The sequence below is a fragment of the Entelurus aequoreus genome, linkage group LG21, assembly GCF_033978785.1.
Source record: "Entelurus aequoreus isolate RoL-2023_Sb linkage group LG21, RoL_Eaeq_v1.1, whole genome shotgun sequence".
In the NCBI taxonomy this organism is placed as follows: Eukaryota; Metazoa; Chordata; class Actinopteri; order Syngnathiformes; family Syngnathidae; genus Entelurus; species Entelurus aequoreus.
In genome coordinates this window covers 23,920,814-23,981,911 of record NC_084751.1, presented here as the reverse complement: position 1 = coordinate 23,981,911, position 61,098 = coordinate 23,920,814, and the positions used below count along the sequence as shown (strand labels likewise).

At 39.8% G+C, this 61,098-nt stretch overlaps 2 protein-coding genes across 7 annotated transcripts in view; both read left to right on the top strand.

Annotated features, from left to right (window-relative positions):
• Positions 1-5,300, top strand: part of hnrpkl (heterogeneous nuclear ribonucleoprotein K, like) — a 46,491-nt gene extending 41,191 nt beyond the window's left edge. For 5 of the 6 annotated variants that reach the window (XM_062031224.1, XM_062031221.1, XM_062031222.1 and 2 more), the window contains 4 exons: positions 406-435; positions 523-590; positions 3,897-4,066; positions 4,154-5,300. In XM_062031224.1, coding sequence (XP_061887208.1) covers positions 406-435; positions 523-590; positions 3,897-4,066; positions 4,154-4,184 — 299 coding nt within the window. In that variant the 3' untranslated portion in view covers positions 4,185-5,300. The remainder of the gene's footprint in view (positions 1-405; positions 436-522; positions 591-3,896; positions 4,067-4,153) is intronic. The other variant, XM_062031223.1, reaches the window with a different exon arrangement.
• Positions 5,301-16,735: 11,435 nt separating this feature from the next.
• LOC133638522 (guanine nucleotide-binding protein G(q) subunit alpha-like) lies at positions 16,736-59,623 on the top strand. Its single transcript, XM_062031215.1, has 8 exons — positions 16,736-17,047; positions 17,128-17,339; positions 23,377-23,561; positions 50,762-50,916; positions 55,426-55,554; positions 55,626-55,755; positions 57,111-57,264; positions 57,494-59,623. Exons 2-8 carry the CDS (start codon positions 17,159-17,161, stop codon positions 57,682-57,684), a joined length of 1,125 nt encoding a protein of 374 aa, XP_061887199.1. The 5' UTR covers positions 16,736-17,047; positions 17,128-17,158; the 3' UTR covers positions 57,685-59,623.
• The last annotated feature ends 1,475 nt before the right edge of the window (positions 59,624-61,098 follow it).

The window sequence follows — 61,098 nt, the reverse complement described above, 5'->3', positions numbered from 1 at the left end:
CTGCAAGTGTAATGACTGCCAGCTGGTGTGGCTGTACAATAGCACGTTGTGTAAACCGCACTCCCAGGTGCCCTAAGAGCTGCACTGGACAAAGACTTGCGGCCCGTGGCTTTTAGCTGGTTGGCTAGAAAAGCTTGACTTAGCTCTCAATTTGTGGGGATTTGCGGTTGCCGGTTTGACCCCAGCGTGTGCAGGGCTGCACTGTACAGGCATCATCATGCTCATTGGCAGACCATCCTTCGGGAAACAACATATTTGAAGCTTTAAACCTTTTGGACAAATTCTGACTTGTGCAATGTTGGAGGCGTTTGACCTCAGAAACTGCAGTGTTTGTTGGCAGTGTTCTAGTCATGGTAAAGAGCACTGTGGTGTATCTTCAGCTTTGGTCTTGTTTTCTTTTTCAAGACAACAATTCCTGGGATCACTTTCATTCTGGTGAGTGAGTGAGTCTCAATTGGGCTTTCTCGCAATGTAATTCAACACAAGTTGACTTTTTAGGACACTTTCTTTTTTGCTTCCCAGGTGGCCGGGGCTCATACAGCGACATTGGAGGTCCCGTCATCACAACGCAGGTCACCATTCCCAAAGATGTAAGTGGAACATAACAAGGAAAAAGACTCTTCTATTACTGGTTCATTTCATACTATTTTTTAAACATTTGAATAAGTCTCAGAAGTCCCACCATAGTGTATTTGCCAAAATCTTGCGTTGATGCTGGAGTTTAGACAGTTAAGAAGTGCTTTTAGTAAACTCTACAGGCAACACACCATTTTGTGTCTGTAGATTTAAAGCTAATAAAAAGAAGCGCTTTTGTGCACTTTAACAAATGTTTAAACTAGAGATGTCCGATAATATCGGACTGCCGATATTATCGGCCGACAAATATCTGTATCGGTTTCAAAAAGTAAAATTTATGACTTTTTAAAACGCAGCTGTATGGAGTGGTACACGGACGTAGGGAGAAGTACAGAGCAGTTGCGTCTTCCAGTCATACTTGCCAACCCTCACGATTTTCCCGGGAGACTCCTGAATTTCAGTGCCCCTCCCGAAAATGTCCCGCGGCATCCATTCTCCCAAATTTCTCATGATTTCCACCCAGACAACAATATTGGGGGCGTGCCTCAAAGGCACTGCCTTAGCGTGCTGGCCCGGTCGCATATTATCTACGGCTTTTCATACACACAAGTGAACGCAATGCATACTTGGTCAACAGCCATACAGGTCACACTGAGGGTAGCCGTATAAACAACTTTAACATTGTTACAAATATGCGCCACACTGTGAACCCACACCAAACAAGAATGACAAACACATTTCGGGAGAACATCCACACCGTAACATCTCTTCCGGGACGCTACAATATGCTACCCCCCCAACCCCGCCCACCTCAACCTCCTCATGCTCTCTCAGGGAGAGCATGTCCCAAATTCCAAGCTGCTGTTTTGAGGCATGTTAAAAAAAATAATGCACTTTGTGACTTCAATAATAAATATGGCAGTGCCATGTTGGCATTTTTTTCCATAACTTGAGTTGATATATTTTGGAAAACATTTTTACATTGTTTAATGCATCCAGCGGGGCATCACAACAAAATTAGGCATAATAATGTGTTAATTCCACGACTGTATATATCGGTATCGGTTGATATCGGAATCGGTAATTAAGAGTTGGACAATATCGGATATCGGCAAAAAAGCCATTATCGGACACCTCTAGTTTAAACCTACAGTCGAACACTAATTGATGCCATATTTTACATACAACATCGTAACATTACAGACACAAATGTTAGCAACACTAGCGTAGCTATGTGAGCTAAGGGGCCAACAGACACACTTTTTAGCAACATTAGCATAGCTCTGTAACCTATAGCGCCAACATTAAATACATAAATGTTAGCAACACTAGCATAGCTATGTGACCTGCAGTGCCGGCATTACAGACACAAATGTTAGCAACACTACCATAGCTATTTGAGATACAGTGCTAACATTACTTACACAAATGTTAGCAACACTAGTGTAGCTATGTGAGCTACAGTGCTAACATTACGGACACAAATGTTAGCAACACTAGCATAGCTATTTTAGCTACAGCGCTAACATTACAGACAAATGTTAGCAACACCAGCTAAGCTATGTGAGCTACAGTGCTAATATCACAGACACAAATATTAGCAACACGAGCATAGTAATGTAAGCCACAGTGCTAACATTAAGGACACACATGTTAGCAGCTGAGATAGGGTCTAGCGACCCCCTCTCCCCACCCTACGACAACGAAAGGGACAAGCTGTAGTGGATGGATGGATGTTGGCAACACTACCGTAGCTATGTCCGCTAAAGTGCTAGCATTACAGACATAAATAGTAGCAACACTAGTGTAGCTATGTAAGCTACAGTGCTAAAATTGCAAACACAAATGTTAGCAACACTTGTGTAGCTATGTGAGCTACAGTGCTAATATTACAGACAAATATTAGCAACACTGAGCTACAGTGCTAACATTGCTAGACTGACCATACGTCCTCTTTTGCTGGGCTGTCCAGGCGGAGTTTCTTAAATGCCTCAAATGAGGCATTTTGAGTTAGGGTTGCGGGTACTTTCAATGTACATTCAGGGTTAAGAAGGGGTTAAAAACTAAACAAATTGTGCGTGCAGCAGCATTCGTGAGGGAGGAACAGAGAGAGCGAGAGAGTTATGATAAACGCGCATGTGTCGCCAGGCTCTGCTTTTTATCCTTAGATTTATCAGATGTAATTTTTCACTATCCATAGCAGGGGTGTCAAAAGTATGCCCCGGAGGCCATTTGCGGCCCACAGCTAATGTTCTAAAGGCCCACGGCACATTCTAAAAATACTATTAAAATAAACAAAAACATAACAAAAGTGAAATAAAAAAGCTTAAAGGTGAAATGTAATTTAGAAAAAGTTGCAATGTTGACTAATAAAACAAAGCTGTTTTTTTTCCTTTCAAACTGTCATTGCTCAAAACATAATATTGAATCAAAATCAATGTTGTTATGAATTATTGACCTATCCAAGGTTACTTCACATCAAATATTCCACTTTGAAAAATATTTTCGGTGGAAGATTTTGCATATTTTGTGTTTGCCATTAAAAACACCTATATTAAATACACCTACAACTTATTAAATAAAAACATAGAAAAAACTACCAGCAGTGGTAAAGTTCAGATCCATGAAGGAAAGAGGAAAGTCAATGAATGTTTAACTGAATACATTTACATATGTATACAAATTTGTTTTCTTTTTTTTAAATGAATTAAGTAACGTTTATAACAACCTTTTTCCAAAACACAATATAGAATGTGAGATATAACAGGATAATGCATACGTTTATAAAAATTTTTCAAAACGCTTACAAAAAAGTGGGACCGCAAAAATTTACTGTGGGACCCCATTTTTATGACTTGATGGGGTCCCTGGGACCCCATTTTGAAAATTCCTAGCGCCAACACTGCTGTCAACATAGGAGAAAAAATGCTTTATTTGAATAAATATATTATTTATAAAGCAAGTTCGAGTATCATTGGCGTGCTGCCCGCCTTGGCACGCATATGTGTCCTCTTTTTGGGATTTCAGAATATGGTCTGTGAGTTAAGGTGCTGACTTTACAAATGTTAGCAACGCAAGCGTAGCTATGTGAGCTACAGTGCTAACATTACAGACAAATAGTAGCAACGCTAGCATAGCTATGCGAGCTACAGTGCTAATGTAACAGAAACATTTTAACAGTAACATCATGCTAGGTTAGCCTATTGGCTGAAGAAAAACACAATGCTGTTGCTGACTGGCAGATAGTTGAGAACCCAGGCTTTATTTGAAGATATATAGTGTAGTGACGTTTAAATTCGGCACTTATGATGATCTTGCAGCTTGCTGGCTCCATCATTGGCAAGGGTGGACAAAGGATCAAGCAGATCCGTCACGAGTCTGGAGCGTCCATCAAGATTGACGAGCCGCTAGAAGGCTCAGAGGACCGCATCATTACCATCATAGGAACGCAGGACCAGATCCAGAACGCCCAGTATCTGCTGCAGAACAGGCAAGTGCTCCACACTGACAGACTGGGCTTGAAAGGGCTGAAAAAGTCGTCATGTCTTCATTGACATGTCTTGGTTTTTAATTCCAGCGTGAAGCAATACTCCGGTCGGTTCTTCTAGAAAGGAACGAAGAGGCGTGAAGCCATGCTGTACGAACTGTTCACTCCCTCCTTTCACAGCCGACATTCCTCGTCTGTGGACGGATCACACAATCTCTTGTCACAGCTTCTACAGTATCGATAGCACTTTTGGAAAACCAAGGAGCTGTAACGTCTGATCATTTTTCAGGACATTCTCATTCGTGACACCATTTAAAGTTCAAGTTTGCTGTTGTTTGCCACCCTCAGCCTGCGTTACAGTGCAGCACGCAGAACGTAGATCATTGTTTTTTCTACTTCATACTCTCCAAAAGAAGAGGTTTAACCATTTAGAATAATACTTTTTTTCCCCCCATAAGAGAATGTGTATTGTGTGCTAAAACAGGCTGTGTGCTATGAAATCACATGTTTTTACATCTGCACAGTACATTTGCAGCAAATATCGCCGTGACCAGTTAAGACCTTATTGGCGCCTCAAAACAACTTATTTAAATAGTGGTTCTCAAACGTTGTTCACCAAGTACCACCTCTGGAAAAAGTTAAGCTCCAAGCACCACCATATTGACCAACATTACAATACAGTAGCGTCGTAGGCCTACGTATTCATTAAAAACAAGGCAGAGGTTTTATTTGACAAGTATATTTAATATTCTTGGCCTCTGTAACATTACACACGATTTGAACAGTAACAGTGTGTTGGAATATAGGAACATCTGTACTTTAATCACTTTGAGAATCACTATTAAAATGTCTTGTTCCCCTTCTCTTTGCTATTGCTAATATTTGAGCATAAATGATCATTACACCCTCATTTGTGAAATACTTTTTGCTTTAATGTTCAATGAATGTGCCAGTTTGATATTTCAAGAGATTTTTTAGATATGTTTTTCATAGGGACACGAGGAAGCTGTGTATATTTACAATACATAGACACCCTTTCATCAAGTTTTTCTTCATCTCGGAAGGAGATTGCGCCAAATGGTTTGATACTACAGTATGTTTTTTGGTTTTATTTTTAGTGATAGTTAATTGTATTTCTGCATCGGGTGCTTCTTATTTTGGTGATCTGTAACCATTTTTAAAATGTATCTGTTTGATATCTTACAGGTGTTGGCTAAATAAACGGTTTTGCACCGTGTGTCGTTTATTTGCACCGAGGTTTCTGGGTTGGTAAGGAAAAAGACAAACATACACTTTTATACCTAAGCTCAACATGCTTGAAACTACTGTAGTGATGGATAAAAGACTCCTCAGTGAGTGTATGGCAAAATCACTAGCTGTATTGACACAGCACTGATTCTGTGTTTGTGTTCCATAATAGCAACCAGCTTGGATATAACAACAACAAAAATGATGTTAATTTTATTAATAAATTAAATGAATAGCAATATATAGATATTTTTTGGACCTTACACTTCAGGAATTGTCTTTTTTTTTTCAATTTAAGACAAACGCATGCCGCTAAGTATACACTGTCACTTGTGAGTCGAAAGAAGAGCTTCCTGATTAACATAGTTTGTTGCTTCACAGTCAACGACACAGCAGTTGTATCAATCATGTGTTTTTTTCTTCAAGTGACACACAAACGCATGGAGGGACACAGTATTGATGCTATAGTTTCGTTTGACCCATCACTATTACTAATACTTCTATTGCACCGAAAATACTTGTAATGGGGGAAATATGGATTTAATTCCCTGCTGATTTTGCAAGTTTTGGCAGCAAATGAAATAAGGTACCATCTACTGATTCCCTTTTATCACAAACCGGTGGATCGTAATGCACTATAATTACTTGGTTACGTTCAATTATGGAACTTTGAGGATAAATTGTACTTTTACTTGAGTATTTTTGTGTGAAAGACGCTACTTTTACTTGGTTACATTGAGTTTTATTATAATCGCTACATGTGTTTTTATTATATTCATTTATAATCTATTGATTAGCGATGTGCGGCTCGATACTGAAATATCGGTACAGCTAATACCCGATCTTTATCAAAACAGCCATACTTTTGATACTTTAGTTCAGGAGTGTCCAAACTTTTTCCAGCAAAGGCCACATACTGAAAAGTCATAAGTACATCATTAGTACATATCGGAACAGTTCAGTTTTTTTCTCATTCCATACCGATTTTAATTTGTTGTTGCCATATAAGGATCGAATAATAGGATTACGTAACTGCATAACATAGTGGCAAAAATGCTGCCTGTACAAAAATATTAATAATCAGTTACATATTTAACATTATTGTTGTAATTTTTAAAATTGAATACAATAGTATTTTATTTTTTAAACAAAGTATATTTTACTATTTTGAGATTTTCTAATATTTTAGATCGGGGTGGCTAAACTATTTTTTTCATACTAAACACACACACATATATATATATAATTTTTTTAAAAGACAAAACTAGAGATGTCCGATAATGGCTTTTTTGCCGATATTGTCCAACTCTTAATTACCGATTCCGATATCAACTGATACCGATATATGCAGTCATGGAATTAACACATTATTATGCCTAATTTTGTTGTGATGCCCCGCTTGATGCTTCTTAAAGTACCAATGATTGTCACACACACACCAGATGTGGTGAAATTTGTCCTCTGCATTTGACCCATCCCCTTGGGGAGCAGTGGGCAGCAGCGGCGCCGCGCCCGGGAATCATTTTGGTGATTTAACCCCCAACCCCCAAGCAGGGAGGTTATGGGTCCCATTTTTATAGTCTTTGGTATGACTCGGCTGGGATTTGAACTCCAACCTACTCAGGGCGGACACTCTAACCACTAGGCCACTGATAAAGTAAACAATGTAACAAGGTTTTCCAAAATAAATCAACTCAAGTTATGGAAAAAAATGCCAACATGGCACTGCCATATTTATTATTGAAGTCACAAAGTCCATTATTTTTTTTAACATGCCTCAAAAAAGCAGCTTGGAATGTGCACAAACATTACATAGAAACTAGTAATGAATGAAAATGAGTCAAATTAACAGTTAAAGGTTAGTACTATTAGTGGACCAGCAGCACACACAATCATGTGTGCTTACGGACTGTATCCCTTGCAGACTCTATTGATATATATTGATATATAATGTAGGAACCAGAATATTGATAACAGAAAGAAACAACCCTTTTGTGTGAATGAGGGAGGGAGGATTTTTGGGTTGGTGCACTAATTGTAAGTGTATCTTGTGTTTCTCCATTCCACCAATCAAACGGAGCCTGGCAGTCACATGACCGCACTCACACTACATAACGTAAAGAGCGACATGACGTCAGACGAGGCAGCGCAACTCTTCAATGTTTAGCTTTCAATCTAGCTGTAACAACCAAAAAGCTGTGAAAACTATGAGGCTGTGCTCCAAATTTGGATTATTTACGGAATTTGTGTGAGCCTTTGGCTTTACACATTGCTACATATATATAGTTTGCATTCTACTTTAGTTGCTTTATTGAGTTTACAACCCCCTGGTGCTGTTTCTGTACTTGTTTTGATTATTATTGTTTCTTTACTTGTTGGTAGAGATGTCCGATAATATCTGACTGCCGATTTTATCGGCCGATAAATGCTTTAAAATGTAATATCGGAAATTATTGGTATCTGTTTCAAAAAGTAAAATTTATGACTTTTTAAAACGCAGCTGTACGGAGTGGTACACGGACGTAGAGAAAAGTACAGAGCGCCAATAAACCTTAAAGGCACTGTCTTTGCGTGCCGGTCCAATCACATAATATTTATGGCTTTTCACACACACAAGTGAATGCAAGGCATACTTCAAGATTCAAGATTGTTTATTGTCATATGCACAGTTAAGCAGACAGTTTGCCGTACAATGAAAATCTTACTTTGCTTGGTCAACAGCCATACAGGTCACACTGAGGGTTGCCGTATAAACAACTTTAACACTGTTACAAATATGCGCCACACTGTGAACCCACACCAAACAAGAATGACAAACACATTTCGGGAGAACATCCGCACCGTAACACAACATAAACACAACAGAAAAAATACCCAGAACTCCTTGCAGCACTAACTCTTCCGGGACGCTACAATATACACCCCCCACACCCCCACCTCAACCGCGCCCACCTCAACCTCCTCTTCCTCTCTCAGGGATGAGCATGTCCCAAATTCCAAGCTGCTGTTTTGAGGCATGTTAAAAAAAATAATGCACTTTGTGACTTCAATAATAAATATGGCAGTGCCATGTTGGCATTTGTTTCCATAACTTGAGTTGATTTATTTTGGAAAACCTCGTTACATTGTTTAATGCATCCAGTGGGGCATCACAACAAAATTAGGCATAATAATGTGTTAATTCCACAACTGTATATATCGGTATCGGTTGATATCGGAATCGGTAATTAAGAGTTGGACAATATCGGAATATTGGATATCGGCAAAAAAGTCATTATCGGACATCTCTATTTATATCATATCAGTAGAAATATTCACATTAATGCTAACAACAATTCCCCTTCCAAGTAGAGAAAACATGTTGCAATAAGTCAGTGGCGGGCCGTACATTTACCACCTAGGCCTTCAATGATTACCTCTCAAAATATCATCATTTATGTCACCACATGACCATTGCTGGAGAAATACTATACAGGAACACATTTACACCCTCCTGGGCATTGAACCACCACCAACAGTGTACAAAACGGGTTATTTTCTGGCGCATTTAAAAATCACTAAACCTGCATCAGCAATTAAAACATATCTAATGTAGTACTGTCAAAATTTAAACTGCAAAAAAACATGTTAAACGTGAAAAAATAAAGAAATTAAATATATGAACTCACAATTAGTAGAACCCATTCGAGCTTCCGGGGTTGACCGACATCGTTTCTCTTGAAATATCCTTCTTGAAAATCCATCCATCCATCCATCCATCCATTTTCTACCGCTTATTCCCTTCGGGGTGGCGGGGGGCGCTGGAGCCTATCTCAGCTACAATCGGCCGGAAGGCGGGGCACACCCTGGACAAGTCGCCACCTCATCGCAGGGCCAAAACAGATAGACAGACAACATTCACACTCACATTCACACACTAGGGCCAATTTAGTGTTGCCAATCAACCTATCCCCAGGTGCATGTCTTTGGAGGTGGGAGGAAGCCGGAGTACCCGGAGGGTACCCATGCACTCACGGGGAGAACATGCGAACTCCACACAGAAAGATCCCGAGGCCAGGATTGAACTCACGACTACTCAGGACCTTCGTATTGTGAGGCAGACGCATATGTGTTGTCTTTTCTAATCATAAAAGATGCAGACGAGGCGTGTTGGCTGAGTTCTTAAAGTTTACTCCACAGCGTGCTCATCAAAAACACCCCATGGCTACATTCAACATAAACGGAGCTACTGCGCATGCGTGTCACTACCGTGGCATGCTGGGTAATGGAGTTCTTATGTTACCTAGCTCATAACGTCACAATATATATCTGTTTTAGGCCAGCTAGAAGGCCTTACTGACAACAACTTGTGATCTGATTGGCTATCGCAACTGTCTGTCACCTGTATGTTCACTTAGAGTGCAACGGACGCCAGCAGTGTTGATTCTGAAGGCTCTGGGCAGATTTGGTACAGCATGGCAACATAAGCTAGCTGAATTCTGATTGGATAAAAACTCTATAACCTAAAAACAACAGCACTGGAAGGAGCATACTATGACATGAAGAGAATATGAATACTTTTAGATATTTAGGGAAAGTACATTAAAAAAATACTTTTGTCTTTAATTATGATCACAATTTCTGGTTATGTTAGGCCAGCAGAGAAGGACTTGCTGGCCCTGACGGCACACCACTGCAATAAGTTACAGATGGTTGTCAAACTTGTTTTTGTTGAGTGCGACATGTGGCTGCTCTCAAAGTTCTGTTTGTAACAGTAAATAATATTTGAATTTGCCTATGCCTGTGATTATTATATATATTTTGTTGTACGCCGTAAAAAACTTTAGATTTTACAGTAAAAAACTGCCAACTCAATTAACATTGTTGTCCACACTGTAGTCAATAAGCTCCACCTCCTCTTGTGGGGCAGACTGGCTCATATATGGACACACATTCTAATCCAAAATAGTTTATAACTCTAGTTTATTTTGGTACCAAGATGATTCCCGAGCGCAGCCACCGCTGCTGCTCACTGCTCCCCTCACCTCCCAGGGGGTGAACATGGGGATGGGTCAAATGCAGAGAGTAATTTCACCACATCTAGTGTGTTTGTGACAATCATTGGTACTTATATCTCTTACTAGACTCGCTGTGGAAGTGCTAAAAATCACAACATGGCTGGCGCAGTCGAAGTGGAGGCACGTAAATAAGACCGCCCACAAAACGAGGCATCCCGAAGAGACGACCAGAAAACGGTCTGTCAATCATAATCCATGCACAATGTTGACCATAGAACCACCATTACGTCACGTGGTATGTAGACCACAAGTAAGTATATAAATGTAGAAAAAGAAAATCATAATATGACTCTTTTAAGTATACAGGCCCATGCTTCGTGTGTGTGGCGCAGTGATGTCAGGGGAGGCAAGTGAGGCAGTGCCTCACCTTGCCACCAGGTGGCTTAACCATGAGATGTTCAAAAACGAAGTAATAAAATTAAATAAGTTGGAATATTTCTCTTTTGGTCTATGCTTTTTTATGTGATTTTGGTGTGGTTCCTGTATATTTTGATCATTTTCATGGTGAAAAGCGCGGAAATTCCGTGTTTCCTGTTCAAAATAATGCAGCAGACGAGAAGTAAAAGGCAGGCCATGAGGCAGCAAGTACCTCTGCCTCAAAATAGGGGGCGATATATTGTCAACATGCAGTTCAATGCCTCTGCAATACTCTGACTCGCCACACTGGGGGAAGTGGGGGCGCTCAAGCTAGCAGACACATGTCTCTCCAGCGGAAGCCAGCCTTTTTTATTTTTTTAAAACTGTATTTATAACAAACATGGCATCTTTACTAGCGTAAGCCAGCGTTTGTGGGTGTTTTTTTGTCAGATGCAAAAATATTGTTTTATTGTTTGAAATTAAATTGAATTATTTAAACTATTATACAAACATGGGGTCTGGTTCAAATATAGAGATGAGGGTCTTTAATTTGACCTGCTGTTGTACTCTGTTTCAAAGTGTTAACATGTACTAAATGTTTCTTATGTTGTCTATTACCATTGTTGGTATTTTGTCTATTACCATTGTTGGTATATTCATTCTTCCTACATTGTTGATCAAATGTATTCTTACAGTGTAATAATTATTGTTACCTGTGGTAATGCCACCATGATACAACTTTTGTATCATAATCCTTAAACAAAGTAACAGTGAAACTCAATGTATTAATCACTGTATTGAGAACTGGGGGTGGGATTAAATAAATGATCTTCTTCCCACTCCCTTTCAGGCAAAACGGGACCATCATGCTTACATACTGTACATTACCTTTTGCATTATATTAATTTATGTTATTACATGTTGTCTACCTCAGTGTTTTTCAACCACTGTGTACCGCGAGATACAGTCTGGTGTGCCGTGGGAGATTATGTAATTTCACCTAATTGGGTTAAAAACATTTTTAGCAAACCAGTAATTATAATTTGCAAATAATGTGCCGTTGTTGATTGTCTGTGCTGTCTAGAGATCGGCAAAGTAACCGTGTAATACTCTTTCATATCAGTAGGTGGCAGCAGGTAACTAATTGCTTTGTAGATGTTGGGAACATGGTTTGTCGTGCTCACAATATGCAGGCGACAGCGGGAGGCAGCGTGCAGATAAAAAGGTGTCTAATGCTTAAAACAAAAATAACAAAAGGCGAGTGCCGCTAAGAAAAGGCATTGAAGCTTAGGGGTAGCTATGCAAAACGAAAGTAAAACTGAACTGGCTGCAAAGTAAACAAAAACAGAATGCTGGACGACAGCAAAGACTTACAGCGCGTGGAGCAGACGGCGTCCACAAAGTACATCCGTACATGACATGACAATCAACAATGTCCACACAAAGAAAGATAAAAAACAACTTAAATAGTCTTGATTGCGAAAACAAAGCAGGTGCGGGGAATAGCGCTCAAAGGAAGACATGAAACTGCTACAGGAAAATACCAACAAAACAGGAAAAGCCACCAAAGGAGCGCAAGACCAGAACTAAAACACTACGCATGGGAAAACACCAAAAAACTCAAAATAAGTCACGTCGTGATATGACAGGTCGTGACAGTACACCTACTTTGAGACAAGAGCTATAGTGATGCATGCTTGGTTATGGTTTAAAGTCATATCCAACAATTGTGACATCCATCCATCCATCCATTCATTTTTTACTGCTTTTCCTTTTTCGGGGTCGCGGGGGGTGCTGGAGCCTATCTCAGCTGCATTCTGGCGGAAGGCGGGTATACACCCTGGACAAGTCGCCACCTCATCGCAGGGCCAACACAGATAGACAGACAACATTCACACTCACATTCACACACTAGGGCCAATTTAGTGTTGCCAATCAACCTATCCCCAGGTGCATGTATTTGGAGGTGAAAGAAGCCGGAGTACCTGGAGAGAACCCACGTAGTAACGTGCAAACTCCACACTGAAAGATTCCAAACCCGGGATTGAACTCAGGACTACCCAGGACCTTCGACAACGACTTTTTATTGTCTACTGAGTTTAATTTTTTAATGATTTCTGCTGGTGGTGTGCCTCTGGATTTTTCCAATGAAAAAAATGTGCCTTGGCTCAAAAAAGGTTGAAAAACACTGGTCTACCTTGTACTTTTTTTTTTACGTCCTTAACTGAAATAAATGAATAAAATAAAGAAATAAAAAAATAAAATATGGAGGGTTATATATTGTATCCAAGATTAAATACTGGATTTTAAGACAAAATGAATGTGATCGTACAAAGTACGTTTCCACGGAGGATAATCTCATATTGCACATGTACGGAAAAAGATGTCTAAGAGTATTTTTATATTAAACAAGGTCAAATATGTGTTAGATTACAGGGCAATGCGTATATTGTATTGTGCACTTATATTGCCATATATCAGCTACTGTGTGGAAGTGTGGGGGAACACATTTAAGAGTAACATAAAGGCATTGTATCAACTACAGAAAAGAGCTATAAGGATTATTCATAAAGTAGATTACTTAGAACACACTAACATATTATTTATTAATTATGGTTTATTGAAACTACAGGAGCTAGTAAAGTTACAGACATTATGTGTTATGTTTAAGGCTAAAAGTAAAACATTACCAGCAAATTTACAAAAAAATGTTTGTCATCACTTCTGAGAATGAAGAGCATAGAAGAAAAGGTCATTTCAAACATCAGTATTCAAGGACAACTTTAAAACAAATGTGTATGTCAGTGGTGGGGGTTAAACTATGGAATTCTCTTTACAATGAGATAAAAGACTGTAAAAATATATTCCAATTGAAAAAAATCTATAAAGACAGAATAATAAGATCATATGGACAGCCATAAGTGTTTACATTTTGCTTTATATTGATTATTTTACTTGTTTTTTTGTCTGGTTTTGTATTTGTTTTGTATCATCCCGTGAGGTGTGTATTACTTTTTTTGTTCGGTTTGTACTTCATGAAGTTTTGTACTTGTTGTGTTTTTTTGTGTGTTTTTTGTTTGTTTTCATTATATTTGGATATATTTGTTTGGTTTGTATGATATCCATTAAATAAGACTATGTATTATGTTGAAGGGGGCTGGAAAATATAAGAATTTTCTTCATCCTGCTCCTTCTCAGGCATTGGTGTGTAAATGTGTGTTTAGTTTCTGAGGTTTAATTGTCTACTGATCAAAGATGCACATCAATGAAGGAGATAAAAAAAAAAAATGAAATGAAATGAAAAATGAAAAATAGCTATTGCTGCTTCAGATACAAATATAGAAAGGTAAGATACACTCACAATGCTTGCTTTATTTTGTTAAAAGCAAATGGGACCACACAGTATTTAATAACAACTTGATCAAATACTTTTTGGCCCCCATTTATCACATCCTAATATCATTGTGATAACGTTTTTATGAAAGCAAATTACTCGCTTCTTTTTTCATTCATCCATCCATTTTCTACCGTTTGTCCCTTTTGGGGTCGCTGGAGCCTATCGCAGCTGCATTTGGGCGGTAGGCGGGGTACACCCTGGACAAGTCGCCACCTCAACGCAGGGCTCCCTTCTTTTTCTTGTTACTCTAATGCAGTGGTTCTTAACCTGGGTTCGATCGAACCCTAGGAGTTCGGTGAGTCGGGCTCAGGGGTTCGGCGGAGGTCAAAACGCACCCGACTCATCTAGTAAATAAAAACTTCTCCCTATCGGCATATTACGGATACGGCAACAGCAGAAGTCAGACTGATTTGCAGGTGTGTAATTTGTTGTGAGTTTATGCACTGTGTTGGTTTTGTTCTTTGAACAAGGTGATGTTCATGCACGGTTCATTTTGTGCACCAGTAAAAAAACATGGTAACACTTTAGTATGGGGAACATATTCACCATTAATTAGTTGCTTATTAACATGCAAATTAGTAACATATTGGTTCTTAAAGGCCTACTGAAACCCACTACTACCGACCACACAGTCTGATAGTTTATCTATCAATGATGAAATCTTAACATTGCAACACATGCCAATACGGCCGGGTTAACGTATAAAGTACAATTTTAAATTTCCCGCGAAACTTCCGGTTGAAAACGTCTATGTATGATGACGTATGCGCGTGACGTCAATCGTTGAAACGGAAGTATTCAGACACCATTGTATCCAATACAAAAAGCTCTGTTTTCATCTCAAAATTCCACAGTATTCTGGACATCTGTGTTGGTGAATCTTTTGCAATTTGTTTAATGAACAATGGAGACAGCAAAGAAGAAAGCTGTAGGTGGGATCGGTGTATTAGCGGCTGGCTGCAGCAACACAACCAGGAGGACTTTGAGTTGGATAGCAGACGCGCTATCCGACGCTAGCCGCCGACCGCACCGATGATCGGGTGAAGTCCTCCGTCACGCCGTTGATCGCTGGAACGCAGGTGAGCACGGGTCGTGATGAGCAGATGAGGGCTGGCGTAGGTGGAGAGCTAATGTTTTTAGCATAGCTCTGTTGAGGTCCCGTAGCTAAGTTAGCTTCAATGGCGTCGTTAGCAACAGCATTGCTAGGCTTCGCCAGGCTGGACAGCATTAACCGTGTGGTTACAGGTCCAGGGTTTGGTTCTGTGTCTCCTGATAGTAGAAGTAATAGTAGTATTGTTGATCTTCTGTCTATCCTTCCAGTCAGGGGCATGTTTATTTTGTTTCTATCTGCAGTTAAGCACGATGCTATCACGTTAGCTCCGAAGCTAAATTGCTTCACCGATGTATTGTCGTGGAGATAAAAGTCACTGTGAATGTCTATTTCGCGTTCTCGACTCTCATTTTCAAGAGGATATAGTATCCGAGGTGGTTTAAAATACAAATCCGTGATCCACAATAGAAAAAGGAGAAAGTGTGGAATCCAATGAGCCCTTGTACCTAAGTTACGGTCAGAGCGAAAAAAGATACACCCTGGCGTCCTGCACTGCACTCTAATCCTTCACTCTCACTTTCCTTATCCACAAATCTTTCATCCTCGCTCAAATTAATGGGGTAATCGTCGCTTTCTCGGCCCGAATCGCTCTCGCTGCTGCTGGCCATGATTGTAAACAATGATGTGAGCGCTCCACAACCTGTGACGTCACGCTACTTCCGGTACAGGCAAGGCTTTTTTATCAGCGACCAAAAGTTGCGAACTTTATCGTCGATGTTCTCTACTAAATCCTTTCAGCAAACATATGGCAATATCGCGAAATGATCAAGTATGACACATAGGATGGACCGGCTATCCCCGTTTAAATAAGAACATTTCATTTCAGTAGGCCTTTAATTAGTTGCTTATCAACATGCAAATTAGCAACATATTGGTTCTTAACTAGTCATTATTAAGTACTTATTAATGCCTTATTTGGCATGGCCTTATTATAACCCTAACCCTCTAACCCTGGCCCTAAACCCTCTAACCCTAACCAAATAACTCTAAATTAAGTCTTTGTTACTTAAAATATGTTCCCCATACTAAAGTGTTACCAAAAACATATAACTTTGTCTTGAATCTGAAAAAAATCTACATTTTATTTTTCACTAAAGGGTTCGGTGAATGCGCATATGAAACTGGTGGGGTCCGGTACCTCCAACAAGGTTAAGAACCACTGCTCTAATGTGCAACCTAAATCAACAATGATTAGAGCCGCACATATGAATTTAAGTTTAAAAAAAAAAAAGAAGGAAAAAAACCTCCAAAAGTATCTATCTATCTGGTGTATACTTCACCGCACGCCACTGCTATGCAGAATGTTGACCAAAGAAACCGCCATTGCGTCAGGTGGTATGAATACCACAAGGAAGTGTTTCAAATGTAGAAAAAAAAAACATAATATGAGTATTTTAAGTATTACAGGCCCATTTTTCGTGTGTGTGTGTGTGTGTGTGTGTGTGTGTGGCGCATGTTTATGCGTTTATCCATGCATGGCTGCCTGCTTGTTACCGGAAATGAGTTAATGTAATGAAGAAGAACTCACACTGCTTCCCATCAGAGAGCTGCCCCTCCGTCACATGCTGCCTCTCCAGCACGCCACCGGGGACACTTTCAAGACACTAAAACCAACCTCTGGATATTGTTTTTCCCCCCTCTCTTTGAGGAGCGGCAACTATTTCTTTGTTTCCTTTTTTTTTTTTTTATTTAATGGCGCCATGAAGTAAAACTCCGCCATATTCATCAAATCCACCACACCCGTCAACAATAGCGCGAATCAGTAAAAACTTTCGAATTAACTCGATTTTCAACGACAAACAACGGCGAAGAAGGTAAAAAAAACAACTTTGTTTAAATGATTTACGCAGTGCTTCTCGGTGAATGTAAAAATATATATATATTTTTAAAAAAGCGCTGGGGATCTGGAAGACTTCACCGGCATCATGTTTGTGTCCCTGCCCAGGGAGGTGACTCCTCAGCCGGGCACGATGACCCTGATGGCGGCGGGGGCTTGTTGCCTCAGCCCGGAGGCCAAAGAGGCTCGCAGGATCAACGACGAGATCGAGAGGCAGCTCCGCCGCGACAAGAGGGACTCCCGACGGGAATACAAGCTCCTTTTACTCGGTAATGAAAAAGCACAGTTAAAATTGTTTAAAAAAAATAAGAAGTTTTCATAATTATTTAGCTGCTTCTAAATGTTTATTAAGTTAATTTTGCGTGTTTTGGTTGCACTACAATGACTACGATTGCATAATAGCAGTCTATAAATGTGATGCATGACATACGAAACCCAACATTAACATTGTTCTCGCCAGCCTTCAAAATAAAAGCTTCCATGGTTCCTTACATCAGTGTTTTCAACCGTTTTTGAGCCAAGGCACATTTTTTGCGTTGAAAATATCCAGAGGCACACCACCAGCAGAAATCATTTAAAAAAACAAAACTCAGTTGACTAAAAAGTCGTTGTCGCAATTGTTGGATATGACTTTAAACTATAACCAACTATGTATCAATATAGGTCTTGTCTCAAAGTAGGTCTACTGTCACGACTAGAGATGTCCGATAGTGGCTTTTTTTGCCAATATCCGACATTGTCCAACTCTTAATTACCGATTCCGATATCAACCGATACCGATATATACAGTCGTAGAATTAACACATTATTATGCCTAATTTTGTTGTGATGCCCCGCTGGATGCATTAAAAAATGTAACAAGGTTTTCCAAAATAAATCAACTCAAGTTATGGAAAAAAATGCCAACATGGCACTGCTATATTTATTATTGAAGTCACAAAGTGCATTATTTTTTTTTACATGCCTCAAAACAGCAGCTTGGAATTTGGGACATGCCCTCCCTGAGAGAGCATGAGGAGGTTGGGGTGGGGGGTGGGGGTAGCGGGGGGTGTATATTGTAGCGTCCCGGAAGAGTTAGTGCTGCAAGGGTTTCTGGGAATTTGTTCTGTTGTGTTTATGTTGTGTTACGGTGCGGATGTTCTCCCGAAATGTGTTTGTCATTCTTGTTTGGTGTGGGTTCACAGTGTGGCGCATATTTGTAACAGTGTTAAAGTTGTATATACGGCCACCCTCAGTGTGACCTGTATGGCTGTTGACCAAGTATGGATTGCATTCACTTGTGTGTGTGAAAAGCCGTAGATATTATGTGATTGAGCCGGCACGCAAAGGCAGTGCCTTTAAGGTTTATTGGCGCTCTGTACTTCTCCCTACGTCCGTGTGGCGTTTTAAAAAGTCATAAATTGTACTTTTTGAAACTGATACCGATAATTTCCGAAGCGATACCGATAATTTCCGATATTACATTTTAAAGCATTTATCGGCCGATAATATCGGCAGCTCGATATTATCGGACATCTCTAGTCACGACCTGTCACATCAAGCCATTTTTTGCTGTTTTCCTGTGTGTAGTGTAGGGATGTCCCGATCCAGGTTTTTGCACTTCCGATCCGATACCGATGTTATTTTTGCACTTCTGATCCGATACCGATACTGGCCGATACTTGCCTTATCCGAGCATGTATTAAAATTTAAAGTTATTTAGCCTACTTAGTTGTCAGATTCATGTTGAAAAGGGTTTTAGTACTCTTGATAACAACTAGCCAGCTGAATTAGGTGAGTTTGAATAATACACAATGGAGATGTTGATGTGCGGAGTTTCAAACACTCTTCATTTTCTAGCAGGGGACATTTCAAACGATGCTACATATTAGCAGTAATGCTACTTTTTATAGCAACGCTTTTGCCCCACACTTGACAAATTACGGTTGTCTGTTCGACATATTCCCACTTGAAGCCAAACCACCGCCAGACAATGGACCCCCTGCTGTTTTTCTTGGGAATTAATTAATTATTCCTTCATTATTACCGCTCACACGGCTACGCTAGCATCACAGCTAACGTTAGCCATGCTGTTACCTCTCTGCTGGGAGAGTGCGTATACGTATGTGACGTATGACGTGACGTGTGTAAGAAGGTGCGCTTGCTGTGTATGAGAAGCAGACACAAGAAGGAGTGGAAAGAGCCTGTCGTGTAATGCCAGCAGCTAAAGGCAACTGCGTGAGGACGTATACTCGACTGTGTTGAAGGTGTGCTGGAAAATGCGGAACGAAAATTAGGGAGCAGCAGAAAAGTGGAATGTATTATTTAAATCTGTGCGTTGGAAAACACGGACCGGAGTTTTAAAAAAAAACTGGATCTGGATCTGCATTTTTCCATGCCTTGCCGATACGCATTTTTTGGCAAATATCGGCGGCCGATCCGATCCAAATATCTGATCGGGACATCCCTAGTGTAGTGTTTTAGTTCTTGTCTCGCGCTCTTATTTTGGTGGCTTTTTCTCTTTTTTTGGTATTTTCCTGTTGCAGTTTCATGTCTTCCTTTTGAGCGATATTTCCCGCATCTACTTTGTTTTAGCAATCAAGAATATTTCAGTTGTTTTTATCCTTCTTCGTGGGGACATTGTTGACTGTCATGTCATGTTCGGATGTACATTGTGGATGCCGTCTTTGCTCCACAGTAAGTCTTTGCTGTCGTCCAGCATTCTGTTTTTTTTTTTACTTTGTAGCCAGTTCAGTTTTAGTTTTGTTCTGCATAGCCTTCCCTAAGCTTCAATGCCTTTTCTTAGGGGCACTCACCTTTTGTTTATTTTTGGTTTAAGCATTAGATACCTTTTTACCTGCTTTTTAATGATCTCTATGACAGCACTCTAGTGTTTTTGACAGTCTGCCGCAAAAATGTGTGTCTCTCACAAGTTTTTTTGAACTGAACTTGCAGGTCACCAGTTGACGAGCAAAAATTATTAAAAAGAAAGGACCTAAAATGGAACCTTGAGGAACACCACTAGTATAACTAAAAAAACAAAGGACTACTGACTGTATCTGAAGTAAACAAGCTGTAGCTACACCTTATTTTCATAAATCGCATTACGATAAAATGTACCAGCATCCTCTACAGTGGACATTTGATTTTTGTATATTTATTTAATCAGAGTTACAGAAACACTGTTCTTTTTATGGACTTGCTGCAAAGAAGCTAGCCAAAGATCATCTCTATGACAGCACTCAAGTGTTTTTGAGAGTTCAATTGAATGCACTACAAAGACAAGATATTTGATGTTCAAACTCATAAACTTAATTTTTTCTTTTGCAAATAATAATTAGCTTAGAATTTCATGGCTGCAATACGTGCCAAAGTAGTTGGGAAATGGCATGTTCACCACTGTGTTACATGGCCTTTCCTTTTAACAACACTCAGTATACGTGTGGTAACTGAGGAGACTTATTTTTTAAGCTTCTCAGGTGGAATTCTTTCCCATTCTTGCTTGATGTACAGCTTAAGTTGTTCAACAGTCCGGGGGTCTCTGTTGTGGTATTTTAGGCTTCATAATACGCCATACATTTTCAATGGGAGACAGGTCTGGACTACAGGCAGGCCAGTCTAGTACCCGCACTCTTTTACTATGAAGCCACGTTGATGTAACACGTGGCTTGGCATTGTCTTGCTGAAATAAGCAGGGGCGTCCATGGTAACGTTGCTTGGATGGCAACATATGTTGCTCCAAAACCTGTATGTACCTTTCAGCATTAATGGCACCTTCACAGATGTATAAGTTACCCATGTCTTGGGCACTAATACACCTCCATACCATCACAGATGCTGGCTTTTTAACTTTGCGCCTATAACAATCCGGATGGTTCTTTTCCTCTTTGGTCCGGAGGACACGACGTCCACAGTTTCCAAAAACAATTTGAAATGTGGACTCGTCAGACCACAGAACACTTTTCCACTTTGTATCAGTCCATCTTAGATGAGCTCAGGCCCAGCGAAGCCGACAGCGTTTCTGGGTGTTGTTGATAAACGGTTTTCGCCTTGCATAGGAGAGTTTTAACTTGCACTTACAGATGTAGCGACCAACTGTAGTTTATCAGTTTGAACATCAAATATGTTGTCTTTGTAGCATATTCAACTGAATATGGGTTGAAAATGATTTGCAAATCATTGTATTCCGTTTATATTTACATCTAACACAATTTCCCAACTCATATGGAAACGGGGTTTGTAAAATAGAACCGTGATTAACACCACTAGTATAACTAAATAACAAAGGACTACTGACTGTATCTGAAGTAAACAAGCTATAGCTACACCTTAGTTACATACATCGCATTACGATAAAATGTTTCACTGCCAAAAAGGGGTGCCTTGAGGAACACCGTTATGTAAATCCCAAGTTATTACCCCAGTGTTCTGTGTTTGCCAGCAAGGTTATAATGTCAATGCAAGTATCTGCCAATGTGTTTACAGTGGTCCAAGTCCCTCTATACAACGAAGCACTCTTGTGTTTTTAGGAGTTTGCTGCAAAAATGTTCTGTCTCACATGTTTTGAACTGAACTCGGGTATGGTGTCATTCCTGGGCCGGATTTGGCCGGGCAGCCCTGCACTATATCATAACGCTACCCAGCTCTATTAAAATGTCCTGTACGATAATGTTCCGTTTTAAAATCATCCCAGTAGTATACATCTAAAATTGGCATGATCAAATAGTCATAAAGCATTATAGTGCAGACCAAATGGTCGTCGCACAATGTTGTTGTTATAATATATGTGCTTGTTGAAAACGTGAGTGTTTCCAAATGGCTTGCTGGAGTGATGAGGACAAAAAGGTCTCCACTGGTGGGCTCGCTGGAGCGTACCAGATTTTGGTACATATTTGGAACAGAGAAAGATGTGAAGGGTACCAAAACAACAAATTTTTACCTCATATGAAACCCTTCTTTTTATTTTGAGTTACAAACATAGTCAGATTGTGTTTAAAGGTAAAGCTTGCTGAATGTTGTGCCGTGTGCCAAAATAGTGTCCTTGTACTTTTTTGGAACCTATTGTACCTAAAGGGAGCATATCCCGAAATCAGAAGAGAGGTGTTATTAGTTGGCTGTCAAGGTTGCTGATCCGTATTACGTTTGGAACGCTTGCTTCTGTTCCACCCTGGTATGGTATCTAAACTAGTATACTTCCATAACAGTGGTCCTCCTGCACAGTCCAGCAATGCACAGTGCTAGCCAATGAGCTAAAAAGCATCAGGCTGTTATAGTTTTGGCACCTTTTATTCCATGCCACTTTTTAGTCACTTTGGTTGGGTACCAACTGTAGGGGTACGTTATTTAAATTGGAGAGCTCCTTCATCTCAGAGCAAAGGTACCAAAATACAAAACCCAAAACCAGTGAAGTTGGCACGTTAAGTAAATTGTAAATAAACACAGAATACAATGATTTGCAAATCATTTTCAACTTATATACAATTGAATTCTACTTTGCATCAGTCCATCTCTGATGAGCTCGGACCCAACGAAGCTGGCTGCGTTTCTGGGTGTTGTTGATAAATGGCTTTCGCTTTGCATAGTAGAGATTTAACTTGCACTTATAGATGTAGCGACCAACTGTATTTACTGACTGATTATCGGAAGTGTTCCTGAGCCCATGTGGTGATATCCTTTACACACCGATGTCGCTTTTTGATGCAGTACCGCCTGAGGGATCGAAGGTTACGGGCATTGTCGCTTACATGCAGTGATTTATCGAGATTCTCTGAACCTTGAAATCCCTAAATTACTTGCAATAGCTCGTTGAGAAATGTTGTTCTTAAACTGTTGGACACTTTTCTCACGCATTTGTTCACAAAGTGGTGACCCTCGCCCCATCCTTGTTTGTGAATGACTGAGCATTTCATGGAAGCTGCTTTTATACCCAATCATGGCACCCACCTGTTCCCAATTAGCTTGTTCACCTGTGGGATGTCCCAAATAAGTGTTTGGTGAGCATTCCCCAACTTTCTCAGTCTTTTTTGCCACTTGTGCCAGCTTTTTTGAAACATGTTGCAGGCATCAAATTCCAAATTAGCTAATATTTGCAAAAATAACATTTACCAGTTCAAATGTTAAGTATCTTGTCTTTGCAGTCTATTCAATTGAATATAGGTTGAATAAGATTTGCAAATCTTTGTATTTTGTTTTTACTTACGATTTACACAACGTGCCAACTTCACTGGTTTCGGGTTTTGTAGTTGCTCCATGCCATATTTTTGGAACCTAGAGGAGGCAGCTTCTCATCCAATATATGTATTGATGGTTGTATGTGTGCGTCTTTAGGGACAGGCGAGAGCGGGAAAAGCACCTTTATTAAACAGATGAGGATCATCCATGGCCGCGGATACTCAGACGAGGACAAGAGGCCGTTCACGAGGCTGGTCTACCAGAACATCTTCACCGCCATGCAGGCCATGATCCAGGCCATGAAGATTCTGCGGATCCCATACAAGTATGAACACAACAAGGTACACGTTGCTCTTTTATTGTCGTTTACAAGGCTGAGTACTGGAGGAGCTCCACAGTTTATACTTGACAGTTTACACTTACAGTGTGTAAGTGTGTTGTCGCAGTCCAGTACTTCGGTAATTTGCAGCCATGTTTAGTTTTGCAATCCTGCTGCCAGACATTTTTGTCCACATTTACAGAGCAGGCTGTCCTGTGCAAAGTTTACGCTGTTGGAGAACATAGGAGTATTGGGGCCACACTGAAAGTAAGCATAAAGTAGGGATATTATGAAAATAAAGGGGTCTTTTGACTGCCTCAAACTATTGTCTCGCCCTAGGGACCTGCCATGTACTAAGACGGTCACATCGTTAATATTTTTTCAAAACGTGACAAAAGAGACAATTTTAGTGAATGTACCATACATTCCAAACTATGAGTCGCTACTTTTTTCCTAAGCTTTTAACCCTGTGGCATGTAAAAAACAATGCAGCTAATTTACGGATTTTTCTGTGCTGCCAGCCATAATGTATTAAATTCAACAAATAGTTTTCAACAGACACTAAAAAGGTGTGTTATGGTTTGTGCTGTGGCTCCATCGTTTGGACGAGTTTGCTTACTGCAAGTGCTGCGGGTCTGAAGTAATTTCTACTGTTTAGTGCTTTCAACCGGAAGAACAAGTGCCGTTCCGTCTTCCAGTCGTCATGGCATTCTACTTGCATGGATTCTTCATTCATTACTCCAAAAAACTTTAGTAAGTTTTACTATATAACTAAAACCATTCACACTTACGAAATAGTCCCATGTGTGATGACTGTTGGAAAGTTGTCATGCATATTTGTACATGATACCGTGGCTGCGCCCAGGAATCCTTTTTTGTTTGGAGTTTGAACTCACAACCTACTGATCTCAGGGCGGACACTCCAACCACAAGGCCAATGAGTAGGTGGCTAATTTGCTAACTTTAGTTTATGCAGTGTCATTTCAATATACTAGTTTTTGATCATATACAAAAAAAAAAAATGTGTGCCTGCGTGCGCGCGCAGTATATATACAGGGCTCGAATTTAACCACAGCAACCACGACCGCCCTGTCATTTGCTGTAATGCCCTAAAAAATTTACCAACATCTGCAGCAAGAACATGCCATGACCGCCTATGACTTTTTACTTGTTAATGGGCTAGGGCAGGGGTCGGCAACCTTTGCCACTCAAAGAGCCATTTTGACCTGTTTCACAAATTAAAGAAAACAATGGGAGCCACAAAACTCTTTTGAAAATTAAAATGAAATAACACTGCATAGAAAGCTTTTTTTTGCTTTGTGCTATGTATATTCAAGGGGTCTCAGACACGCGGCCAGTGAGACGTTATTTTGCAGCCCGTGAGACATTATTTTGCGGCCCGCACCTTAATATGAAAATTTAATGTTAGTGCGGCCCGCGAGCTTTATATGAATGGCCCTTGAAAGCGGCATACTTGCCAACCTTCCCGATTCTTCCGGGAGATTTCCGTAATTCAGGGCTACCAGCCTTTCGAATGTCTGCTAATTTTCACCCAAACAACATTAGTAAGGGCGTGCCGCGATGGCACTGCCATTGGCGCCCTCTACAGCCTGTACCAACAGCGTGCCAGCCCGGTTACATGTTGTATGCAGCCTCTGCCTGCACACGTAAGAGACTGCAAGGCATACTTGCTCAATAGCCATACAGGTTACACTGAGGGTGGCGATATAAACAACTTTAACACTCTTACTAATATGCGCCACAATGTGAACCCACACCAAACAAGAATGACAAACACATTTTAGGAGAACATCTGCACCGTAACACAACATAAACACAACAGAACAAATACCCAGAATCCCATGTATCCCTAACTCTTCCGGGCTACATTGTACACCCTCGCTACCACCAACCCCTCCCCCCCCCTCCGTGCGTCGTTGAGGTGGGCGGGGTTTGGTGGTAGCGGGGATGTATAATTTAGCCCGGAAGAGTTAGGGATGCATGGGATTCTGGGTATTTGTTCTGTTGTGTTTATGTTGTGTTACGGTGCGGATGTTCTCCCAAAATGTGTTTGTCATTTTTGTTTGGTGTGGGTTCACATTGTGGCGCATATTAGTAAGAGTGTTAAAGTTGTTTAAATCGCCACCCTCAGTGTAACCTGTATGGCTGTTGACCAAGTATGCGTTGCAGTCACTTACGTGTGTAGGCAGAAACCCCATACAACATGTGACTGGGCCGCCACGCAGTTAGTATGGTGAAAAAAGCTGTCGCGACGACAGGATGGAAAGGACGCTAAGGGCAGCAATCACACCCTCACTATTGTTGTCCTGGTGAAAATTGGAGAATGGTTACCCCGGGAGATTTTCGGGAGAGGCACCCGGAAAAATCGGGGGGGGGCCGGCAAGTAAGCAGCTGAGCCGCATCAGAGTGATCAAAGAGCCGTATGCGGCTTCAGAGCCGCGGGTTGCCGACCCCTGGGCTAGGGATGTAACAATAAAAGGTATAATGATAATTTGCGATAAAATTCCCGACGGTTAGTAATACGTCTAATTTTTTGATTACCGAAACCCGTCATTTATTAATGCATTTTAGGCAACAGGAAGTCAGGCGCATGCGCACTAGTGTCGTTTGGCTTGATAATCATGGCGGACAAGCTATGCGGACTTTGCTCGGGAGAGTTCCCCTCGGAGTAAACGGAGCCAAGTGCTTGGTTTAACGTCATTTTCCCTTGCTTCCCACTGTGCGTTTAAGAGCGCACTGCTGTGTTTAGATGGAGACAGTTGTGGACAACATTGGAGACAGACGCACTTGTCCCCATACTAAAAGTATACAGTGAAGGAGAAAAACTATTTGAATGTTGCTTTAATTTCCTCAATACAGCGTCCATCAGTTGCTGTCACAGAGTTAATGAGGTGAGGAAACATGCAGCAGGCGATGTGTCGTGAACGTTGTCAGGACTTGTTTATAAAGTCTTTAGTTTGTTCACTGGGATGTTCTCTCCTTTTTTAACTGCAAACTGTATCAGTGTTCAAATAACATCGATACTAGCTAAAATGTTTTGTCATCTAAATCAAACTGAACGAAGGCTTTGAAGATTGTGTAATCGATATGAGAGGTGTCACTTTGTATTTATTTTTGTTGGCCAAACTGTTGTACTGAACTAAAAGGAGAACAAAGCTTGTTTAATAGACTTCATCTTCATTAGCCAAACGGCTTTGTGTTGTATTTTAATATCAAAAAGTAAACACAAAGTTATTTTTACATTACTTGTGTTTTTTTCATGTCACAAAGGTATTACTTCAAAAAACATTCATGTGACACAGCATCTTGTTAATGTTTTATTGTGTATAGTTAATTCCTATACAACATATTTATGCTCAAACTCTTAAGGGATCTGTCCCTATACATCATCTACATGTAAAAATAAATGTACATAACTTAAAAACATAAAAAAATAATAAAAAAATACCTCCCTCTTTGAAAATGTAAATATAGAGATAAAAGCATCATGAAATGACAAAAAGCTGACAAATTTATATTAATAATGAATAAAAAATATATGTATATACATGTGTGTGTGTGTATGTATATATATATATACAGTATATATTAGGGCTGCAACTAACAACTAATTTGATAATCGATTAATAATCGGATAAAAGAGACAAACTACATTTCTATCCTTTCCAGTATTTTATTGAAAAAAAACCCCAGCATACTGGCACCATACTGGCATTGTTTCTCAGCTGTTTGTAAATGTTGCAGTTTATAAATAAAGGTTTATTAAAAAAAAAAAGAAGAAGCAGCCTCTGCGCATGCGCTTAGCACAGATCCAACGAATCGATGAATAAATTAATCGCCAACTATTTTTATAATCGATTTAATCGATTAGTTGTTGCAGCCCTAATATACTGTATATATATATATAAATATATATATATATTTTTATATATACAGTATATAGCAAAAGAGGACATGTCCGGTGAAACCGATCGCTGCTAGCATGCTAGCAGCTAGGATAGACTGACCATACGTCCTCTTTTCACCGGACATGTCCTCTTTTGCGTGTATTAACAATGTACGTTCAGGGTTAAGAAGGGGTTAAAAACAAAACAAATTGTGCGCGCAGCATCATTCGTGAGGGAGGGGCAGAGACAGAGCGAGCGAGAGAGTTATGATAAACGCGCACGCGTCGCCAGGCTCTTCTTTTTATCGATAGATTTATCAGATTTAATTTTTCATTATCTATAGCAGAGGTGTCAAAAGTGTGCCCCGGAGGCCATTTGCGGCCCACAGCTAATGTTTTAAAAGCCCACGGCACATTCTAAAAACACTATTAAAATAAACAAAAACATAACAAAAATGAAATAAAAAAGCTTAAAGGTTAAATGTAATTTAGAAAAAGTTGCAACGTCGACTAATGAAACAAAGCTGTTTTTTTTTCTTTCAAATCAATGTTATTATGAATTATTGACATATCCAAGGTTCCGATTACTTCACATCAAATATTCCACTAAAAAATATATTTTTGGTGGAAGATTTTGCAAATTTGGTAAATAACCCAAACATTTATATTTTGTTGTTTTCTTACTGTACCGAAAATGAACCGAACCGTGACCTCTAAACCGAGGTACGTACCGAACCGAAATGTTTGTGTACCGTTACACCCCTAATCATCAGCAATAATTTGTGGGACGATATATAGTCCAGCAAAATGTGTTATTGGCCCAGGATTATATAATGCTTTCATTCAAAATGTACAATGATAACTCTTTGTCATTTCTCCATAATATTAAACGCTGACCCATGTGAAATTCCGACTTAATTCTTATAAAATTTTGACATTGAGCATGTTATATTATGCTTTATTTTTGTGAATATAACATAATTCTTGTTAAATGACTACTTCATTCTCATAATCACGTGACTCCTGTAGCATTACTATTACTTTTATTACAATCAATTATCTTTGTAACCCTGAGGTCCCTGCTGTGCCGCACACATGTACACACGCAAGAGAGAAACTAGAATCTGTCCCATGCATCTTATTCATCACACAAATTAGCTCACCCGCACAAATGCGTTGTGCAAGTTTCAGGTAAAGAAGAGAGGCCTTGGAGATAAGCTCAGTCAGTGAGGGAGGTGTGTGTGTGTGCATGTGTGTGCGTGCGTGTTGTGTGCGTGTGTGTGCGCGTGTGTGTGTGTGTGTGTGTGTGTTGTGATATAACTGTCATTGCCTTTGGGAAGCATTAACCAAGTCTGAGTCAGCGTTGCTGTTTTCTTTTAACGTGTTAGGTGACTTTTGATGAGAACTCACAATGGAATCACTGTTGTTGTTTTTTTTTTTAACTGAGGGTGCAAATATTAGTGTAGAGGTCAGAAGGCCAACCGGATAAGTTACTGAGAAGTTCCAAACTATTATGAATGAGTAATTCATAAATTGCTCGGGCGGTGCTACAGTATTCAGCAAAAACACATTCATGCAACAGAAAACGCAATTGACACACATTTTTTTACGCTTTCTTTTAAGTTTGTGAATAACTATGTCCAATGGCGATGACGTCATTGTCTAATTTGCATAATTGACTGAGTTTTTATTGCCGTTCTAGGAGAGAGAAAAAGTGGGGGAATAAAAACAATCTGGAAAGGTCTGAATTAGGGTTGTAAATTATATACATTCGTCGGACGTTAGAGCTTTTAATACTATCGTAATATTGTGATAATGCATGTTGATGACACATTTTAGCTGTGTCTCGCAAATTTGACAGTGCCAATTAAACAAACTCGTCCTTAACGCATAACGTAGCATTCTAGCTAGCGGCTAATGGCCCTCCACAGTGCAGAAATCCGCTTCTAGGTCGGCGGTCCTCGCCTCCATGGCGGAAAGTGTTTTTTTTTTCATCACTAGTAAACAAGGAATAGCTAAACATGCTACACAAACACACTATAGGATAAGCTAAACACAAGCTAGAGTTCTTGAATGTAAACAAGGGTGAGTGGATCAATACAAATTCCAACAGTAACGTTTAGGGTTGCACGATTTTGGCCAAAATAATAATCACGATTATTTTTATCAATATGGAAATCACGACCATTAATCACGATTATTTACTATGTTAGGTAAAAAAAAAATGTATTTCACATTGAATTTTAAACAAACAGTATGTGAACTTTCATTTCAAAATGAAACTTGAAAAAAAAATCATCAGTTAAAAAATAAAATCTACAAAAGACAGAAATATGCAATTGCAGAGTGCAATCGTAAAGTACAAACAAGTGAAAAATTAAGATTACCGGTACGCACAAAAGGCACAGACTGCAAGGAACACACAATACTGCTCACAGTATATAGGACATGTCTTTGCCAAATAAAACGTTATTACATCCAGGTGGATGAATATGGGGTCTCACGGTGCACGGTTGATCTTACGGTAGTCTCATACTTGCCAACCTTGAGACCTCCGAATTCGGTAGATGGGGGGGGCTAGGTTAAGAGGGGAGGAGTATATTTACAGCTAGAATTAACCAAAAGTATTTCATATATATATATATACATACAAGAAATACTTGACTTTCAGTGAATTCTGGCTATATATATATATATAATTATTTCATTATATATGTATATAAATAAAAGAAATACTTGAATTTCAGTGTTCATTTATTTACACATATACACACACATAACACTCATCTACTCATTGTTATACTTGAAAGTGCAATGCTTTGCAGCCAGAAGCACAGCTTGCTGCTTACTAAAAAACAACAACAACACTTACCTTTCACTATTTGAGTAGCCTTTGTTCTGCCATTTGCGTACTGGCGAACGATCTCTGAATCCGGGAACATATCCTTCACGGATTTGTTGAAGACATCCGCAAATGAGAAGGGGATGTTGCTTCCAGCTATCAGCATAGCCATCTTTGTCTCGGCATAAGTTACACCCTCGGGACTCCATTTAGCGAGGTGGCCCATAATACTGGGCTGAGCTGCGCTGCCGCCACCTTGTGCTTCGCTGACCGTTCATGAGTGAGTATATCCGTTCGGCCACCGTGTTCAATGGAGAATTCTGTTCTACAAAATTTACAGGCAGCATACCCCTTCCCCTTCGAACTGTCCTGGATAAACTGAAATTTTTGTTTCCATTCGTTTTGGAACTTACAAGCGTATTTCTTCATCTTACTCGTCGTCGGTGTCGCCATGGCTGTATCTTCCTCGTTCTTCTGCTTCGTCTCCTTGTTGTGTGCGCAGTTCTGCACTCTCTAAAAGCCGTAGATGTTATAACGTGATTGGGCAGGCACGCTGTTTATATCGTGGGAAAGCGGACGTGAAAACAGGCTGTCGACACGTCATTCAGGTCCGCATGAAGCTGGAGGGGGCGTGGCCTCCAGCTCCGGCTGGAAATCGGGAGATTTTCGGGAGAATATTTGTCCCGGGAGGTTTTCGGGATAGGCGCTGAAATTCGTGAGTCTCCCGGAAAATTCGGGAGGGTTGGCAAGTATGGGTAGTCTGTACTTTGGGCACCCTCGCTTTTGTAGCTGTTCGTCGGGGATTTGCCCCGGTGGCGGGCGGCCCGCTCTGTTAGCAACCGTCACTCTATTTGGATTATTAGCTTCATGTCGCAGGCAAACGCGGTTGAGGAAAGAAGATAAGTGTTTTTAAAGCTTAACCTGTCTCTGCAACTCGATAATTTGTTTAAATGTGCACACCAACGCAGCTTTGCCGTGCAACTTTTTGTGGCGTTTGTTGGTTTAGACGCGTGGGAGCATTTCCGGGTTTGGGGGAACGAGCGGGAGGATGTCTAGAGCAGTGTTTTTCAACCTTTTTTGAGCCAAGGCGCACTTTTTTCATTGGAAAAAATCCGGAGGCACACCACCATCAGAAATCATTAAAAAATGAAACTCAGTAGACAATAAAAAGTTGTTGTCGCAATTGTTGGATATGAATTAAACCATAACCAACCATTCATCAATATATCTCTTGTCTCAAATTAGGTCTACTGTCACAACCTGTCACATCACGCCGTGACTTATTTTGAGTTTTTTGGAGGTTTTCCCGTGCGTAATGTTTTAGTTCTTGTCTTGCGCTCCTATTTTAGTAGCTTTTCCTGTTTTGTTGGTATTTTCCTGTTGCAGTTTCATGTCTTTGAGCGCTATTCCCCACACCTGCTTTGTTTTAGCAATTAAGAATATTTAAGTTGTTGCTATCTTTTTTTGTGTGGACATTGTTGATTGTCATGTCATGTACGGATGTACTTTGTGGACGCCGTCTCTACTCCACACACTCTAAGTCTTTGCTGTCGTCGAGCATTCTGTTTTTGTTTTCCTTGTAGCCAGTTCACTTTTAGTTTCGTTCTACATAGCCATCCCTAAGCTTCAATGCCTTTTCTTAGGGGCACTCACATTTTGTTTATTTTTGGTTTAAGCATTAGATACCTTTTTACCTGCACATTGCCTCCCGCTGTCGCCTGCATATAGTGATCACGACAAACCATCGTCGTATCACACGACCTGTTTCAGACATCTGCAAAGCAATTAGCTACCAGCTGCCACCTACTGATATTGAGGAGAATAACATGGTTACTCTGCCGAGCTCTAGACAGCACCTAACACTCAACAACGGTGGATTATAATTACTGGTTTGCAAAAAATACTTGTAACTAAAATAGGTGAAACTACATAATCTCCCACGGCACACCAGACTGTATGTAACTGCACAGTATTGTGCCGCAGCACAGTGGTTGAAAAACACTGATCTAGAGAACGGTGAGGCGTGCGGGCGTGCAGGCGTGTTCCGGGGTTAAAATGCATACCTGTTGGCCCCCGTGTGGGTCATGGGGAGGGGAGGGCACCAATGTAATCATGTATTTATTTTTCCCAATATTTTCGGGAGCTACAGGCGACCAGATGATCAACTGTGACTGACAATCACCCTCCGTTCTCATTCACTCTTACTCACTCTTACATGAGTTTCCCAACTTTGCTATCTTTCGGTCGCCCCCTGGTGGTTGGCTGATTGTTGGTTGTGAAAGTGCTTGAATTGACATGTAGCGGAGCCTGCTTTTTAAATGTTAATATCACCGCTGACCACTATGAAAGTATTATTGTAGCAAAATCATTTGCAAATGTGTATCTCAATCTGTGCGTGTGTAATCCAATTCACGTGCATATGTGTCTGCATGTCAATTGAAGTGTGTGTAATCAGATCCGCATACGTGTGTTTTAGATCTGCGTACGTGTGTTTTAAGTTGTCTGTTCCTAATCAGACTTTTGCAACGCTGCCGCCGTGTACGATTTGGGCGAGTGCATCCAGGTTCGGGAGCGTGTAATACAGCGTGTGCGCGCGCATTCAGAAGTGCATATGTGTAATACTATCTGCGCATGCGTATCTATGATCTGTGAGAAGCAGGAACCCTCTATTGGCAGTCTTTTTTACACGTGACTTTGCAACACTTCTGCTATGTATTGATTTGAACGAATGTATCCAGAGTAGAGCTGCAGCTATCGGACATTTTAGTAATCGAGCTATCGAATATCCAGATCAATTAATTGAGTAATCGAATAAATCATATTTTTGCTTAATTAAGGTTTAATTATACATGTTACGATGTGCCCTCAATTATTGCGTTTGGCCATATTGTCTTTTATTTCCTAAACGCCTGTTTTCATTTTTGAAGGCTGACACGCACAGCTAAAATGCGTCCGTGGTTGATTGTGCCAATTTGAGTGTGCTAATAAAAAACAGGTGCGCTCACAGCCCTATGTGCTGTGTGGTATGAACGCATAAACAAAGTTCTTGTCTCTCGTACGTTTTTGAGGATTATTATACAGTGCCGTTTAAACGTTGGTTTCTCCACGCAAATCCGCTGAGCTGTTTTCAACCTGCCAACATTACATAAACAATATAAAAAGACAAACTACTTAATGACAACAACAGTTTTTTAAATTTTAAGAATGCAATACAGTTCACTGCATTCATTGCATGCAAAATAGTAATCAATGTTCATTTTGCCATTATAACATGTTTGAGATGAAAACAAATACATATAAAATTAGTTCAAAATTAATATTCGCTGAGAAAGTAAAAATAAAAATATATTCTTAGTATTAAAAATAAAACAATAAGAACAGTTTTCATTATATCAAACATAAAAAGTGGATCGGGTAGTTCCTTTTAATACTGCATTTGAAATGTGCAACTTCATATTCAGAACCAATATGGCTGACAGGAACTTGGCACACAGTCCTACCACTGTGAACAAGGACTTGGAACTCTTACATTCTACAGAGACTATAGTGGGTACAAGTGCAAGCTATTTAAGTAGCATGTGGTTGCATGACCTGAATAACCCGAATAACTTTGCATGACTACTTTCGCGGGGTTACTTATGAAAGGCTAATTGAACACAACAGCTCGGATAACATTGTTAGTTTTCAACACCTTTTGGCGGCATTTGATGACTTCACGGGAATGAGAGAACACATCCTGGTTATAATGAATAACATTTATTTTACTAACACAACTTTTGCGTTTGCATGTGATAATAGATGACTTACCTCGCCTCCGGACGTCCCTCAAATCGGATGCTTTCTCGACAGGTGCTACAGCATCGAACTTGTGCTATTATGGTATGCGAGATCCACTTTGCAATGTTTGCATACTAGTGCGTTTTCCTTCGATATTAGTGTGAAGTGTTCCCACACCTTAGACAACTTTTGTCGCTTCTTAATTCCCTCGTTTTGCTATGGCTCTTGTTCACTGCTTTCTGCGGCGTCTGTCATTGCGAGTTATGTGGGCGAAAAAGTTTTCTAAACTCAAACGTATTTAAAAGTGTAGTGCAGGGGGCGTATGATCTGTGACGTAAACACGCTGTGTAATACCTAAACAGTCCGTGCGAAACGTGAGCTTCGACTACTGTTTACTAAACGAGGCTAAATGCCGTAAAAACATTAACGACGCCTCGAGGCAGCAAAAATTCCTCAAATATATTTTGTAATGGAATTACTCGAGTCACTCGAGGAATCGTTTCAGCTCTAATCCAGAGCATGTGAGCATGTAATACAGCGTGCACACTGCATACAGCATGTTGCTGGGCGATATGGCCGAAAACTATATCACGATATATGTTTTTTATGTTGATCGATATTGATAATTATTGATACTTTATTATTATTATACTTTACTATTATTATTATTATTATTATTATTATTATTATTATTATTATTATTGATACTTTTTATGACATACCGTATTTCCTTGAATAGCCGCAGGGGCGCTAATTAATTTAAAACCTCTTCTCACTCCTGCGGTTACCAAAACCATGCGGAATGAGCAAGCATGCTCTAATTATTTTAAAACCTCTTCTCACTCCGGCGCATACCTTATCATGAAAAGCACATTTAATAAAAAAAAACGTTATTATGATCTTACCTTTACTTGTAAATGGGTCCATGTGCAGCTGCTTCTGATCAAAGGCAGTCTTTCTCATCTTTCTTCAATTTTAAAAGTCTCTGGAGATATTCCTTTAATTATTACCTCCTGCTTCGATTGAAAGTCCAGTTTAGAAAACGGTTTTATTTTAGATATGTAATCCTCCATGGTAAAAGTGCAAGCAAACAATTGCTGCATGCTTGCTGCTTGTTGTCTTCTTCTGCAGTACCTGTCTCCTGCAGTACTGGTAGTCGCAAGAAGGATCACTAGCGCCCTCTACCACCAGGAGGCGGGAGTCATTTAATGACTCATATTTGACCCGGCGGAAGTGCCAAGCATGCGCTAATTATTTTGCGAAACGAGTTTGACCCGGCTGTAATTCTAGGCAGGCGAATACTATATTCCCGGCGCCAATTCAAGGAAATACGGTATTTAAGCCTACCAATGAATACTGTAATACGATTTCCAACTTACCAAGGGTGCTATTTTATCGGTGGAGAAGGTGTCTGGTAGCCAGGTAGGATGAGAACGGCTAATTCAATAATTAAAGTAGATTTGAAGGTAGTTGCAGATTTGAGACACTAGACGGTAGTAATGTATAAGCTATTGAACACTAGACAGACGAGTTTGAGAAGCTACTCATCAAACGGACACATTGAAAGTGTCAGGATGTTACCACATGTCAGCAGTAAAACCAACAAAACTAAAGACAAGTTTCTGTTATCGAGTTGATATATCAAGATATCACAGTTTCTTTTCTCACTCCATGCAGTGAATCCACAACAAGACAGAAAGACAGCGCAACAACACTAGTGTTATGAGAGTAGCGTAAGTGTGTTTGCGCTCCTTTAAGAATGGCAGTGTGTACTGTTGGGTAAGTGACGTCAGTTGGGCATGCACATGCAGCAGTAGTGGCAACTGGCGAATGTGTCCGGTTGTGTCCTGCAGAAATAAGAATAAAGCGACTGAATTGTCACAAGTCGACGGCCTCGTCATTCTGACCCGAATGCGGAGCTTAGCAGACCCATTGTCGGGTAAAGAGACTTAGACTTAGACTTCCTTTTTATTGTCATTCAAATTTGAACTTTACAGTACAGATAAGAACGAAATTTCGTTACATCAGCTCATGGTAGTGCAGAATAAAAAAGCAATAAGGTGCATATATAAATAAATAAATAGGTTACTGTTCAGATAAATATATTGCACTTTTTCATATGCATCCACGTTTATGGATGTATGTTATATTGTCTTTTTTATTCCAACGAGTTAATCCATTTTGGGGGGAGTTGAGGGGATAATTATGATGCGTTCAAGAGTCTTACGGCCTGAGGGAAGAAGCTGTTACAGAACCTGGAGGTTCTGCTTCTGAGGCTGTGGAACCTCTTTCTAGAGTCCAGCAGTGAAAACAGTCCTTGGTGGGGGTGGGAGGAGTCTTTGCAGATTTTCTGAGCCCTGGTCATGCAGCGGCTTTTTGCGATCTCCTGGATAGGAGGAAGAGGAGTCCTGATGATCTTTTCCGCCGTCCTCACCACTCTCTGGAGAGACTTCCAGTCTGAGGCATTGCAGGCTCCAGTCCAGACAGAGATGCAGTTGGTCAGCAGGCTCTCTATAGTGCCTTTGTAGAATGTGGTGAGAATGGGGGGAGGGAGCTCTTTTCATCCGACGCAAAAAGTGCATGCGCTGCTGAGCTCTTTTTACAAGAGCTCCGGTGTGTAGGGACCAGGTCATATTGTCAGTTATCTGCACCCCCAGGAACTTGGTGCTGCTTACCATCTCCACCGCTGTGCCGTTAAAAAAGAGTGGAGCGTGGCTGTACTGGTGCTTCCTGAAGTCAACAATGATTTCCTTGGTCTTGTCGACATTCAGGACCAGGTTGTTGGTTCTGCACCAGTCAACTAGATGTTTCACCTCCTCCCTGTAGTCCATGTCGTTGTCACGGATGAGGCCCACTACTGTTGTGTCGTCCGCATACTTCACAATGTGGTTAGTAGTGGACCTGGCGCAACAGTTATGGGTCATCAACGTGAACAGCAGCGGACTCAGGACGCAGTCCTGGGGGGGAGCCGGTGCTCAGGGAGATGGCACTGGAGGTGTTGTTGCCCACTCTCACAGACTGGGGTCTGTCTGTGAGGAAGTCAAGCAGCCAGTTGCATAGGGGGGTACTGAATTCAAGGGGGGCCAGTTTGCTCACCAAGTGCTGTGGGATAATGGTGTTGAATGCTGAGCTGAAGTCCAGAAACAACATCCGCACGTGTGTGTCCTTTCCTTCCAGATGTTCTAAGCTCAGGTGGAGTGCAGAGGAGATGGCGTCCTCTGTGGAGCGGTTAGGGCGATAAGCAAACTGGTATGGGTCGAATGTGGGGGGAAGTCAGGAGACAATATATTCCTTTACCAGCCTCTCGAAGCACTTCATTATGATGGGGGTGAGTGCAACGGGGCGTTAATCATTGAGGGAGGAGATTGTGGATTTTTTAGGCACTGGAATGATTGTGGCCGTCTTAAAACATGTGAAGTGAAGGTTGTTACCCCTGACGAAAACATTGGTCCTGGAGGGAATGTTTCTTCTGCACCCCTTGACTACGGTCTGGGACTGTGAGCCGAACAGCAGGAAAGGTGTAACACTTGGTAGCTGATACTGTTACGTGATTGGCTGTTAGCGTACCCCTCCATTTGCTTAGTTTCCTGTTTCCTGTTTGCTGGGTTCCCAAAGCATGAGTGACTTCATGAAACAAATCTTGCTTCATAATTTCTGGTTTCTTCCGACCAAAAAATCTAAATATATATCAAAAATTTTATCAAACGCATTTTATATTGATATCGAGTACGTGTCTATCGCGATTTATATTGAGATTGTATTGTCGGCCCAGCTGTAGCGTGTAATACAATCGGGTTGTTTGATCTGAGGTGTGCCTACATTTAATCAACCACGTAAGACACGCATGAATTTAAACCAATCAGAAACAACATACAGCTGAGGTGTGTGAAAGAAAGACGCCAAGACCCGCCTTACGTTGTTTCTCCATCCATCCATTTTCTACCGCTTGTCCCTTTTTGGGGTCGCGGGGGTCGCTGGAGCCTATCTCAGCTGCATTCAGGCGGAAGGCGGGGTACACCCTGGACAAGTCGCCACCTCATCACAGGGCCAACACAGATAGACAGACAACATTCACACTCACATTCCCACACTAGGGACCATTTAGTGTTGCCAATCAACCTATCTCCAGGTACATGTCTTTGGAGGTGGGAGGAAGCCGGAGTACCCGGAGGGAACCGACACAGTCACGGGGAGAACATGCAAACTCCACACAGAAAGATCCCGAGCCCGGGATTGAACCCAGGACTACTCAGGACTTTCGTATTGTGAGGCAGATGCACTAACCCCTCTTCCACCGTGCTGCCACTTATGTTGTTTCTGATTGGTTTAAATTGCGTAGTGTCTTCCGTCGTTTGTAAATGTAGGCACAGTGGATTGATGGCTTGGTCTGGGATTGGTTATTACGATCATTTAGAGTTATTCGAACGATGGCAGGCTGCGAAAACCAAAGTTTATTATAATGAAAAAAATATAGAGTAGTGAATGGGGAATGTAGGCCTGGGAAATTACAAGTATGGCGTGTTGGGCAAGAAAGGGTTAAATTGCATAACTGTCACGCTCAAAGCGTGAAGCTTGGCAGCTCTGAGCAAGTTTGAGCATGGTCCATTGTTGTTGACTTAAATATAGAATAACATGATCAGTGGCTGCATAAATTTCAAAAACGCATCACGACGTCTGCTTTTTTTTTTCTTCATCACTGGTTACTCACCGCAGACTTCATGAGAGCCAACAAACATATTAAAACATCACAATGAATGGGAGAAAGTGGAAATAGTGTCAAAGTGCTTTGAGTACCTAGATGGTAGAAAAGCGCCATAAAAGTATAACCCATTTACTATGTCTGCTGTCATTAGGATGCCGACTGCTCGGTTATTCATATATTCCTATTTTAGATGAATAATGACCATAATCCTCACAAAGACACAGGGTGAGGGCAATGGGAGGACCACGCGTATTTCGTGTCGTTCTCGCCATTTCCGGTCTCTAAATGGCTGTCAAAATGTACCAACATGTCGGAATACCTACTCAGACTTCTTTTGTATGGGTGAGATGCATGATTTATGATCTAGAATAAGAGAAAGCAGCAGACCACTCGATGATGTAAAAATAGGAACCATTAATAGTTTGTCTGCGTTAGCGCTTATATTAACAATATCACTTATACTTCGTTAATATTGAAGTCACGAAATGTAAATAGAATATAGTTGGCGGTTTTCGGAACGGTTATTTATTGGATTTTATAATAGAGGACGCTTATTTACAAATTAGAATGCATTAAAAAAATCCTTCTGTGGTCATGTCTTTCATGATTGTAAACGACAAGCAAAATCTAAAAAAAAGTGCAGTTCCCCTTTGAATCTAAGGAATATAAATGGATATATCGATTAATGGTTACACCTCTAGTTGATACTACAGTAGTTCAATTGTTACTGTATCATTTATCATCAAAAAGTATTTTGTCATTTTTGTTGATAACCAGCTATTGACAGTAAATTAGCAAGTGAATTAAATTAAATAAAATGATAAATAATACAATATGTTCTTACATGTCAGCAGTGAAATTAGGAAGCTTTGTAAGCCATTATAAAATGATTCTTTTATCATTACATATCGTATAATATATTATGATAAATATCATTACAGGGTTTTCCCTCGACTGCCAAGATACCTGTGATGGTGGGGTCATGGTTATGAGCGTCGTTACATGACGCCATCTAGTATTTTGCTATATTTTTCTTTAAAAAGGCTAAACAAATGTATTCATTCATATAAAAACAAATCTATTAGTATTAACATATTTTGTATCGTTTTGCAATATTTTCAGTTGTTTCTGTTTTTTGTACAATGTACTTTTTCATGTGTTTCGAGACTTTTAATGACTTTTTTATTAAAAACAACTAGCAACAAATCTAGCAACGTTCTTCTGGTGTTGTTATACAATGTACTTGTGTTTATAGACTCTAATTCTGTCCTTCAATGTCACCGACAACAGAGGCGAGCTGCAGCAAGCATCACGTCACACTTGCTTGGCGCTGTTGCTCTAGTTGGACTTTCTCTCCTTTAAAGCCGCCACTGTCCTCTTTACATTTGCACATTTTGTAGATGGCTGTGCACGGGTATATCTGCAATAAATGAAAATAATGTCCATATTGCAGACATCCTGATAACGCTCCAGACAATGGCGTGCATTTTGTTTACATACGGTTTTGGCAGCACGGTTTTTCGGTAATCAAAGTCTTTTTTCCGTGGTCGGGTTTTCGGTACATCACTTATCAAGTGCAAACAATAGGCTATATTTCTTAATTCATACTGTAACTACCTCCTCAGTGTTTCCCACACATTCATTTATTTGTGGGGGCCTGCCACGAAAGAATTAAGGCAGCCACAAATAGATTTTTTTTTAAATTTTTAATTTTTTTTTGGTCCTGTCCAGCTTCTCAGGCAAATCATATAGTTGATGTAGATGCCCATATCGGCTGTTCAGATTTACTTCAAGATTTTTGGAGCTCTTTGTTCAGTGGATCAGATGTTTGATGAAGCTTTGTGTCTATCTACCACCACTACTGTTTTCTGTTTATTTGTTACTGACCGTGGCAGGACACCTCTGCCTCTGTTTCACTTTATGTTGCTGGTAAATGATATGGTTGTAGTAGTAGGCTAAAGTTAAATTATTTAGTATGCACTAATTAAAGGGGCAGAGCTTTAAGAGACATTTTAGCTTTCATATTTTATAAGATATATTTTTTGTAAGAACCACAATTGATAAATATATTTCAGTGAATAACTTATTGTTCAAATCTGTATCTAAATATGTACATAAAGTGTTGTAATTATATTGTAAAATGGATGGATGGACGGATGGACGTTTAATACAAAACTGTTATTATTAATTAGTAAGTATACATTTTTTGAGCCTTTTTAGAGAAAATCATATCACTGTAGTCAATTATGCAAATTGCTCGATGATGTCATGGTGACCACGCCCATAGCCACGCCCCCACCGCCACAGGTATCTTGGCAGTTTATAGGAAACACTGCTCCTGGTGTTAATGTTTTATGTCTGTGTGGTTTGAATTTGATGTCAGTGTTTCACATGTTTGCAAACACACATCTATGCCTGAAAGGTGATTAGCGGAGAATGAAGAAGTGTTGTGTGTCCGCGGAAGCACGGAGACCAAAGTGTTTGCACGGGAGGTTAAACGTGTTGGAATTGTACCGTTTGTCATAAGAATGGTAATAAAAGTTAAAAATAGTGTCAGACTTTGATTTCTTCTGGTGGCTATATTATATTACTTTCAATTGTTTTCAAGTTTAAAAAAAACGTATTTCCAAGGTGTGGCGGTATTGAAAATGCCAGGTGCGGTGCGCCACATACAATTTCTTGAAGGGGAAGCCCTGGCCATATGGATTTTAGGCCATATAAGCCATTCCTGGTCTGAAAAGTTGCTTAATATAGCATCAGAGCCGCTGAATTGGCAACAGTGATCTCCCCTGCCATGTCTTTTTATTCTCTGGCTGACCAGGTACCTACGAGGCGCGTTAGGAGGGGGTTTGTTGTTTAGTCATTATAGAATAACTATCCAGTTGTTACCATTCTCGTCTAATTGCTTGTTAGGTTTTTCGACACTAACCAAACAAGATTCAGCAAAACAAATTAAGAGTAAATTTACGCTAATGCATCAAATCCTTTGCATGTTGTGTGCAATAAAGACCATCTTGTCATTTTGGGTTAAACAAATTATTAACCAGTACTTACCACAACAGCATTAAAGATGTTAATTTTTTTGTGTTAAAACTGGACTTTCTGTGCTGACAGCCACCAGAACAAGACTTTCCAGCAAAATGGCGGGTAAAAAGACGCATATCAAACTGTTATTTGTACATTTCGATACCCCGCTGGATGCTATGTTTTTTGTGCGATATTAAATGGCGTCCACCTGTCCTATGAATGTGAACGATAACATAGTGGCGCATGTAGTGCACACCCATTGAAATATTTGCTGCCAGGCAGTGAGGCACGTTAAGGAGGCGAGGGGAAAGATTCCAGGAAGACATCCGTTTTCCAAGCCAGAGGAGATTATCTCAATAATTTTACCCGGAACTCTGCAGCCTCTGCACTTAGTTTGGTTCCTAAATGCATTTGAAAGGAAACGCTCGATGCACTCGAGTAACAATTAGACGGAAAACATCTTAGAGCGAGTGAGTGAGAGAACAAGAGAGAGCGAGAGTGTCTTTGGTGCAAGTTCTGCACAATGTCTACAAATAACATTGTTATTGTTTTACCGGGGAGTATTTTATTACAAGCATGTCTTACTGAAGTGCACAGCAAAGACAGTATCTTTTCTTGTCAACTTGTTATCTGTCAAAGATTAACTTTGTTTTAACTCGTTAAGTCTTGCTTATTTAATTGCCATTTGGAGGAAAAAAAGCCTTTGATGACACTGCAGTCTTGACGGTAACCAAAGAAGAAGTAAATCTAAATACAATGCATAGTCAGAGCATTGATCCACTCAACTCAGCTCTTGTAGGAATGAAATAATGTGCTGCAAGGCTTTCATCACCCACCATGTATCATCATAGTCCACAATAAAGTGCTCGCAAACATCAGAATCAGAATCAGTATCAGAATCGTTTTATTGCCAATGTTTGAGAACGGGTTCACAAACTAGGAATTTTTCTTGGTGCAATCGTGCAACATAAAACACATATAACACATATTTGTCCACAAACAGGATCCTAGCGTAGGTTCCTGGGGAGTCCAGATGCTCCAGGATGAAGTGGAGGGCCAGGTTCACTGCATCATCCACAGACCTGTTGGCTCTGTAGGCGAACTGCAGTGGGTCCAGGAGGGGGGCGGTGATGTCCTTGAGGTGGGGCAGGACCAAGCGCTCAAAGGACTTCATGACCACAGATGCCAGCGCGACCGGCCTGTAGTCATTTAGTCCTGTGATCCGGGCTTTCTTGGGGACAGGGACAATGGTGGAGGTCTTAAAGCAGGACGGCACGCGGCATAGCTCCAGAGAGGTGTTAAAAATGTCAGAGAAGACAGGAGCCAGCTGGTCCGCACAGTGTCTGAGAGTGGAGGGGGAGACACCATCCGGCCCGGGGGCCTTCCGCGTATTCAGCTTCAAGAACTGTCGGCGTACATCCTCTTCTTTGATGGAGAGGGCCTTTACAGTCTTATGATGTTTTTGGAGTCCTGTGATGTCATTGGAGTCCTTTGAGTCCTTTAACTCCTTTAATTAAGTGCTGGCAGTGGTGGGGAGGGTGATGGTGGGGGGAGCATGGCTTTGATAAGCTGAAGGCCGTTCATGACGACAGTAATGTGTGTTGAGGCCCTGAGCGAGAGTCCGGTCATTCAGGGCCTGGGGGGGTTTGGGCTTATAGTTCGTAAGGGCCCTTAGACCTCTCCAAACTGCCACAGAATCATTGGAGCGGAACTGTTCCTGTAGACGGTTAGAGTACACAGATTTAGCTTTCTCCACTTCCCTGTTGAAGTGGTACTTTGCTTCTCTGTATGTACTTCGGTCCCTGCTTCTCCACGCAGCCTCCTTCTTCTTGCGCAGCTGTCGGAGCTTGCGCGTTGGAATGATGCGCGCCTCATTGAACTGTATGTATGAGGTCACAGTGTCCGTATACTCGTCCAGATTGTTCATGGCCGCTCCAATTGCCTCCCAGTCTGTCGTCTCCCAACAAGCACGCAACTCGTCCACAGACTCGGCGGTGAAACACTTAATGGTCCTCACAACAGGTTTAGCCAGTTTCAGTCTCTGTCTGTATGAAGGGATTAATTAAACATGATGCCCGTTCTTACAGCCAATGTATATTCAGAATAGTAGTACCTCTGTTTTATTATGATTCGGTTTCTAGGTAAAACTATTCACCAAATATGCCTTAGAGATGTCTCGATCAGGGTTGATATTTGCCTTTTTAACTGTTCCGTTCTCAGTGTTTACATGGTTTAGGATTGTACTCGCGAAAAATATTTAATCAAAATGGATGAACGCTCAGGGAGAAACAATTTCATTTCCTGGTTAGTCACATGCAGGAGTTGCATGACTTACCAGAACCAGGGTTAGTACGGGAGCTTAAAAACTTTAAAAATGCTTGAATTTTAATGTTTTCAACGTTTGAAAAATGCTTGAATTTTGGGTGAAGTGCTTGTAAATGCTTGTAAATGTTCATCATATTTCTCAGCAGTCTGACTCAATAGGCTAATTATAAAATGGAAAAAAATAAAATAAGTTTCCTTAAAAATTAAAGCTACACGCTTGATCTGTTGCCTGTGCACGTGCCCTTACATTAGGTTGTTGTCATGACAGAGCCGATCTGTGTCGCCCCCAAGAGGACAGTGGTGCATCGGTCCATCATGCCGGGAGGAAAATTAATGGCTAAGCATACTACATGCACACATTGAGCAGGACTACACAAGAAGTTAACGGCTAAAGCTTCTAAGTAAAGTAGGAGTGATCAATCCAGATGTCGATACTATCTATTCTATACCCAATAGGGTATCAGTGTATAAACGATACTAAAGTATAAAGTACGCTCAGCAAAGTTTGGATTCCAGACAGACAGGAAGACGTAATAATTCAGAAATGTCTTTAATTATCCAAGTGTAATCATCCAAAAAACAATGGCACTGGGTGGAGGAGCGCCACGAAAAAACAAAAACGAAACAAAGTACAAAATAAACTGGACGAAGGAAGGCGAGCAAAAAAAAACTAAGTAACAAATGAAACAGCAAAGAGAAAATAGTTGCTTGAGACTTGGCAGGAAGAAGGTTGGGGTGGTCTGGACTCATGGAGGAAATGAAATAAAGGACCAGCAGAGGACAGGTATGTGCAATCACTAAAGGTAGGGTGTGGTGATTAGTGACAGGTGTGAGCAAGCCTTCCCGCCTTCCTGGGCTGCCCTGACAACCAGAGAGAGAGAGAGGGGAATGTATGTGACAATCTTTTTCTTGTATGTGACAATCTTTTTCTTGTTCTTCTTATTATTGGAAAATAGTTTTTGGGTCGTTTTGTTGTATACAAACTCGGGGAGTAATGGTGTGTTGTAAAAAAAAATTGAATGAAGCGCGATTCTTATTTGTAATGATTCTTGATTGATTAAAAAAAACAAAAATCGATTTTTTCTTTTTTCTTTTAAAAACCTGTTCTGTCCAGCCACTGAGGCAAATCGTATTGTTGATGTAGATGTCCATACCGGCTGCACAGATTTACTTAACAAAAGAAAATCTCTTGTTGCTTTATTTGTATTTGACTTTATTAAATGTGTGGGTAGAATTTTATTAAACAAAACCAGTTTTCATTTAAGTAATACAGATTATTTTCAGGGTTGTTTTATCTATTTTATGGAGGAATGTAGTTAATCATAGAAGTGGCACCTATTGTTATAAAAAAAAAGTGTTTTAAATCAAGAATTGTTTTGAATCAAGAATCGAATCAAATTGTGTGGTACCCAAAGATTCACAGCCCTAGTGCGTTCCATCTACCTCGGAAGTTGGAAGTCGGAGCTGGGAATGACGTCACAGCCGAGGTATGAGCGTTCCTGTTAGGATGTGGGAAATCAAGATGGCCACATTGACCAAAACTGTGCTTGCACTTGCCCTATCTGAATATATACATTTCATGGAGAAAAATACTCTTCTTCTGCAACCTTCAAACAAGGTGGATGAAGAGGAAACAGACGCTATTGCTAGGGTACAAAACACATGAAAGCCTTGTGGTTAAAGTATCCGCCCTGAGATCGGTAGGTTGTGAGTTCAAACCCCGGCCGAGTCATACCAAAGACTATAAAAATGGGACCCATTACCTCCCTGCTTGGCACTCAGCATCAAGGGTTGGAATTGGGGGTTAAATCACCAAAAATTATTCCCAAGCGCGGCCACCGCTGCTGCTCACTGCTCCCCTCACCTCCCAGGGGGTGGAACAAGGGGATGGGTCAAATGCAGAGAGTGATTCCGCCACACCTAGTGTGTGTGTGTGTGACTATCAGTGGTACTTTAAAGGCCTACTGAAATGAATTTTTTTTATTTAAACGGGAATAGCAGATCCATTCTATGTGTCATACTTGATCATTTCGCGATATTGCCATATTTTTACTGAAAGGATTTAGTAGAGAAAATCGACGATAAAGTTCGCAACTTTTGCTCGCTGATAAAAAAAAACTTGCCCCTACCGGAAGTAGCTTGACGTCACAAGCGGTAGTGCTGCTCACAATTCCCCGTTGTTTACAATGGAGCGAGAGATATTAGGAGCGAGAAAGTGACGATTACCCCATTAATTTGAGCGAGGATGAAAGATTCGTGGATGAGGAACGTTAGAGTGACAGACTAGAATGCAGTTCAAGAGATATCTTTTTTCGCTCTGACCGTAACTTAGGTACAAGCTGGCTCATTGGAATCCACACTCTCTCATTTTTCTATTGTGGATCACGGATTTGTATTTCAAACCACCTCGGATACTATATCCTCTTGAAAATGACAGTCGAGAAGGCGAAATGGACTTTAACAGTGACTTTTATCTCCACGACAATACATCGACGAAGCTCTTAGCATGAGCTAACGTGATAGCATCTGTCTCAAATGCAGATAGAAACAAAATAAATAAATCCCTGACTGGAAAGACAGAAGATCAACAATACTACTATCAGGAGACACCGAACCAAACACTGGACATGTAAATACACGGTTAATGTGTATTCGATGCCTGTCGAAGCCTAGCAATGCTGTTGCTAATGACGCTAACTTAACAACGGGACCTCGTCAGAGCTATGATAAAAACATTAGCGCTCCACCTACGCCAGCCAGCCCTCCTCCGCTCATCAACACCCGTGCTCACCTGCGTTCCAGCGATCGACGATGCGGTCGGCGGCCCGGAGACGTAGGAAGTCAAGGTGAGTTCGCCGCTAGCTCGTCTTCTATCCAACAAAGTCCTCCTTGTTGTGTTGCTACAGCCAGCCGCATACACCGATCCCACCTACAACGTTCTTCTTTGCAGCCTCCATTGTTCATTAAACAAATTGCAAAAGATTCACCAACACAGATGTCCAGAATACTGTGGAATTTTGTCGAAGAAAACAGAGCTGTTTGTATTGTGTCCAAAAGGGTCCAAACACTTCCGTGGACCTCGCGACGTCACGCGCATACGCCATCCTCCAAAGGCGTTTTGAACCGGAAGTTCCCCGGGAAATTTAAAATTGCACTTCATAAGTTAACCCGGCCGTATTGGCATGTGTTGCAATGTTAAGATTTCATCATTGATATATAAACTATCAGACTGCATGGTCGGTAGTAGTGGGTTTCAGTAGGCCTTTAACTTTAACTTTTATTCACGCTTCAGTAACATTGCTATAAACATCCAACTCTACACTGTTTATAGCTGATTTACTCTGACAAAAAATAGTCAGAAGTGTTAATAACGGATATTACAGAAGCGTCTATTGTTGTTTACACTTAAAGCAACCATGTGTGCAGTGCAAGGTGCTTGGGTGGTGGGGGTGGGGATTGTGGTGTTTCAGTGGAAATTTCCGACTTAAACCTCGGAAATACCTTCCATTAGTCTCCGTATACAGGAATGCTTTGAATGATGATGATTTAAATGGGATCCAATAGTAGTTTTTGCTTTAGTCTAGTTATTGTGCTCTAACCACTCTTGTATGTAACATTTAAATACCACACATTTCTGAGTACATCATCTGATTTTCCATAATATTAGCAAATTCTAGATTTAGTAAGATAAGCTTGATAAAAATTTGCTTTTATGTTTACTTTAGTTACTTGCTATAACACATTTTCAGTTCTACAATTGCTTGTCAAAAGATCGGACCGGGACTCAAAACTGGTTTGGATATGAAGTCAAAAAATCGGATCGGAATTGGAGGCCAAACATTTTGATCGGGAAATCTCTAGTTTTAGTACGACTACCCAGACTGTTAAGATTATGAACTAATGATATGGCTATCGGTCCTTTTTTATCCAGCTGACCGTCGTAATTATGACACGCTGTCACAGTCATTTCAGGTGCCGCTGCTAAGCTTGAAAAAGGCATTTGATAATCAGCTTGCAATAATCACAAATAAGGAAGCAACACCACACAAAAGTTTGTAACAACAATATTTGAGTCATACCAAAGCACATTATCTACCGTCCTCTTAGCAATCCATTAATCCACAGGCCAATATTATTCCACTCAAAAAAGGGCAAAATTGAGGTAATATAATAATCCATAAAGTTGCTCTGAAGAAAGATGGCATCCGCTGACAGCTGTCTGACGTCACTCCATCGGGCCGCTTTTGTTTGGCATCAAAACACACCTTTCTCAAATGCATATCCCCCTAACATGCTAATTGATTGTACTGATGTATGTTATATTTTTGATATGATGTATCATGTAAAAAGTATGTGCTCTTTACATGAACGCCATACATAAATATTATTTCCAGCTAAGTGTGTAATTGTAATTAATAGAAACACAGTGATAGATCTGTGTGGTCTTTACAAGATGATGATTTATAACAACTGCATTGCACCTTGCACTGCACACATGGTTGACTTTTGTAAGACTTAAAAATCAGGTGTCAATAAAAGACTGATTTAGTACCAATGAATAAGGAATATTGATATTGGTATCGATAAACATCCCTATGTATACCTGATATTGTTTTTAAAGATACACTCTGATAAATTATGGAAAAATATGAAAAGTACTTAACGTTACTTTTATGCTAATTATTTGATTGATTATTTTTATGTTGATTAACATGTACAGTATACAGAAATTAAATAAATAACAACAAAAAAATGTGTGTCCCTCTGTCCTTAAGAATAAACAAAGATATTTTACAGGTTTATATACATTGAGCTTCGAATATTGCGACTTCACCACATAATGGATTTTGTTTTGATATAAAAAAAATGTTTTAAAGCATATTCTACAATTGTTTGGTCCTAAACTAACATGTTCAAGCATACAATGGCCTAATAAACAAACAAACAAAAAATTATACAGTATTATTGACCACTAAAGAAGATCAAACCAATCTGAGCGCTCAGTTCAGCCTCAAGCAGCTATCACTACAATGTTTGAAAATCATCATCGGCAGTCACTCGTAGTCGAGTATGACTGTCCTCAGAATGGATGGGCTCCCATTCGGGAGGACGCCTGCGCGTGACGTCTTTTAGCGTGGGGAGACTGATGCGCCTGCAGCCACCACACGGTTCTTGGCAGAGAGGGGCCTTGATCCAGTGGCATGGATCCATGACGACTGGAGACCACGCTCTGTTGCAGCTTTCATCCGCCTTCAGTGCCGTTGTGACATGCAGTGTCATCCTCCGCCACTTCCACCGTTGAGGTCTTTGAAATGCTATTTAACCCATAGCTGGGACCCTGACAACCCCGGGTCAGATTGGACCTTGGAGCAATGATGACTGAGGGGTAACTCCACCTTCCCCAAATAGTGTAACTGTGACTGACTGGAAGGTGTTATTTCATGTCTAGAGGCCTCTCATAATGTTGAAAAACATATTTTGAAGGTCGTAAACAGGTTTGTTATGCTGTAGATATGAAAATATTGTATTATTGTTTTATTATTACATATATGTATTGTTGCATTTGAACAATTGTATTGTTGATAAAAGATGGAAAATTATTGTTATTCATTATCAATAGTGACATTTCTATTGGTATATGTATTGCTCCATTTGTAGTGTAATAATGTTCATTGGCATTTCTGTATTATTTATTTCATTAACTGCTTCTTTGCTATCACTTTTACTATCATATTTGTACATATCGTATTTGCTGATGTTGCTCTATTGCTGTTGTTGTTTTTGTCCTTCTGTCTTATCCCCCTCTTGTCCCCACAATTTCCCCTTCTGTCTTCCTTTTTTTTCTCTATATCCCCTCCTGCTCCGGCCCGGCTGCACCAAATTATAATATAAATACATTTAATAAAGTCAAATACAAATAAGGCAACAAGAGAAGTATCCTACACTTCTCTTTTGTAAAGTAAATTTGTATATGGGCATCTACATCAACAATATGATTTGCCTGAGAAGCTGGACAGGACAAAAAAAAGAAGAAAATATTATATTTATAATTTAATGAATCCTACTTTGTGAAAATTATTTTCTCGTAGTCATGTCCAATGAACGATGATTAACGAAGGACGACTGTACATGCTGCTCAATCACTAATTAGTTCCAATTTAAAAAAGTAACATTTTTGCAATATTTACTATCATACCAGAGTAAAAAGAAGATGGTGAGACATGATGAAATCGTGTACTCATTGTAGTTCATTACAAATTGTGATACATATTGACTAACAATGGCTGGATTTTCAATGTATATTTCACTCTTTTACTTGTGTTATTGTTGATTCAATACCATTTTAGCCATATTGCTAAAACATTACATTGAGAAATGTGTGTATAGCTTTTGTTACTATGCTACCCACCACTACATTTAAATTTTCCTGAGGGAACTCTCCTGAAGGAATCAATAAAATACTATCTATCTATCTATTATAATATGTGTTTTCTTCATTTCTATGATCATTATCACATGTTTTACTCTTTACCAACTATGGTACCCTTTTGTAAAAGTCAAAGAAAAAGAAAAACAGACTCACAGAGGCTATTGTTCTTCTATTGATGTTTCCTTGTGTTTTGTTTCTGTTACTATGTTTAGGCCAACGCCAGTATTGTCAGCGAGGTTTATGTGGAGACGGTGACAACATTTACAAAACCATATGTGGACGCCATCAAGAGCCTGTGGGCCGATCCAGGGATTCAGGAATGTTACAATCGAAAGAGGGAATACCAGCTCTCGGACTCTGCCAAATAGTGAGTGTAAACAGACGGGTACCTGCTCAGACTTTGCAGAATACTTTCCATTGTTCCTCTGCCTGCCACATGGGGGTCTGTGTTTATGCTATGGAGAAGTTTACATGCTTGAATAAAAAGGGACACGTTCCTGATTAGGTTTTTTAAAAGATTCACGTTGACGCATCAGACTGACCTGAAATTGCTGTATTATGCATGCTAGGCCAGTAGTTGGCGATGTCACGAGGTAAAGAAACACTACACACATGCAAAAAAAATTAGGTTGACCTTCTGGCTACCAACATTTAAAACCCTTTGTTATGGCTGATGAATATTTGATTCAATATTGCTAAATAAAACAAACAAATATTTTGACCAACACAACGGTGTTGTAGTCAGTCATTTGTGTTTTGGTTATATTTGCACAGAGCTAGACTCACAACATACTTCCTATATAGTGGCAGGGGTGTTTTTTATTTACTTAACTGTAGAGAGGGCAAAGCATGGTGTGTTATTTTGTACATATGCATTTCCGTGATATTTGATAATATGCATTGCCATTTTTCCTATTTGTGTCAAAAAACGCACATTAAAAATAATAAAGTTGTAATATTACAATAACAAAACAATTTAGAAAAAATGTCAATATTTAAAGTTGAACTCATAATTGTAATACTAATGGAAAATTTACAAAAAATGTTTAAGAAAAAAATAAATTTATGATGTAATATAATATTAGAGGTAAGTCAATCTGAAGATGAAATGTAGTACATTGATAAGAAAAAAATTCAATTTAAAGGAATACTGGTGCTCCAGAATTATTTTACATTTACAAATACATTTTTAAAACTATTTTATTCCAGTAGACATTACAACTTTATTTTCATGAAATTGCCATTAAAAAGTTTAAAAATATATATTAGGATTTTATCCTTATTATATTTTTATCATTGTTAAATTACACCTATTTTCCCTTAATTTGCAACTTAACTCCCATACATACGATCCATTTTCCCCTCAAAACCTTATGACCATCCTTAACTTTTTTACCTTAAGATTATGATCTAATTTCATTTTTACAAAAATATTGGCAATACGTTATAGAAAATACACCCTATTAAGCATTAATATAGCATTAGTAAATACTGATGATTTATAATGCATATTTCCTAAATAATACTCATGCAGTTTATAAACAGTAAATACATGTTGTACTCATTACTATTTTAGTAAGCTAATTTATAAAAGCTTGGTGGTTGCATTTGTATACTTTATAAATCATTGATTCAGCATTTCTACATAATAACATTAGATTTAGGTATTGTCAATGGTTTGTTACATTATTTAGAAAGTGTATGTAAATCATACTTCTAATAATCTCTAGACATTTATACATGCACTTACACATACAGTATTCAGTGATCTACTAATTTATAAACTCCATACTAATGAGTATTAATGTTGGAAATATGCTTTGTGAATTCAGTATCAACTAATGCTTTATTAATGCTTAATAGTGTTAAGTAATTATAAACTATTACTAAAACATTTAATAGTACTTTTTCTTTTTTCAGTTTTTTTTGCAAACAATTATATACAATTCTAATAATATACTATTCAAGTGAAGCTCTTTAGAACTAAATATGGGACCAATTTTAGATAGTCAAAAACGACAGGATGGTAGGCAAGCATTGATTTGAGACACGGCATCTATCAGGATGGAGGAAATACACACATGCTATATTCTTAGGGTTTACATAGGAGTAAAAGGGCCCCTTTTTAATGTCAAAGAGTTATTGTACAAAAGTACACACAAGGTGTCTTAAAGGGGAACTGCACTTTTTTGGAATGTTGCCTATTGTTCACAATCATTATAAGAGACAACAACATATGTCTTTTTTTTTTTAAACGATTCTAAAGATGATAAATTGTCAGGCTGTGTAGGTGACGAACCCCAAGATGCAGAGAAGGCGGCAGGCATTGTGTGAGAAAACATGATTTAATTTAACACTATAGCAAAAAAACAAACAAAAGGGTACAAACAAAAGGCGCGCACAAGGCGGAGAACAAACTTGGCTATGAACTAAAATAGCACTAGTGATGGGTCCGGCAACACAGATGCATCGGCGCATGCGTCGAGCTCATAGAGCGATACCCTGTGTCGGTGCGCGTACCGCTTTTAGAAAGTCACGTGACCGATCATGAGCTGCTTTGGTCATGTGACCGTTACGCGAACTGTATCGCACTGACGCCTCCTCTGTGCCCTGTGAGCAACGTTCCCTCTAAGGTGCGCGCCTGCGCGATTGTGCACTGCTCAAGCGTCCTCTGCGCACACTGTGCGCCGCACAGCAAATATATGCCGCGCACCAAATCAAACCCATCTGAATTCTAAACAAAATAAACACATTTATTCTGTGTAATTTTGAAATGCAACTTTGAGTGACAGTGACAACAAGCGGCCCTAACGGTGTGTGTCAACAACACGCATACCACTAAGCCACTGGTGCGTTTATGGCCACACAAAAAGTCGGACAACTCAAACACCACACAAAGTTACACTATGACTCCTCAGTCATACGTGTGCTTATTTTTCTGTCATTTATTATTAACGTTAATTTATTGATATTAATCATGGAATGCTGTTACTAGAGAAAGTTACAGGAATGACGGCGTGGCGAAGTTGGTAGAGTAGCTGTGCCAGCAATCGGAGGGTTGCTGGTTACTGGGGTTCAATCCCCACCTTCTACCATCCTAGTCACGATACATGTTCACATTATTTATTGACTGTATCTAAAAAAGATAAAAATATATTTGTATTTAAATTGAGATATGAAATAATCCTAAATGAAATACAATGACTTGGTTTATATTATTGTATATACTAGGTCATAAAATCAGTGTCAGTTGAGTTGGTCCATGGGTTGCCAGTAGGGATTTTTAATGTCCAGCAGATGTCAGTATTTAGTGGCACAGTATCGACACAGTATCAATACAGTTTTGCAATGTGTCGAAACGCTTCATGACGCCTCATCAACCCATCACTAAATAGCACAAAGGCTAACTGTCGACAAGAAACAAAAACACTTACTGTGACACGAAGGAACTATGACATGAGCAGAGTGAACAAAAGTAGACAGAGCTACAACGACAAGTATTATGACAGGTAGTAGTGACAATAATCCAGCACTGATTGGAGAGGAAGGCAGGTTCAAATAGCAGCTGGCTGATTGACACCAGGTGTGGCCAGGTGCCAATCAGCCACAGCTGAGGGGAAAAAGCACTCAGGGAGACAATGAGGAAATAACCAAAATAAGAGTGCTGACAGGAACTAAAGACAGGAAACAAAGACAAATGCAGATGAAAAACTAAGACATAGCCAAACTGTCAGGGACAATCTGACATAAACGCTTGAAAGATGGAGGTAACGATAGTCACCGTTGTAACCTTCAAAGCTCTCTGAAACAACTTCAAAACCCTCCAGCAACATTTATATACACAGTGCAAGTCCATATATAATATAGTAACAAACATGTTCATAACAATATGTAAAATATTCAATATTTACCGTATTTTGATAATTTATTAATTTCTGGGACTAATTTATTCCACACATTGATTTCTGTTTCCATAGCAACATGTGTGTTCCTACTTCCGGAATCAAGCACAAGTGTGTTCTAATCATGGCAGACTTTGTAACAGATAACAAAGTCAACTATTTTTGGACAAATGAGGATTCACAACCTTATACGCTTGAACCTAAATATACTGCTGCTTATAGAAGTAAGCACGAAAGAAGAGTGAGACGTTGGAGTAGACGGAAGCTGGGATGAAAGCGATGTTGACGCTATTAATATGGAATTTGGAGCAAAGCTATTTTGACATAAATGGATTGCTTATCCAAAATCAACAGGAAATGTCCACGGCCAACTGGACCAGACGAACAACTCTCCATCGGGTGAATCACTTTAACACTCAGCACGCCATCCATGTTATTACAACTACAGTACATACACTGTCTGGCTAGCTGTGTACAAACAAAATATGAAATGTAGGCTAATACTTTACAGATACTTCATGTTTTTCTGTCAGTACAAATTGGTGTTGTATCACAGTGGTGTGCAATTCACACTCAAACGCGTTTTGTGTTGTTGTAGAAGCTAGCTTATCTCTTGCGTAGTTAGCTTTTACGGCTAATACCGAAGCACGCCGATGTGTTACTACAATAGAAAAAAGGTTACAGAACGTAAATGAAGTATTGTTGACGGGTTTTGAATGCATATTTAAAGGATTAATGTATTGCTCCCATTTGCTGCATTGCTAGCCACCTAGAACAAGCCAATTTTTAAATGTTAAAAAGAGAAAAAAAACAAAAAACATTTGTCTTCTTGTCTCTCATGATTGTGACTGATAGGCAAAATTTAAAAAAAAAGTGCAGTTCCCCTTTAACAGTCATTCAAAAAATCAGAACAAAACCTTTCATTTTTGGGACAAAAAGTTAAATGGAAATAATCCTCTTACGTATCTCAACAGCTATCTGAATGACTTGGACCGGATCGCCGAGGCTGCGTATTTGCCCTCTCAGCAGGACGTGCTGAGGGTCAGGGTGCCCACCACGGGTATAATCGAGTACCCCTTCGACCTGGAGAACATGGTGTTCCGGTGGGTATCACCCGTTGTGCTCCAGATCCTTCAAAGTCAAGGTTTTTGACACCCGGCCCCATGTTCCCTAGGATGGTGGATGTGGGTGGGCAGCGCTCCGAGAGGCGGAAGTGGATTCACTGTTTTGAAAAGGTGACCTCCATCATGTTCCTGGTGGCGCTGAGCGAGTATGATCAAGTCCTTGTGGAGTCCGCCCATGAGGTGAGAAGCGCTGAATAACGACCGATATTATTAACAATAAGGTTAGTAAAAATACGATTTGTAAAAAAGCTCTTTCAATTAGTTTAAGGCCATGTCCACAAGTGTAGTTTCAAAACTGTCTATGTCTGCACACAAACACATACACCTGCTGTCATGCAAATTTTGTCCAATCAGAAGCCTGAAAAAAGCAGCAATATCTGACTTGATGGCATTACACCTCCTATAATGTTTATTTTGATCGACTTTAGACGTACAATGACATGTACATTATCTTTAAAACCAGCCTGCACGTACACACAGAATCCTGGGAACATTATTAAAGAGCGAATGCACGCCTGTGCTGCTGAAACCCAACACTCAGATTTCTAACGTGTTCAGCAACATGGTGATGTATTACATGTGCTGTGAAGTGTACATTATTTCTAACATCAGCGCGCACTAACGAAATCATTTTGCATGTTTAAGTGCCTATACAAAGTGCACGGACGTGCGTGTACCGCTGCAAAACTCTTGTGGAATTATAAAGCATTTAATCATGGATATAGTGAAATGGTACATATGTAATGAAGTGTATATTGTCTTTAACATCAGTACACACTACAAGGAGGACGCTACATTATGTTTTTTTTTGTTGTTTGGTCGCGCCCAGCTCCATCTACAAAAATGGACGCAGTACACGTAAGTTAACTTTATGATTTTTCGTTAAACAAGGACTAAAAACATCAAATAATGTTGCACCTTTCTTATGACACACAGCAAAAAGTCTTGCTTGTCAAAGTTGTCCCATCAGGTGGAGGTTCGACAGCGATCATATCCAAAAACAGCTGACTGTCATTTGCGCCGGCGGGAGTGTCGTAAAACCCATTTTTATGTGTCTTTTTTATTAATGTTGAGTGAAAAGAGCAGCATGTTTACGTTCAAACATACATTAAGTTCTCTTATAATGTGTTTAAAGGCAGCAAGGCAGTGTTGTTGAGCTTGGAAATGACAGCGTACAACCGTGACGTCATCACAAGTCTCCGTTTGTGCCGTGTACAAGCATATGCTAAGCGAAGAGTTTTGCGTGTGGACAAGAGGCCTAAACGCAAAGATAAATATGCGTTTATTAAGTATCTGTGTTCGTGTGGACATGGCCTAAAAGTTGCTTGGTTGCAAGTCTGTCTTCACTCTTCCTCTGTGGCAGTGTGCTTAATTGATCTGCAGGGGGAGCTCTTTAGTCACTCTGCCAGGCCTGTTGTCATGACAAACAAATAGAATTTGCAGTTTTCCTAGCTGCATATTTGAGTTCACATCTCTAGTCACACCACTCAGGGGTTGTGTTATTAATTAATTTATTGTTTTTTCTGTCTTCTAAGAATCGGATGGAGGAGAGCATGGCTTTGTTCCGGACTATCATCACCTACGATTGGTTTGAAGAGTCCTCAGTCATCTTGTTTCTTAACAAGATTGATTTGCTGGAGGAGAAAATAATGCATTCACATTTGGTCGACTACTTTCCTGAATATAACGGTGAGAGGAAACTGTGTCCAGCAGAACGATATGTATTAGAAGCCCCCAGCTGTTTTGTGCATTGTGGTGGGCAAGTCATTATTTTCACTGAAGATTACAATGTTTCAGTAGATGAGAGCATTAAAGAGGCTATCCCTCTAAACCACCGCTCTAGCAGACCGAAGCAGAATTACAGACAAAAACCCAAAATGACGTTGACTGTAATTTTGTCCCTTCCTACCCAATGCAGGTCCCCAGCGGGACGTCAAAGCGGGCCAGGAGTTCATCTTGAACATGTTCGTCAACCTGCATCCGAACCGCAAAAAGCTCATTTACTACCACTTCACCTGCGCTACCGACACGGACAACATTCGCTTTGTCTTCCACGCTGTCAAAGACCACATCCTGCAGGGCAACCTGGAAGACTACAACCTGGTTTAAAGCCGCCGCTGGGAGTGCTGTAGTTGAACAAGCCTGACTAGAATACAAGATGGGGACTATAGTGTAGCGCGCATGTCACCGAATGACTGTACTACTGATGCATTTCATACTTTTGAAAGTAAGTCCTAGAGTGTCCTGACCACTAAACTGCTGCCTTCGTGACGAGTCGGTAATGACAATCACTCATAAGGCTTTCCTGCTTTTTTAAGGTAACTGAGTGACTTCACAAATGTAGATGGACTACTTTTTAGGTGTGCGCGACGCCTCTGAAAACTCTTGATTTTCTTCTAAGTGGAATTCCTCAAGCTTTTGTGCCTCTAAAGGGAAGCCAGTCGTAATCAACACTAATTGCACATTTACTTTGGAAGTCTTCACTGATTTGCACACTTGAGTAACATTGTGTAAGGATTTTGAAAGGCTTCACGCGAGTCAACGTTTTTGTTTTTTGTTTTTACTTGTGCACTGCGTAAAATCTTATGAAGGAGTATTACTGCCGCACTAAAAATTTAAACTATCTGAAATAGATTTACGTGACTAACCTTGTAAATTTAGCAGAAGGAAATAGTACTTTTTTCATCTAGAAAAAAAGTTGTGAAATTCGGAGAAAAAAGTCATATAGTTACAATATTAAAGTACAAATAATATGAGGCAAAAAGTTGTGATATAATTGGAAAAAATTGTAAGTTCTCATGAAAAAAAAAGTTGTAAATTTACACAGATAAAGTTGTCAAGTTTTGAGAACAAAATTGTAACGTTTGATAAAGTAACAACACATTATAACATAACGATGTTATAAGAATTACAGTAGTATTTCAGTAAGAGTGTTACGGTAATTTTGTAATTTTTCATACAAAATTGTTTTGTATTTACACAAATTAAGTTGAACATTTTCCTGAACAATCCTGTTTTGCTAAAAAATAGTACAATAAAAAAAAAAAATTTCTTTGTATAAAATTTCTGATTTTAAACTGGTAAACACTGTTCTAGAAATTAAGCCAAAATGTTACTGGGAAAAAAGCGGTACAATTTTAAGAAAAAAAAAAGTTGTGAAGTTACAACAAACATAAAGTTCTAAAAACAAATAAGTAATACAAGAAAAAGTTTTTTCGACAAAACATAAAAAGCTTACACATTAAGAATAAAACCACACATATAGGAGGATTTAAACAAAGGAAAACGTGTTACAAGTGTGTGACTGATGAACGGTAGGAACTTTTATTTTGTATTTTTTTTTGTGCAGCATTGTGAGTTATATTATTACAGCCCTATTCCTCTAAATTGCAAGCACATACTGTACGTGAAAGTGTATTTATTCCCACAATAATAACAATAGGACTTTTTACCCCTCAGTATAATTTCATTTTCTTTTCAGTGTTGCCGTGATAGTCCTTCATAAAATTCAAACAAAACATTTTTATGCATATGGACACATTTCAAAGGGAATCCTGCCACATTATAGCATTTCTCTTTTTTTTTTGCTAACATTTTTTGTGTTTGTGTCAAGCTGCAGTAATGGGTATTTTTTCTCTGTTAAAATCGTTTGCCAAATTGGCTGTAGAACTGGGCCATTACTTATCCCAACGTGCACTATTAATATCACACGGTACAGCGATTCCCTTGTTTTTTCAACACCCCCCCCACCCGTTTGGATGAGGTCAGCATCAGGAGGCTAAGTGCTGACGAGAGAAGTGTGGTGTTAAATAATCTCTCAGGCATTAAATTAGTACATTGAAGTGCTCTGAATGGGTTTGGACTAAATGAATACAAAGGTAATTAAGAGCTTATCAGCGACGCCACTGTTTACATGACCTCTGTCTTCTTATTAAAAATAATTACAGTTTAATTTATGGTGGAATTTCACTCCCTGCAGCTTTTGTTTTATGCAGTGTGTGTTTTTTGTATGTGATCATTTAATTAAATAAAAATGTTATTATTTTGGCATGGTTGTGCAGTTGTGTGCTGCTTGAGGTTAAGATTGATATTTTTTCATGTCGGCTAAGTTTTGGTCCACAGGAAGTGATACGGCTGCAGAACTCCTGTGGAGTCCGAGCCAACATAGGTGAGTTCAACAGTGCAAGTATTGACTCGCTTGACTCCCTTTGACTGACTCTGTTATTTTCTGTATTGCTTTTTAGTCGCTGTTCATGCAGTTATTGGTTGGTCTTTCACAAAATCCAAACGAAACTCTGGTGAGTCCAAATGGCAACAGTGGGGTCAAAACCAGGCAACATTTTTATTCATATCATGGCCTTCCAGAGATGCATTAGATATATGTCGCTGTTCAATGAAAACCTTGCATGTGTCCTCACAAAAATGCTAAAAATGTGGTGGCTCACATCACAAGTCATGAAGTAGATCGCTGCTTGGTCACAAATTTCTTTAACTACAATAAAAAGTGGTTTTGATGGCCGCTATCAAGAAGAAAGAGTTCCACAGCTATGAATCCAACAGAGGGTGCATTCTCACAAGTCAATTGAACATTTTCCAGCATGAAGACACTTTAACAAGACGTGATGTTGTGTAGTGGCACATTTTGTAAGTACCATAATACTTTATCCATCGATCGAGCTGTGCGCCTCGCTTCTCTGGACTTTGGAATTGCTTCCCTCGATCCTCGACCCCCACTTGGACATGGACCTTGACGCCTCTCTCTAACCCCCCGACCTCTCGCTCGTTCCGGACTTCCTTCTTGCCTCGCCCCACTGAACTTTTGGAGTATTCATCCAACACGCACTTACAACAAACCCTGGTAACACTCACATTGTTAATTCATCATTCTGCTTCACACACCTCCAGTAGCATACGCACTCCACTCCATCATCAAGCTCAAAATAAACCCGTTGAGCTTTATCCTGTCGTTGTGCACTGCAAAAACTGAAATCTAAGTAAGATTAAATATCTCAAATAAGGGTGATATTTGCTTATTTTCTGTCTGATAAGATAATTCTTCTCACTAAGCAGATTTTATTAGAGTGTTTTACTTGTTTTAAGGGTTTTGGTCCTAAATTATCTCAGTAAGATATTACAGCTTGTAGCTGAGATTTGATGACCTATATTGAGTAAAACATGCTTGAAACTATAATATCAACTGATGCAAAGCTGTGTCATCAACACTCACAAGTATAAAACTACTTTTTTAAAGTAATCATTTCTTACTTCAAGCATGAAAAAAAAAATCATGATGCCGAGCGCATATCATTATGTCAAGATAATGATTAGCATTTACCGTAATTTCCGGACTATAAGCCGCTACTTTTCCCCCTCGTTCTGGTCCCTGCGGCTTATACAAGGGTGCGGCTTATTTACGGCCTGTTCTTCTCCGACACCGACGAAGAGGATTTCGGTGGTTTTAGTACGCAGGAGGAAGACGATGACACAATGATTAAAGACTGACTTTTCATATACCGGTAGGCT

Bases quoted from the DNA above. Each gene is read 5' to 3' on its own strand.
- LOC133638522 (XM_062031215.1), top strand. From the start codon at position 17,159: ATGTTTGTGTCCCTGCCCAGGGAGGTGACTCCTCAGCCGGGCACGATG. The intron at 55,555-55,625 runs GTGGGTATCACC...CATGTTCCCTAG, and splicing joins CTGGAGAACATGGTGTTCCG to GATGGTGGATGTGGGTGGGC. The intron at 57,265-57,493 runs GTGAGAGGAAAC...TACCCAATGCAG, and splicing joins CTACTTTCCTGAATATAACG to GTCCCCAGCGGGACGTCAAA.